The 72,089-nt window shown below is 33.8% G+C and overlaps 3 protein-coding genes across 6 annotated transcripts; 2 read left to right on the top strand and 1 right to left on the bottom strand.

Moving 5' to 3' along the window:
- The first annotated feature begins 17,341 nt into the window (after window positions 1-17,341).
- Window positions 17,342-48,029, top strand: LOC111419416 (proton channel OtopLc-like). Of its 4 annotated transcripts, none has more exons than XM_071199674.1 (6): window positions 17,342-17,800; window positions 37,549-37,749; window positions 37,826-37,948; window positions 38,377-38,600; window positions 45,240-45,401; window positions 45,468-48,029. In XM_071199674.1, the coding sequence occupies exons 1-6, from the start codon at window positions 17,589-17,591 to the stop codon at window positions 46,793-46,795; spliced, it is 2,250 nt and encodes a 749-aa protein (XP_071055775.1). In that variant the 5' UTR covers window positions 17,342-17,588; the 3' UTR covers window positions 46,796-48,029. The 4 variants fall into 4 exon arrangements, with proteins under 4 accessions (XP_071055775.1, XP_071055774.1, XP_071055773.1 ...); XM_071199673.1 differs by having other exon boundaries at window positions 17,343-17,800; window positions 37,823-37,948; XM_071199672.1 differs by having other exon boundaries at window positions 17,343-17,800; window positions 37,540-37,749.
- Window positions 48,030-53,812: 5,783 nt separating this feature from the next.
- Window positions 53,813-60,613, bottom strand: LOC111419419 (EI24 domain-containing protein tank). The gene is made up of 5 exons (XM_023052219.2): window positions 60,482-60,613; window positions 60,233-60,420; window positions 59,903-60,158; window positions 59,508-59,845; window positions 53,813-54,314 (listed from the first exon to the last, which is right to left on the bottom strand). The coding sequence occupies exons 1-5, from the start codon at window positions 60,491-60,493 to the stop codon at window positions 54,125-54,127; spliced, it is 984 nt and encodes a 327-aa protein (XP_022907987.1). The 5' UTR covers window positions 60,494-60,613; the 3' UTR covers window positions 53,813-54,124.
- A 10,873-nt stretch (window positions 60,614-71,486) lies between these two features.
- Window positions 71,487-71,837, top strand: LOC111419417 (uncharacterized). The gene has a single exon (XM_023052218.2). The coding sequence runs from the start codon at window positions 71,487-71,489 to the stop codon at window positions 71,835-71,837; it is 351 nt and encodes a 116-aa protein (XP_022907986.2).
- The last annotated feature ends 252 nt before the right edge of the window (window positions 71,838-72,089 follow it).

Genomic DNA, 72,089 nt, shown 5'->3' with positions numbered 1-72,089 from the left:
TTTATAGAACCGTATGTAATGTTCAATAGTAACAATAACTGGAATAACTAATAATATCTCCGTGTCCTAAACCCATGTTCTTATTTATTTAATATCTACAATTAAGGTCTTTTCGAAATCAACTTAAAATAGAGGCAGTCTATTTTAAGTCTGACGTCACAGAGGTGGGCGGAGCTTATACCAACTCCAAACAATTTCGTTGCTAACCACAGTTGCTAAAATAAATCGCCATAAAAATGTCATTTAAAATGTCACTTAGTTTATTTTATTTTAACACTAATTGAAAAATTGCATATGGGGATTTATCGTTAGCAACGAAGATGTTTACAGTCGGTATAAGCTCCGCCAACCTCTGTGACGTCGAGTCACCACCATTACCATAGTAACACACATAATAATCCCATAATGACGCCATAATTTGGTTGTCGCAACGTCAAATCTTTTTAAATGAAAGTTTCAATATCTCGAAAACTATGCAGTTTAAAGCATTAAAACCTTATGGCATTTTGAAACACCTTGTTAAAAGGAATCCAAAAACCTTAAAATGTACAGGATATCCCATTTAAAAAACACACTCACCATGTCATAACTCAAACTGCCGTCATCATTTTTATTTTATTTCTACGCCAAGATATGCGGAAAATAGTCTCAAGTAACTTTTATTTAAAACTTTTTTTAATATAAGTTGAAGTTTAGGCTGTAGAACCATTATTCCATACTTTTTGTACACCCTGTATATTACAATAGAACGGGGCTGCAACCAAATGGACTGCGTTTGGCTCGTAACATAGTCACGATCCACTCCTCCACGCAGCCCGCAGAAAGAAAAAAAAAGTAAACTATAGATAGATAACAGTATAGATGGATTTAGCTAAATACCTCAAACAGCTTTTGACCAGAACCACCAATTGACCAATTTGAACACATTGAACATTGTCACACCTAACGAACCCACTCTCACCGCAGCTGAGATAAATATTTTATGACGGCCTTTTTAAATTCATATCTCGACTTAAAACAAAAGCAACGGTTAAGATCAGAGAAATACTTTGCAATATTGTATGAAAACGATTTCTTAAATAGTTGAGTCTTATGCCTTGGAATTGCGACCTGACCTATGAATCGAGTACCGAGATTGTGAATATCAGATGTTATACAGGATAGAAGAGCATTTGATGCTCTTTAAAAAAATATTTTCAGTAAGACCGTTTGGTTTAAAACAAATAAGCTAGAGGGCGCTATCTGCAGTGATTACATATTTTTGTAATTTTTGAAAAAAAGTGAAATGGAACGGTACTATTTACTTCACAGACCTTTAGTCACCTTAAAATTTGCTAAATATTAGTGACAACCGCATCTCGATATCGTCATCAGTTCTCGAATTATAGAAGAAAATATTCAAAATTCGTAATCCTAAACGGATTAAGTTACCTTATCGGGACACCCAGTATATTATTTAATTCATTCATTTGCGGATCCAGTTACCTCGAGAAAAACAAATCACATAACCGTAATAACTGTAAATATGTCATTTACTAACGCAAAAACGTATGATAGAGCGTATAATGATTTATTTGCAATGTTTCGAATATGATTCAACTGCATGGTAAAATGTGCAATGCAACTACGACAAATAAAGACATTTTTCCCTAGAAGTGTTTTTAACCCTAGAAAGCTAAACTACCGTAAAAATTACGAGTGTGTGTTTTTTTTTGTTTAGTTTTCTTACATCACCCTGCGACGATTGACTCATCCGTCTGGTTTCGTGCCTTACTGGTGCTGCTTCATCAGTTAATGTTTGGTGCACTTCTTTGCAGTTTGTCATTTTCGCTCTGCTTTCGATCGCTCGTAAATTTTACTATAGTTTAGCTTTAACACTTGGATTTTTTTACAAACCAGTTTTATTTATAGTGGATTATTATTGATTGAAAAGTATTAATATTTTGTTCTCATACGTAGATTTAGTGGTAAATGTACATAAGTTAATGTAAATATAAATAAGTTCCAAAAATGAGTCGGAAGTGTACTGAAAGTAAAATTGAAAAATACTTGCTACAGAGTGATAGTGATACATCTGACAATGATTCTGGATCGGATGATGAAATAGATCATCTGATATATGACGGCGTTATAAACAGTAATGATACTGATGAAGACCCACACTACGACCCTGATGCAGACTTAGAGCCATCAGACGTTTCAAGTATGGATGAAGAAGAACCTCTACCACCGGTTAGGAAGAAGAAAAGGACTGATAACGTTAATCCTGTTGTTTTTGATCCACACGTAGTGGTTTGTGATTAAATTAGTCTCAGAGGGAAAAATGGGCATCGTTGGACAAACAAGTCAATGGCTGCTAGAAATAGATCATCGATAGGCAGAAATATTATTCATATTACACCAGGATGCACTGATATTGCAAAAAACAAAATAATACCGATAGAAGTTTTCAGACTTTTTTTAACTGACGAAATCAAAAATAAAATTGTGTGTAACACAAACTTGAAAATTCAAGAAAAGAGTGCTAACTATAAGGCACAAAATAAAACTGTTAGTGTGATGAGTGATACCGAATTTGATGCTCTATTAGGGTTATTAATTCTTTTAGCTACCCAAAAGGACAATCATTTACCGTCAAACGAGCTGTTTAACCCAGAAATCAGTGGTAATAGATACCACGTCACCATGAGCTGCAACCGTTTTGATTATTTGTTGGAATGCTTACGATTCGATGATTATAACACTCGAGCTGATAGGAGAAAAACTGACAACTTTGCTCCTATAAGGGAAGTTTGAGATTTATTTATTGCTGCGTGCCGAAGTTCTTACAAGCCCGGTTCATTTTTAACAATTGATGAGCAGTTGCTCGCATTTCGAGGGCGATGTAACTTTAGAATGTATATTCCTAACAAGCCGGATAAATACGGGCTAAAGTTAGTTTTAATGTGTGACAATGCCACTAAATATATGGTTGATGCCATTCCTTACACAGGTAAAACGTTGAACTCAGAAGGTTTGCTTCAAGCCGAGTTTTTTGTGAAAAATCTGTCAACAACTTGTCATGGATCCAATCGCAATATAACGGTTGACAACTGGTTCAACTCTGTACCATTGGCAACCTCACACTTAGAGGACCCCTTGAAACTCACCATTGTAGGTACTCTGAAAAAGAACAAACGAGAAATCCCTCCCGAAATGGTAAATCCCAAGAACAGAGCCATAGGCACAAGCATGTTTTGTTTTGATGGGCCAAAAACTATGGTTTCTTACAAGGCAAAAACCTCCGATAATCGAAACCTACAAAAGGGGCAGTTGATACTTTGGACCAAATGTGTCATCAAATGTCGTGCTGTTCTATGGCATTATGAACATTATACTACTGAATGCGTACGTCATTTACGTCACTAATGTTGTGAGAACGGGTCAGAAACCGATTTCAAGAAGGAAATTTGCCATGCAAATACACCACAGCCTTATCGAGCCATGGCTTCAACAGCGGTTACAGTACCCAACTTTGACTCGCAAACTCCGGCAATCTATTGCGGATATCTTGAAAGTTTCCGTCCCAGACAGGGCCCATGACATTCCACAAAACCTACCACGAACAATTTGTGGGATTTGCCCGTCCGTCAAGAGGAGGATGACAACTGTCTACTGCTGCCGCTGCAACAGGCCGATCTGCGCTGAACATCGCGGAATGTGCTGTGTCGATTGCGTTGAAGACTTGTAATATCCAAATTTGCCCTAAATATGTTTTGAATGATATATTTTGACTAAGTGTTTTCATTAATGTTAAACTTTGTATCTAGAAGTATTTTTTATTAAATTTTTTTTCCAGTCGTAAATTTTACGATGGTTTAGCTTTAACGTCATTTTTGAGTAGTTTAGCTTTCTAGGGTTACGATTGGATTACGGGAAACTGGCAACGTGTAGCCCATTTAGACATCTCTATGAATTCCTAAATCACATTGGTGCGTAATACAATCCCATATGACTGGGAACCCCGAAAACAATTGTCCACAAGATTCCTCAAGAGAATAATATGTATCTCTACCACATTGTTTTACATCAGACCTTAACAGATACCGATTATGATAACAGACTAAACTATTATCATTGCCTTTTAAACATGATTCGGGCAAATCCAAACCTTTTATCACAAATGCTATGGATGCATGAAGCATCTTTCAACAACCTGATGTAAAGTTGCATAATATGCAGTCTTGGTTTGACCAAAGCCCACATTGCTTTCACTCCTCTATCTATGGAGTAGACTAAACGACCTGCCTTTCAAGAAAAACCAATAACCAAGGAAAATACGACAAAACGCTAATGCCATTAGAAACGTGTCCAGGGCTGAAACTTAAACAGCGGTTTTTCCGTCGAAACTAGATGGACGGCATTTTGAACATTTGTGAGCTATTTTTGCCAAAAATTTTAGTAATTCTAAGTGTGTTGCGTTTATTTCGTTTTATTATCATTGTTGATGTTTCATTGATCCGTTAGCTTTTAAACACGCCAAAAGTAGTTTTTTGACTACATTTTGAAACATTTTGGCTGCAGGCAGAAATACCCGAAAAATATCCTGGACTGTGCAGAATTGCGAAAAAGCTTTTGATAGCGTTTCCCTCGTCATATCTTGTCAAAAAAAGTTTTAGTGTCGTTACAAACCTTTTAACAAAAAAAGGAGCAGATTGAATATCATAGAACGGGGAGATTTGCGGTTATTCGTAACAAAACTGAAGCCAAATATTCACTGCAAGGAAAATGACATTCGTGTTCTTAATATCAAACTCATTCTGGAGTATATATTCTGTCTGCCAGGAACTTCAGCTCCAGTTGAGAGAGTTTTGTTGAGAGAAATAATTAAATAAAATAAATTAAATATATAAAAATAAATTAAAACACATTTGTAACATTAAAAACTATTTTTTTGTGGGGTGTCCCGGTTAGTCGGTTCAAAAATATGGCAAGCAAAAATAGGCTTTATTTATAATCTATTTGTCAAGTTTGACGCATAATTTCACAGCCGACTACTGAATTTTCGATAATTTTAAGTAACATTAACGAAATATGTAGTATCTTTAGTTATTTGAGTTTTTTATGAAAACGACAAAGTTTTTTAAAAAATAATAAGAGTAAAAAAAGTTGTAGAATTAAATTCCACATGACATGAAATGTTAAAATTTAGGGTACCATCACTCTTAATCGCGCTATATTACTGCCAATAGGTCTGAGGTTAAAGTTAAATAGTTTGATGAAACTTTACATTTTTTCTCTAAGCTACATAATTGCAATTGTGAATTGGTTTCGAAACAATGTCTGCAACAGTATAAAAAACGTTATAAAGCTTTCATAGTTGAAAATAAACGTAATTTGGTTTTATTAAGCTCTACTACATCTGCGGTAAACTCTCTGGTAGGTTATGTTCAGGATAGTTTTGAGGATAAATCATATGCACAGGCGCAGTTCTATAACTTAACTAAGGCATTTGACTGTGTATCACACAGCTTGCTACTGCGAAAGTTGCGTAACCTTAACTTGGGCACGGAAAGTGTAAACCTAATAAAATCCTATCTGACAAATCGGCAACAATACGTAAATTATAAGAATCTAACGTCTGCTAAACTACCAATAAAGTACGGTGTTCCTCAAGGTTCAGTATTGGGTTCCATACTTTTTCTCATTTTTATAAACTACTTGCCATTTTATGTACCTAATAGCAGTAAACTCTTTTTATTTGCTGATGATACGTGTACTCTTAAATGCATATTATGGCCACTTCCACTGTCATATATCATATGCCATTTTATGCTGGGGTCATTCGACTCTTACCACTTTATTATTTAAAACTCAAAGGAGGTGCCTCAGAGTGATGAGTAGCATTGGGTACAGACAATGTTGCAGAAATGTAATCAAGAGCTTGGGTGTAAACACATTCAAAACAAAGATTAAAAACTATTCATTAAATAAAATATTTTATCACATAGATGAATACATGAATAATGATTTTGGGGATCTTGTATAATTTTGTTGCTTTTGTTAGTCGTTGCCTGTACTCCTCACTCTTCAGGTCTCTATGTGTATATTGATGTTGTGTTTTTGCTTTTCTTTTCGCGTTATAGTGTTCTCGTGTTATGTAAGTCTGTATATTATATTTATATAAGTAGGTGATTTATGACTAGTAATATGTATTACTAAACAGCATTTTGTATCTTGTACTATTGACTTGTGATAATGCTTAATAACATATCGTGGGGTTACTGCAAAAACCCGTTAAGTCCAGTTTTGGACGAAATCTGGCTATTTGTAGATATAAGTCCAGAATGAGCTACGTTTTTGTCTGAAAAAACCAGACAAGTCACTTTCTATACCAGAGCTGTGGTATAAACTTGACTCATTGCGGTTAAGTCCATAGGTATACAATATTTACTGCTAAAATCAGTTAACTGCACTTATCGGTATTTTGCTATTTCAGTCCAATCTATTGCGACAGCAAAAATCCAACAAGTGCACTTAGCTGATTTTAGCAGTACAGCAGTGTGGCATAATTTTGTAGAAAATTTCTACAAAATTATGATTATATTATATAGATTTAATCTAACTTACCATGGACTTAAAATTTTTGTTTGTCCTAACCTCAAAAACAAGACGTCAGTTTCGTAAGATTAAGTTTAGTTTTAGCCATTAGTAGTGATTTTTCTGAAAGTTAAGCTTTCAATAATGTCAAGAGGTGCGCTGTTAGTGACTATTGCAAGAAAAAGCATGCAGGAATCAGGTAATCAATTTTTGTCACTAGTACTGAATATTGTAGGTTATAAATTTAATTTTAGTGGCAGACAATGAGGATCTTGCTACCAATACATCTTCAAAGTTGAATTGTGAGCAACAATTACTTGCCGATGAAGTTGCAGCTGAAATAGGGTCATCTGTATTTAGCGGTATGGTGATATTGGTACAGTAATTACATCAATTTTCATAAAAATTACTCTTTCTTTTAGAACATCCAGGGGAGTCTCATGAATGTTTATGCGAATGATTATGACTCCGATGATTCTATAAAGGATCCAGATTATTGCCCATATTCTGGAAGTGATGAAGGTAAATACTGACCATCGATTTATCTTTTTACTTACATGTAAACGTAATACAGAGTGACTCTAAAAACGTGTTTGTTAGTTTTTTGTTTCAAGATGACTCAATTTACTTTCTATACTCTGTAATTATGTACACATTGATACTGTGTAGGGTAAAAATATTTTAAATACTGCATTACTGTACTTGAATTTTAGAGAACGTTGTGACTGTATCACAGGAAACTGAAATACATTCTGAAAACGGGAAAGCAGCAAATGTTTATTCGGAAGTGGAGGGTAGCAATACAGGAAAGCAAATTCTAGCTCGAACACAGTGGCGGCAAGCAAATCCATCTAAATGGAAGAAAAATGTGGCAAAAAAACTAAAGACTGAGCAGAAAATACCCAAAGAAATAAATTGTGATAGATGTAGATTTAAATGCACCAAAAATATATCTGAAGAATGTAGACTGACTATTTGTAAAAACTTTTGGGGGTCTGATTATAAAAGAAGAAAAGATTTCATATTAAACAACGTGGAAAGTGCACCGCCGGAGCGGCGAAGATTAAGAAAAGAAGGAGGTACTGCTCGTAAAGACTCAAAGAGATATTTTCTCTGCACAGTGTCTAATAAGTTTCGAGTCTGCAAGTGTTTTTTTTCAAAAGACTCTATCCATTTCAAGCGATATGGTGGAACAAGCATTTAAGCATAGAGGTAATGGTGTGATTTTTGTAGGAGCCGATGGTAGAGTACCCATTACACAAGGAAAAGCAGCATTCGCCAGTACCTAGATGCTACCCTTAGTATTTCTAAAATGTATTCTCTTTATATTGAAGCATGTTTGGAAGAAGGAATCAGCCCTGTGTCACTAATAATGTACAGAAGAGTCCTTTGTAACAATTATAATCTGTCATTTTATAAGCCAAAAAAAGACCAATGCACCATCTGTAACAAATACAGCAACGATAAGGATGCAGTAGAATATGTGGAACATGTACGCAGAAAGACAGAATGTTATGAAGCTAAAGGTAGAGATAAAGAGCGCAGCACTGGGGGATAAATTTTTTATGTGCTGTACTTTTGACTTACAGTGTGTTTTACAAATTCCTTGCAGCGAAGTAAGCCCTATGTACTATAGTAGGAAACTGTGCACATACAATTTAACTATTTATGAATTGCCGAGTCCAAATGACGCTTTTTGCTTTGCCTGGACAGAGCTTAATGGAAAAAGGGGAAGTTCAGAAATTGGAACTTGTTTGTACAACTATATTCAACAATTACCTGCCACTGTTACTGAACTTGCTCTTTATTCTGACACTTGCGGAGGGCAGAATCGAAACCAAAATGTGGCTAGTTTATTGTTATATTTAGTACAAACTACTTCTCTCAATGTAATCGAACATAAATTTTTAGAAACTGGACACAGTTATATGGAAGCAGATAGCATGCATACTGCAATTGAGTCAAAAAAGAAACACATTCCGGTGTATACTCTACAAGATTGGTTAAACATTTTTAGATTAGCACGATCTAACCGAAGAAATAAACACTGCAGACCTTACAAAGTGCGTGCACTAACATTTAAAGACTTCAAGAACTTAGGAAAATTATCTCAACAGCTTTTACGAAACAAAAAGAACAGTATGGAAGGAGAAAGTGTTAACTGGCTTAAGATAAAATGTATGCGGTACACGAAAGATAAACCCGGTACAATAGAATACAGATACTTTATATGTCAGCATATAAAAGCATCAACGTTTTTAAAAGGGGTCGTCCCCTTAATATTAAATCTTTAACGTTAACTGGTATGTACAATAAAATGCTACCCATCAGTCATTTAAAAAAGCAAAACTTACTAAGCCTGTGCAAAAAAGATGCGATACCACAGGAATTCCACAAATGGTATGAATCATTACCAGTATCGAAAAAAGCTAAAGATCTAGTACCTTCACCAGGATTAGACGATTCGGATGACTTGGAGGACTCTGAAAATCCTGATGAATTTGAAGAAGATGAGGCGCAAAACAAATAGTATATCAGCCAAAACCAGATAAGTCCCACATTAAAAAAATTTTTTTTTTCTTTACCTCACAGATACAAAGTTTATGTTTGTTTGCAATTTATTTGTGTTTCAATACAGTAATAGAATGTATTTTTGTTTAAAATAAAGGTTTTCAAGTTCAGCTTGATTTTTAGTAATATGATAAACTTTAATCTCGTTTTTCTCAAAAATGCTTATCGAGGACTTATCAGGTTCTTGCAGTAACCCCACGATATTTTCATTAATAAAGATCATTATTATTATTATAATCAACCCTTTGAAATGCCTCAATTGGTCTCAACGTACTACCAATTAATACCCTTGGTACACTCATACCGTATATCAAATTTGGTATTTCTAGCTTAATGTATTACGAAGATATTGAATGTTCTCCTCAGGGGTACAACTTGGTATAGAGATAAGTTGCGTTAAATCATCTTAATTTATTGTCCTCTACATGTCCCTGCTCTGTGTCGGTTTTATGTGAATCGCCCTGTATATCAATTAGCAAGCGATAAATTTTATTGGTATCATATTATTTTATTTCTAACTCAAAATATAACTTGAGCTTTGATCAACTTTTCCAACGAATCAATTCCTCTTCTTTATATCAAAATGTAATACAAATTATCGCCTTTGAGACGCCATTGACCTTATTCCGCCTTTTTCCGTTTTTCTGAAACAAGTTTTTTTTGTATATAGGTGCACTATGACACAACATAGAAGGAATTTGCTGGGATGCTATCGGTTACTTGCAATCGCAAAAATAAAGATAATATAACTGTACTCGGAGATTTAACCAATTTTCTTTATTTGTACTACATTTAACATACAAAATTGCATCAAGGAAAAGGAAATTAAAAAGCGTTTGTATACATTTTTATACACATATTATCAGAAACTCAAAAGTTGTGAATATAAAAAGGAGCGCTTATACAAGAAATATTCGAATTGGTTGAATATCGAATTTACGATTTGGACTGAAAGCGTGATAGAATCTACCCCTTGTAGAAGATCCAGTACCTTTAATGATTGTAGTAGACAAAGCAAATATAGAAAAATTAAACCTCTTTGTGAAAGTTATTCACCTGATGAATTAATATTTCCAGTACAAGTTAATCAACAAATGGCAGGACATCGTTTTATAGGAAAAATATTGCAAATGGCGTCAAAGTCTCCCACAAGAGGTAAAAAGGTGTTAGATTCGTATAAAAAGCTTCCGAAAAATGTTCACAATCAGTTAACACCTGAAGAAGCGTTATCTTTATTTGTAGAGTCTAAATTAACAGAACGTGCATATCAACTACAAAGAAACGTGTCTAAATAAAAAGGGTGCGGTTTATACCCACTTTATAATGCTATAATTGAAGCGAAAAGTAAGTGTTACCCGAATCAATAGAAGTGAACCAAATTATAAACTTCAAAGTTTATTAAATCATCTAATTGTAAGTGATCATTCCTGCTACAAAAAGATTTTTTTGTAACAATTCCAAATGAATATCGTGGTTAAATCGTAATGATTTCTAAGTGGGACTGCGATAGCAGTAGTGGTCAAAAAATGTACAATCAAAGGTTTTCAGATGAAGGTGTTAGTGATACGGACAGCTTTCTCATGTCGCATGTACCATTAAGGGTTTTCTCTATAAACGGTAAAGAAAACCAAAAAATTATTTGGCATAATTCTAGACCATCTTCGACGAGATAATGCGTACCCATAAAGTTTAAAGAAACTAATTGAAAGAAATAAATGAATTGATTTCGTCAAAAATTGGGACCGAATATGAAATAGAACACAAATTGCAATTTACCATGGTAGATGGTAAATTGTGCAATTCAATTTCTAAAAATACATCGACCTTAAAGTGTTATGTTTGTGGAGCAACATCTAAGAGCATAAACAACATCGAAAGAAGTAGAGCATATAAAGTTGATATAAATAAATTAAGCTTTGGTATGTCGACCCTCCACGCTTGGATTCGTTTTTGCGAAATGACACTCCATATAGACTAGCGTCCTGATTTTAAAAAGGGGCAAGCAAGGAAGGATAACCAAGAATTGTTGAAGAAACGAAAAGAAAAAATTTAAAACGAATTTAAAAGTAAAATGGGTTTATTAATTGACACACCAAAATCAGGTAGATGTGGTTCTACTAATGATGGTAACACTGCCAGAAGATGTTTTGAAAATATTAAGATTCTTCGGAGATTACCGGTGTAAACGAAGAATTAATTTACCGATTTTCAATAATATTAAAAAGAATTAATAGTGAACATAAAATTTAATATAATAGCGTTTAACGAGTTTGCAGAGGAAACTGTGAAGTTATTTGTATCTTTATATCCTTGGTATTATATGCCTATTATAGTGCGTAAGATACTTGTACATGGAGGTGATATAATTAGAAATTCTATAGTGCCAATTAGTGCTCTATCAGAAGAAGCACTAGAAGCCAGATTCAAAGATGTTAGGGTATATAGAAAACGCCGCACTTTGAAAATAAATAGGACAGTAACGAATAAAAATTTGCTAAACCATTTCCGGATAAGTTAGAAAAGACAGTAATAATCCCAATCTATAAACAAGGAGACAAATCCTGCTATGATAACTATCGTACAATAGTACTTATATCGAATCTTGCTAAAATTTATGAGAAGCTTATACATAACAGAATTATTTAAATAAATATAATATATTGCACGAGAATCAAAATGGTTTTCGGAAGGGAAGATCCACCGAACATGCGATGTTTCAACTGTTGGAAAATATCATCTTGGGATTAAATGAAAAACAGGCCACAACAGGGTTCATGGATCTTACAAAAGCTTTTGATAGTGTACATCACTCAATCTTTTTGACCAAGTTGGAGAGACTTGGCTTTAGATGTGTAGTTACAATGTGTAATTGCCCACAATGAACAGGGAACGACGAACAGGGAAGATCAGCTTGGAGAGAAGTCAAGCTGGGAATACCTCGGGGTTCCATATTGGGTTCTCTATTGTTCCTCCTGTATGCGAATGACTTACCACGTGTAATGAACAACATTACGATAATGTTTGCGGATGACACAACGACTGTGGCGAGGTGTAGCACTGATTATGAAATCCAGAAATCACTTACTGTGGATCTGAATAAACTTGCGGATTGGTTAGAAGCGCACAACATAAAGTTAAGTACAAAAAAAATGAAAATTGTTAATTATCATTTATGCTCTGACCAGATCAAAGCGAGGTATAGGGATACTGAGATTGCCAATGTTGAAGAGATTTCGTTTCTGGGTTGGAAAATGGATCCTGGATTGTCTTGGACCAATCATATTGATTTCCTTGCTGGCAAGATCAGTCATTTCTCCTATGCCATTATTTCCAGATCAGCTGGCATTGAGGCAGCATTAAGTGCCTATTATGCTTATGTCCATTCCCTGCTAAGATATGGAGTTGTCTTTTGGGGCCGTGGTGTATAGATAGAATCTTCATACTACAGAAGAGGTGTGTAAGAGGAATTAATACTGATAGTTGTAGAAGTTACTTTAAAGACTATAAAATACCTACCTTGTATGGAATTTATATTCTGGAATGTGCTGTATTGGTTAGCAAGAATTACTTTGAATTTTTCAAAAAATATGAGATATCACATCCTCGAAACACGCGCGGGAAGGTGAAGTGCTATCTGGTGTCATCAAAAACGCACCTTACTAAGATTCAGAAGACGGCTGTGTACCAGAGTATCAACATCTTCAATCACATTTCGGAAGGTACAAAGATCCTGCCAGTTCCAGGATTCCGGAGAAGACTGAGAGCTATTGTCACGGAAAATCCGATGTATACCATTGACATGTTTTTCCAATTTAATGTTTGAACTCAATGTGTATTATATTACAATGCAATTATTATTAAATTGACGTACTCTACGCTTTTTTGGTAAAATGGGGGGAATAAAGTATTATTATTAATATCTTCGGACTCGATAACATCATTTTTAAGACCGATTTTTAAGAAAGGAAAACTAACGCCAGATATTATAGCACTATTAATCAATCCATATATAAACGTAAACGAAAATTCGGAAAATGAAGAACCTGGTGGACCGTAAAGTAACGACGATGATGAGGTCCAATCCGATTATGTTTAGTAATATATTTCTGTGTTTAATTCGTATTACTAATTATTTTGTTTAAAATTGCGTTTGTTTTTTGAATAAGTTTCAGTTGTTCTATTTTTTGAATTTTTATTGGATCATCCTGTATATTTTTTGCGGAAAACGTAGTAATGTCGAAAATATGTATTTGATCCACAGTTATTAAATGATTTCAGCATGAAAAACAATTATTGCAATGATTTTCGATTTTTGACACAGTTTTGGTTCACACAGTGGGGATTGGTAAAACATTTTTGTAATGAGATGAACACTTTAAATTTAGTATAACATAATCGCAAGTAACATTTTTACACATCAAAAGCATTTTATTTTTCAATTCAAGTCTATTTCGTAGAAAAAAGGGTTTTTCTTCAACAACATTTTCCAAAACCGTCAAATTGAAATTAATGATTTTTAATAATTAAATTTATAAAAAACACTTTGTGGGTGAATCTTAAAATTTGAGATAATCTAACCATAACCATTCTGCTATATTCTTAAAAAGTTTAATTTCTTAATTTTAAACCTTAACGTCATATCAAAAAAACCTGGAATTCAAACCGGCGATTGTTAAAGCATTTTTGTAATGACACCGTTCAAGATAAAAACTTTAAATTTGGTATAACGTAATCTCGAGCAACATTTTTAAACATCAAAGAGATTTTATTTTTCAATTCAACTCTATTTCGGAGAAAAAGGGTTTTTCTGCAACATTTGGAAAACAAAGGATTTAGTTTTAACTAACACTGAACATCAGTTCGAACTCGTTCGTGATGACCTGCCTCTTGTATCTGAAGATTTGTATCATCACGCCTTAAATATTACCATAATCTTACTCGCACATAGTAACAATCAATCCAATTTTCCAGCTTTTGGCAGTCGATATAATTTTCGCAGAGCCAATTTTTATGACTTGTATGGTGATTTCCTCGAAACAAATTGGTCCTTTCTTGATAAGTGCGTAGATGTTGATGATGTTGCGCGGTTATTTTACATGAAGATCCATGAACTATTGGATCAATTTGTTCCGAAAAAAGTGTATCATACTTCTAAATACGCTATTTGGTACACTCCTGAAATTAAAAATCTTTTAAAGTTAAAAGTATTCTATAGAAGAAAGTGGAAGAGAACTAAATGTGATTTTTATCATGCAGAGTTTGGCAGATTGAGATACTTGACAAAGCAAAAAATGGCTGATTCGTATATAGCCTTTACAAGAAATGCTGAGCAGTCACTACGCTCTGATCCTCGTAGCTTCTGGAATTATGTTTGGCATAAAACTATGACTACACGACTCCCTGGTGAAATGGTTTTGGACAGGTGCATCCACTTTAGTATTACTTCACAAATTTCATCACTAAATTTAAACTTCCAACAAGTGAGAACATCAGAATAGTCGCCTATTCGCACTAGAGGACGCAATCCAGGTAACTGAATAACTATATTTTCCTTTCGACGTCTTCCTTTGTTTGACGAAGGTGTAACGCAACTCCACTTGAATTTGTTCTTATCGTAGTAGCAACCTGTGCAGATTCTCTGCTCTTCATTGTTTTCTTTATCAGCTTCTCCGTCAGTTCGCAGTTTATAACCAAATTTTCATCGATGTCGTTATCCTTATCACTGTGATTAGTTTCCACTTAGCAGGCAATCTAAGCAAGGATAACCTAATTTTATGCGTTTTGAACAAGTTGGTTTGGAATCCATCGTAACGAATTTATTACGTAGTCACCAACAACCCGTCTATCAAACGGCAACAACACTTTAGGCTCTGACAGTTTTGAACACTTCTTGAACTCTTCTTTATCGAAACTGTGCTCATGAATGAACACGATTCAACTTGAAATTGCGCTTACACGTAGACTTGCACAAAAACAAGATACGGAGATACGCTAATCTAGTCGAGGTCAACCATTTACATAAGAACCTACTTCAAATTTGCTTGATATGATAAAAAGCAGTAGCTATGAGTAACTTGGTAACCAATTATTTAAAAAAATTCCTATGTGTCAAAAAGTGATTTACTAAAGCTTACTAAAGTGTGGCTTTTGTTGGTACACCTGCCGTTGGAATTGAGTTGGGTCAACATTGTGATATCGTTTTGAAAAATCTAAACATCTCTCTCCAGTTAAGGTTTCCTCAAAAAGTGTTAAACTCGCCTGTTACTCGCCTTTAATACAACATATCCTGATTGCCAACTCATTAGACAAAGTATGGTAATTACTACACTTTGATAATTACTATACCACGAAGAAATTGGAATCTAAAATAGCAAATATATGGTACGCCTAGTTATGACTAAATTTAAAAGGCATAGGCATCTACGAGATTTGTCGAAGTCTGGCCGACGAAATGTTTCAGGGGAGATTCCTCAAAAGGCGGTTTAGGCTTGGCAAGAAAGCCGCAAAATATCATTCCTATATCCTCATTCAACAACAATAAGTCGTAGTTTTTTTAATAACAATTTTGCAACGACGACAAAGACTTTGTCAAAATATAACGTCACTTACTCAACAAAATTAATTAGAACATACATACCAAGTAACAAAACAAAACTTCAACAAATACGAACAAAAGTCGGAAACAATACCTAAATCTTTGGACAGAAAACAACAACTTGGACAAGCTTGTCCAGCTAAGGATAAATCCTGTTCTTCGTGCGGAAAGAAAGGATATTTTGCGAAAGTTTGCATTTCTTCAGGAAAAACAACGTTAAACAAAAATTAAACTGCACACACGCGAAACGTAACAACAAAAACAAGCGATGAGTCATCATCTGACAACGGAACAAGCTCAGATACTTCATCTCTATGTAACATACGAACATCAAGGAAAGTAATGTTAACAGTTAAAATTGAAAACAAGGATTGTCAAATGCTTTATGGTCCAGGAGTTGCACATTCCGTAAAATAGTATGTAAAAACCTGGGAAAACCTAAGTTACAACCTACGAACAATCTTGTAGCGTATACTGGTATAGAAGAACAGTAACATTACCCATTTACATGATTGAGCAAAAATGTCTCATAATTGCGTTTTTTTCTGGGATTAATCACATATTATGCCAAATTTATCGAAAATCTACAGATCATTTGTGGAAGAATACGTCATGGAAAATCAGTTCGTGATTTTTTCCGACTAGGAAACATTTACATTGAGTGGACAAGTAAATATAGAAAATTGTCGGTATTGGGCTACCCAAAGTCCACATTAGGCAAGAAAGTTGCACTCCCAATATTTGCAAAAGATCAATGTGTGCAGCGAAATAGTAGGGCATACTATCCTGGGACCTTACTTTTTTGAGGAAACCTTGACTGGAGAGAGATCTTTAGATTTTTTCAAAACGATAATTTCATAATGTTGACCCAACTCAACTCCAACGGCAGTTATTTCAACAAGGTGGTGCGCCACCACACTTCAATAAGTTTTTCTATAGCACTTTTTGACACACTTTGGAAATTGTTTAAAATAATTGATTACCATGGTTACTTATGGCTACTGCTATTTTTATCGTGTCAATAAACTTGATTTTTATCAACAAATAAAATTTGATTTCTAAATAAATGTTTTTTTTTCATAAGTTGGAAAATTTTTAAATCTCGTACCGGGCCGTAATTAAAAAAGTTTGGGAAACGCTGGCATAACCTAATCTCAATCAATTTTTTGTAACTTCGAGAAGGTCAACCTCAAACTTTTGTCATAATTCAATTTAACCATGATGTTACAGATAATTATCTTTATATATCTCAAAAACAACATCAAAAATTGCTTTAAATCTAAAAGACACTACATTCCAACTCTTCTAGCTAATTACTCTCTATTTTCAATCACTTTAAAAGAGGTGTTTAAAAGTCAACCTGCCGAAAGTAATTAACATCGGTACGTAGGCAGCAGGAAGGGGTCGACCGACGACTCATAACTGAATAGGCTTTTGTGCCCTTTGTTTTTCAGGCTCCCTTGGCTCGCACCCTCGAGGCCACTCTTCGCCCCGCTTCCTCTTCCACCATGCTACCGTTTCCACTCACACACACACACAGTTCGTCGCATAGCGATGAACTCCAACGAGCTTCCTCCTTGCGTTGATCGTGAACTGCGCACGGCAGCCTGTTCAGCAGCGGGTTCCATTCAGCTCGTGTTTTCAGTTCGTCGCGAGTTTTTGTCGGGGTCACGTCTGTTATTCGTCTTTTTTTTCGAAGAGATGACGAGTTTCTTTTTGAAACGAAATGAACCCAAAGGATTTGGGAAAAAAAGAAATTTTGAATGGAATGTTTGAAATAAAAATGCAAGTAATTGGGTATTTTTGAAAGATTTTTTTGTTTGGTAAAAATAATAAAGAAAGAATGGAAGATAGTTCGCCTGATCTCAGTTTGAAGCTGAGGAGGGGTTCAAGTGATTCCAGGGATTCGTTCTATATGGACCTGGACAAAGGGATTGATTCAGATATTGAGGATATTGCTACGACTTCAGCCGCTGAAACTAGAGACACCACAACCACCGCGGAATCAACAGCAACTCCTACTGTTTTAGGAATTGTTAAAGAAGAATCTATTGGGTAATAATTTTTTTTATTAAACTAACTTCTCGGTAGAAAGTTACGGTACTTTCGTTCGAGTTAACGAGGTCTGTATTACACGTAAAAGAGACACATAGACAAGATAAACTCCTCTTTGAAAGTCGTACATCAACGTCGCGGCAACAACGTTTGTTTTCTTTATCGAGGTCATCAAATAATCTCTCACCCAATTTTAGATTCTATCCCATAAAAAAAGCCGCGGTCCCATAACGGTTTAAATTTAGGCTTCCTCGTGACAGATGTCTGAGAACATCTTGATACAATTAGCACGTTCTCAAAGACAACAAACGCGCCGCTATTCAAATTCTATGGGTGCGTAGAGAAAACATTTCAAAACAAAAATAAATAAATAATATAAAAAACGAAAAAAAATTATTATAGAGGAAAATTTAACGTTTCAGGAAAAATTGGTGCCAAAATCTGCCAGATGGCCAATGAATTTTGCCAAACAACATGTGTTATAATTTGTAAACAGAATTTGGTTCATTTTTTATTTTAACTGGTTTTTTTTTTCTGTTCGTTGTTCTTGCTTTGCAGGAATTCAAGCGAAAGCTTGTATCGCATTATTATAGTAGGAAGTGTTATCGGTCACGACAAATCTAGACCGAACCCTTATTTGCATGCTGCTATAATATAAAAAGTTTTTTATGTCAGAAATAGAGTTTTATGTTTTAAAATAATAAAAATCCCTACCTTAAAATGAACATATTCTGTAATCAAAAATGGCTGTTTTAAGATTTCTAATAGCAAAATTGGTTTCTGGTTTGTTATTTAAATGCCCTATATTTATACCAATTAAATACATAGTTGTAAAAGTTGTCACAGCAAACCATAAAAATCACAACAACTCAAGTAACCCTAAAACTTTTTTAAAGCCCTATAAATCTGATCTATATCAAGTTACTACAAGTTACAGGGACTTAAATTACATCTTTAGAAAATATACTTGGTAACCCAAAATATGTTTAGCGAGAATTAAATACATAAAGTTCAATTATTTTTGGTTCTAAAGCATCTACTTTTCAATGAAGAAGTTGGTTTTAAAAAATCTCTTTTCGTTTTTGAGATACAAGTCTTGAAACTCAATCGAAGTTTCGATAAATTTGTAATTTTTCAGGGTTATTGTCAAAAATTCGTGGAAAATCGATTTCACAGATAATTTATATGAAACTATTACTAATTACTAATTAAAGCATCTACTTTTCAATGTAGAAGTTTGCTTTAAAACACCTTTATTCCTCTTTGAGATACAAGTCTTTAAATTCAATGGAAGTTTCGATAAATTTAAAATTTTTCAGGGATAATTTCAAAAATTCGTGGAAAATCGATTTCACAGAGAATTTGTATGAAACTATTATTAATTACTTATTAAAGCATCTACTTTTCAATGCAGAAGTTTGTTTTAAAAAATCTCTTTTCGTTTTTGAGATACAAGTCTTGAAACTCAATCGAATATTCGATAAATTTGTAATTTTTCAGGGTTAATGTCAAAAATTCGTGGAAAATCGATTTCACAGAGAATTTGTATGAAACTATTACTAATTACTTATTAAAGCATCTACTTTTCAATGCAGAAGTTTGTTTTAAAAAATCTCTTTTCGTTTTTGAGATACAAGTCTTGAAACTCAATCGAATATTCGATAAATTTGTAATTTTTCAGTGTTAATGTCAAAAATTCGTGGAAAATCGATTTCACAGAGAATTTGTATGAAACTATTACTAATTACTTATTAAAGCATCTACTTTTCAATGAAGAAGTTTGTTTTAAAAAATCTCTTTTCGTTTTTGAGATACAAGTCTTGAAACTCAATCGAATATTCGATAAATTTGTAATTTTTCAGGGTTAATGTCAAAAATTCGTGGAAAATCGATTTCACAGAGAATTTGTATGAAACTATTACTAATTACTTATTAAAGCATCTACTTTTCAATGAAGAAGTTTGTTTTAAAAAATCTCTTTTCGTTTTTGAGATACAAGTCTTGAAACTCAATCGAATATTCGATAAATTTGTAATTTTTCACGGTTAATGTCAAAAATTCGTGGAAAATTGATTTCAGAAAGAATTTGTATGACACTATTACTAATTACTTATTAAAGCATCTACTTTTCAATGAAGAAGTTTGTTTTAAAAAATCTCTTTTCGTTTTTGAGATACAAGTCTTGAAACTCAATCGAATATTCGATAAATTTGTAATTTTTCAGGGTTAATGTCAAAAATTCGTGGAAAATCGATTTCACAGAGAATTTGTATGAAACTATTACTAATTACTTATTAAAGCATCTACTTTTCAATGAAGAAGTTTGTTTTAAAAAATCTCTTTTCGTTTTTGAGATACAAGTCTTGAAACTCAATCGAATATTCGATAAATTTGTAATTTTTCAGTGTTAATGTCAAAAATTCGTGGAAAATCGATTTCACAGAGAATTTGTATGAAACTATTACTAATTACTTATTAAAGCATCTACTTTTCAATGAAGAAGTTTGTTTTAAAAAATCTCTTTTCGTTTTTGAGATACAAGTCTTGAAACTCAATCGAATATTCGATAAATTTGTAATTTTTCAGGGTTAATGTCAAAAATTCGTGGAAAATCGATTTCACAGAGAATTTGTATGAAACTATTACTAATTACTTATTAAAGCATCTACTTTTCAATGAAGAAGTTTGTTTTAAAAAATCTCTTTTCGTTTTTGAGATACAAGTCTTGAAACTCAATCGAATATTCGATAAATTTGTAATTTTTCACGGTTAATGTCAAAAATTCGTGGAAAATTGATTTCAGAAAGAATTTGTATGACACTATTACTAATTACTTATTAAAGCATCTACTTTTCAATGAAGAAGTTTGTTTTAAAAAATCTCTTTTCGTTTTTGAGATACAAGTCTTGAAACTCAATCGAATATTCGATAAATTTGTAATTTTTCAGGGTTAATGTCAAAAATTCGTGGAAAATCGATTTCACAGAGAATTTGTATGAAACTATTACTAATTACTTATTAAAGCATCTACTTTTCAATGAAGAAGTTTGTTTTAAAAAATCTCTTTTCGTTTTTGAGATACAAGTCTTGAAACTCAATCGAATATTCGATAAATTTGTAATTTTTCAGTGTTAATGTCAAAAATTCGTGGAAAATCGATTTCACAGAGAATTTGTATGAAACTATTACTAATTACTTATTAAAGCATCTACTTTTCAATGAAGAAGTTTGTTTTAAAAAATCTCTTTTCGTTTTTGAGATACAAGTCTTGAAACTCAATCGAATATTCGATAAATTTGTAATTTTTCAGGGTTAATGTCAAAAATTCGTGGAAAATCGATTTCACAGAGAATTTGTATGAAACTATTACTAATTACTTATTAAAGCATCTACTTTTCAATGAAGAAGTTTGTTTTAAAAAATCTCTTTTCGTTTTTGAGATACAAGTCTTGAAACTCAATCGAATATTCGATAAATTTGTAATTTTTCACGGTTAATGTCAAAAATTCGTGGAAAATTGATTTCAGAAAGAATTTGTATGACACTATTACTAATTACTTATTAAAGCATCTACTTTTCAATGAAGAAGTTTGTTTTAAAAAATCTCTTTTCGTTTTTGAGATACAAGTCTTGAAACTCAATCGAATATTCGATAAATTTGTAATTTTTCAGGGTTAATGTCAAAAATTCGTGGAAAATCGATTTCACAGAGAATTTGTATGAAACTATTACTAATTACTTATTAAAGCATCTACTTTTCAATGCAGAAGTTTGTTTTAAAAAATCTCTTTTCGTTTTTGAGATACAAGTCTTGAAACTCAATCGAATATTCGATAAATTTGTAATTTTTCAGGGTTAATGTCAAAAATTCGTGGAAAATCGATTTCACAGAGAATTTGTATGAAACTATTACTAATTACTTATTAAAGCATCTACTTTTCAATGAAGAAGTTTGTTTTAAAAAATCTCTTTTCGTTTTTGAGATACAAGTCTTGAAACTCAATCGAATATTCGATAAATTTGTAATTTTTCACGGTTAATGTCAAAAATTCGTGGAAAATTGATTTCAGAAAGAATTTGTATGACACTATTACTAATTACTTATTAAAGCATCTACTTTTCAATGTAGAAGTTTGCTTTAAAACACCTTTATTCCTCTTTGAGATACAAGTCTTTAAATTCAATGGAAGTTTCGATAAATTTAAAATTTTTCAGGGATAATTTCAAAAATTCGTGGAAAATCGATTTCACAGAGAATTTGTATGAAACTATTATTAATTACTTATTAAAGCATCTACTTTTCAATGCAGAAGTTTGTTTTAAAAAATCTCTTTTCGTTTTTGAGATACAAGTCTTGAAACTCAATCGAATTTTCGATAAATTTGTAATTTTTCAGGGTTAATGTCAAAAATTCGTGGAAAATCGATTTCACAGAGAATTTGTATGAAACTATTACTAATTACTTATTAAAGCATCTACTTTTCAATGCAGAAGTTTGTTTTAAAAAATCTCTTTTCGTTTTTGAGATACAAGTCTTGAAACTCAATCGAATATTCGATAAATTTGTAATTTTTCAGTGTTAATGTCAAAAATTCGTGGAAAATCGATTTCACAGAGAATTTGTATGAAACTATTACTAATTACTTATTAAAGCATCTACTTTTCAATGAAGAAGTTTGTTTTAAAAAATCTCTTTTCGTTTTTGAGATACAAGTCTTGAAACTCAATCGAATATTCGATAAATTTGTAATTTTTCAGGGTTAATGTCAAAAATTCGTGGAAAATCGATTTCACAGAGAATTTGTATGAAACTATTACTAATTACTTATTAAAGCATCTACTTTTCAATGAAGAAGTTTGTTTTAAAAAATCTCTTTTCGTTTTTGAGATACAAGTCTTGAAACTCAATCGAATATTCGATAAATTTGTAATTTTTCACGGTTAATGTCAAAAATTCGTGGAAAATTGATTTCAGAAAGAATTTGTATGACACTATTACTAATTACTTATTAAAGCATCTACTTTTCAATGAAGAAGTTTGTTTTAAAAAATCTCTTTTCGTTTTTGAGATACAAGTCTTGAAACTCAATCGAATATTCGATAAATTTGTAATTTTTCAGGGTTAATGTCAAAAATTCGTGGAAAATCGATTTCACAGAGAATTTGTATGAAACTATTACTAATTACTTATTAAAGCATCTACTTTTCAATGAAGAAGTTTGTTTTAAAAAATCTCTTTTCGTTTTTGAGATACAAGTCTTGAAACTCAATCGAATATTCGATAAATTTGTAATTTTTCAGTGTTAATGTCAAAAATTCGTGGAAAATCGATTTCACAGAGAATTTGTATGAAACTATTACTAATTACTTATTAAAGCATCTACTTTTCAATGAAGAAGTTTGTTTTAAAAAATCTCTTTTCGTTTTTGAGATACAAGTCTTGAAACTCAATCGAATATTCGATAAATTTGTAATTTTTCAGGGTTAATGTCAAAAATTCGTGGAAAATCGATTTCACAGAGAATTTGTATGAAACTATTACTAATTACTTATTAAAGCATCTACTTTTCAATGAAGAAGTTTGTTTTAAAAAATCTCTTTTCGTTTTTGAGATACAAGTCTTGAAACTCAATCGAATATTCGATAAATTTGTAATTTTTCACGGTTAATGTCAAAAATTCGTGGAAAATTGATTTCAGAAAGAATTTGTATGACACTATTACTAATTACTTATTAAAGCATCTACTTTTCAATGAAGAAGTTTGTTTTAAAAAATCTCTTTTCGTTTTTGAGATACAAGTCTTGAAACTCAATCGAATATTCGATAAATTTGTAATTTTTCAGGGTTAATGTCAAAAATTCGTGGAAAATCGATTTCACAGAGAATTTGTATGAAACTATTACTAATTACTTATTAAAGCATCTACTTTTCAATGCAGAAGTTTGTTTTAAAAAATCTCTTTTCGTTTTTGAGATACAAGTCTTGAAACTCAATCGAATATTCGATAAATTTGTAATTTTTCAGGGTTAATGTCAAAAATTCGTGGAAAATCGATTTCACAGAGAATTTGTATGAAACTATTACTAATTACTTATTAAAGCATCTACTTTTCAATGAAGAAGTTTGTTTTAAAAAATCTCTTTTCGTTTTTGAGATACAAGTCTTGAAACTCAATCGAATATTCGATAAATTTGTAATTTTTCACGGTTAATGTCAAAAATTCGTGGAAAATTGATTTCAGAAAGAATTTGTATGACACTATTACTAATTACTAGTTAAAGCATCTACTTTTTCATGAATAAGTTGGTTTTAGAAAATCTCTTTTCGTTTTTGAGATACAAGTCTTGAAACTCAATCGAAATTTCGATAAATTTGTAATTTTTCAGAGTTAATGTCAAAAATTCATGAAAAATCGATTTCACAGAGAATTTGTATGAAACTATTACTAATTACTTATTAAAGCATCTACTTTTCAATGAAGAAGTTTGTTTTAAAAAATCTCTTTTCGTTTTTGAGATACAAGTCTTGAAACTCAATCGAATATTCGATAAATTTGTAATTTTTCAGGGTTAATGTCAAAAATTCGTAGAAAATCGATTTCACAGAGAATTTGTATGAAACTATTACTAATTACTTATTAAAGCATCTACTTTTCAATGAAGAAGTTTGTTTTAAGAAATCTCTTTTCGTTTTTGAGATACAAGTCTTGAAACTCAATCGAATATTCGATAAATTTGTAATTTTTCAGGGTTGATGTCAAAAATTCGTGGAAAATCGATTTCACAGAGAATTTGTATGAAACCATTTCTAATTACTAATTAAAGCATTTACTTTTCAATGAAGAAGTTTGTTTTAAAAAATCTGTTATCGTTTTTGAGATACAAGTCTTTAAACTTAATCGAAGTTTCGATAAATTTGAAATATTTGAGGGTTAAGGTCAAAAATTCGTGGAAAATCGATTTCACAGAGAATTTGTATGAAACTATTGCTAATTACTAATTAAAGCATCTACTTTTCAATGAAGAAGTTTGTTTTAAAAAAATCTCTTTTCGTTTTTGAAATACAAGTCTTCAAACTTAATCGAAGTTTCAATAATTTTTAAATTTTTCATTGTTAATTTCAAAAATTCGTGGAAAATTCGATTTCACAGAGAATTTGTATGAAACTATTACTAACTATTAATTAAAGCATCTACTTTTCAACGAAGAAGTTTCTTTTAAACAATCTCTTTTCGTTTTTGAGATACAAAACTTTAAACTCAATCGAAATTTTGATAATTTTTAATATATAGAGTTAATTAATTACAAAAATTCGTGGAAAATCGATTTCACAGACAGTTTGTATGAAAGTCTTTCTAATCAATAACTAAAGTATCTACTTTTTAAAGAAGAAGTTTGCTGTATAACATCTCATTTCGTTTTTGACCTCCATCAAAATTATTGTGATCTAAGAAAGTAAGAATTGTTCGAGTGAATATTAACAAAAATTGTTGGCAATAAAGTGCAAAAACATCATCCACAATCGTGTTTTTTTTCAACTAATTCACGTGGTTAGTTATAAACCCTATAATATTTAACTTTTCAACTTGACGCTTTTGAATAACAATTTTTATTGCAACTCGAAAACTAAATATGCTAGGAAATAATATTGTGGATGAAAATTGTTAATATAACCCGTTAATGATTATTACCAACCTAGCGAACATAATATTTCAAGCACTTCAAATTTGACACATTCAATAACAAAAGGATTTATAACTGAAAAATGAACAATGGTATTGACAAAAATAGTTGGTAAGAAATTACCAAAAGATAATCCACAATTTCATAACTGGGAATTATGTCTAATTCGAAGTCAATCCTAGCCCTATCAAACCAATTCTATCTCTACATAATCCATGTACACCTAAACCTAATATTTTTATTCCTCTTATTTATTCTTACTATAATTTATTCATTACTAGATATTGTTCATGTCTGTAGTTGTTATGCACAAAAGCAAAGGTATTTTAAAATTTAAAGGTAGCCATCAGTTGAGTATACAAACCATGTTAGAGTTGACAGCAGTTTCTGTTTGTGATTTATTAATGCCTCTCACAGTGCTAAACTAACATCGACATGACTGCCCTGTAATTTACGTATGAACTTGCCGATCAAAATTCCTTTAGGGAATATATATTCATACATTAAAACTTTTCCCAACCATCGTGTTCCTGATTGACAAACCTTCCAAATAATTCGTGTATTAGATAAAAAGTGCTGAACACGATATAGGATCATCTAAGCACCATTTTTTGTATATTTACTATTTTTATTTTCTTGCATATACGATATCTATAAAGGGAAGGTATTGTATGTGTGTAAACTGGATAACTGAAAAACGCAAATAACTGTAGTAAAGAAACTTCTAATATGGGTATTATTCTAAAATGGACATCTGTCAAACGGAAGTGGCTCCTTAACTCCTAACGAAGTGATGACACAGCTGTCTTTTAGAATCACATTACCTTTCGAAAATATAATATTATATAATATTTTCACTACGAACTAACTTCAAAGGTTTCTTTATAGCCTGAAAAATGTGATCTTTTAATTCCTAACCATTTTCGGGAAATTATTTTTCTATAACCACATTTATTTAAATATTTAAAAAATTATTTAAATAAATTATATTCCTGTAAGATACAATGACTTTTGTCTCTGATGATGGCTTTTGCCGAAACTAGTTAGACAACAAAAATATAAATAAACCAGTAAAAGTACAACAAAATTCGAAAAATTTTTTCTATCACGTTAAAAAATTATTATTTAAAAATATTAATTGAAATATTTAAGTCATTTTATACACTTTAAAATATTTTAAAATTTTCGAGAATGTGAAATGGGGATTTAAAGAGCATGATGAAATTTGTCAAACAAAAATTAAAATCAAAATAACTCAAAAACGATAAATACAAAAAAATCAAAAAATCAAATCATTTTAGTTGTATCAAAATCATGATATTTTTCACATATAATTAAATGGTGTAATAAAAACTATGACATTCCATTTAAAATAACAAAGTTATGGTCTACTTCCGGTAGACCGGAAGTGGCGGCCATCTTGAAAGTATTTTAAATCGATAATTTTGGATGATAAACCCCTATAACCAAAATTTCAAAACTGTACGAATAGTGGAACCTAAATAGTTCGAACGAACCAGTTACGTGGGACACCTGTATATGTATAGAGAGCATGATAGTAGTGCACCACTTTACCACCTGATTTTAAAAAATGATGCGTTTTAAAAAGGCATCTTTCCGTATTTCCTGAAAAGGAATACGATGTAGCTTCAATTGAATTTGATCAGAAATTAAGCTTAACTCGAAATGTGCAACAGTTCTGGAAAACCATTTGAAAAGAAAAAATGAAAAAAAATCTTACGATTTGCTACTGCGGATGATAGGAAATACGATGCAGTTGAGAACAACTTGATCAGGAATTTTGTCCAACGCAAAAAATGACAAAGATTTTTTTGCGTGTGTCCTACTGTCGATGATGAAGAATGCAATGCAGGTTAAATTATATTGTTCAGTAATTTTACTCAACTGGAATTATAATAAATTAAAAAAAAACAAATTAAAAATTGGCAATAATAATTTTCTTTCTATATTTGCTGCTATATATGATGAAAATATGTTGCAGATAGAATTAAATTCAGAAATCAGAAATCTTGTTAAATTTGAAATTTGCAAAAATTCCTGGAAAATTGATGTACCAAAGAAATTGGAAATGACAAACTTATTTATAGCAGTAGAAGATAAGGAATAGAATGCAGTTCTATAGCTGCTGCTATGCAGCTAATTAATTAATTAGTAATTTTGTTCAACCTGAAATACGCAAACCTTTCCGAAAACATCGTATTTCCAAAGAAAAATTTACAATAATAGTTTTTTTTTCGTTTTTGATATTAAAGCTGATGAAAATGTGATGTGTGGTTAACATTTTCAATAACATTAGAAATGACTAACATAATTTTCTTTCCATATGAACTGCTGTAGATGATGAAGAGTTAAGACTCAGATCAAATTAAATTGATCAGAAATTTTGGTATACCCAACACATGCTTAAATTCCAGAAAACTCGGTATTCCAAAGAAATAAAAATTTACAATAATAATTCTTTCCCTTATTTGCAGCCATATGATCAGAAATTTTGTTCACATCGAAATTTACAAAAATTCATGGGAAATTAATTTTGTAAAGAAATAGAAAATGACTAACATAATGTTTTTTCCATATTTGCTGCTGTAGATGGTGAAGAATAGGGTGTAGTTTTGTTGAAAAGATTGATGAATAATTCTGTAAAATTCATAATTTCCAAAAATTACAATAAAATTGGTTCTAATTTTTCAAAAAAATTAGAATAGGAGTAATCAATTTTTTCATCATAATATGCCGTTTTAGCAATAATGAACAATATGATGCAGATCAAACTAAATTGGTCAGAAACTTTCTTCAATTCCCATTTAGTAAAGTTGCAAAGAAAGCTGGTATTCAAAAAAGAGAGGAAATAGCAGAAGCAATTTTCTCTTTGTATTTCCTTTAATGGATGATGAGAAATACGATTTTGTTAAAATTAAATTAATTAGAAATGCTGAATGATTTGAAGTTTTCTTAGATTAACTGTAAAAATGTAAAGAATTCAATTTTCAAACAAAAAGAAAATAGTAAATGGTTTAGGAATATAAAAAAAATCAAGAAGAACCAGATTTCCATAAAAATATGTAATGACAATAAGTATCTTTCCGCACTTCACTCATACAAGTTTATATTTCCAAATTCATTTGACTGCATGATAGTAGAGCTTCCGACACTTAACCCTAAAAGATGAAAATGTAAATTTGTACCAGAACAGGGAGATAGTTTTATTTTTTGAAAAAATCATAACTTTTATCTTTGGAAATCTTTAAATAAGCTTGAATGTTTTTCAAAATCTTTAAAAATGTTCTGAAAATCATAAAAAATCTTTTAGACATTACTGCGCTGAAGTTTGTTCCAGGTGATATTCTTGATACGTTTGATCACAGCGAGTCTTTCGCAGATATCTGCTGGAACGTTGGTAATTTTGCGTTCGATATTGTCCCTGAGCTCCTCTAGGTTTCCAACCGTCTTCTCCATTCATGTTGTTCCTAAGTCGATGAATCTCTATTGCCTCTCTTGCCATCCTTTGGCAATAATGTCCGGTTCTTGCTAGTACCTTGGTCTAGTCGAAATCTATGGTGACTCCCGTTCTTTTAATTGGGTTGAAATCCGAATTTTGCTCAATTTTTCTTCTTCTGGCACCCCGCAGAAAAAACTCGCTGGTCCAATACTTTCTGTGTATTCCCTCTGCTTGTAGGGTCGCTCACTAGATCTTCCCTTATAGTATAGCCGTTATTCTGGAGTACATCTTGTAGAAATTCTTCTACAGTCTTCTAAATTCCTTTTGTCGCATATTCTTTCTGCTCGTTGGAACAAGGCTTGGAACACTGACCTCTTCCGTTGTGGATATTGATGGAAGATGTAGATTCCTGTGCGTGTGTGTTTTCTTCCAATATACTCTCAGTTCCATACCCCCATCTGTTTTCCTAGTGACCAGTACATCAAGGAAAGATAACTGTTTTTGCAGTTTCCGTTTCCAAAGTTAGTTGTAGGTAAACAAATTATTGGAATCATATTTCACTGATGTCAAGTTATTCCAATTTTGGCGAACGATAGTCTTCTAACATGACACGTTAGCGAACTCCATTTACCATAAACGTTTTCATCGACGAAGAAATTATCTTTTGAAGTATATGTCAGTTTGTTGTTGTCCGATAACATAAACTGCGTGCCAAAAAAATTGCAACACCTCGAAAGAGCTGAGTCACAATGCTGAAATTTTTACAAGTAATTTGTATTTATTTCGGTGATAAATCACAACAATTGAAAAATAAATACCAACAATTTATGTCAATAAAATATTACATCCCTACGATTGTTCATACACTGCCTAACTCTACGAGGCATCCTCTGAATGACATGATCATTGGTATCTTGTGGAATCTTCTCCCAGGCTTGCCGTAGATGACGACGAAGTTCCAGCAAGATGTTTGCTGCTTGTGGTAAACGCCTTTTATGTATAGCGAGCTATTATATCCCACACATGCTCAATCGGGATTAAATCCGAAGAGCGAGCTGTGAAGGGGAGAATTTCTAGTTGTTCATGTAGGAAGTTCTGACAGATGTGGGCGATATGAGATCGGGCGTTATCCTGCTGGAACGCGATGTCAGGGCGTTCGTTTAGCCTGGGCATTACAACGGGCTGTAAAACCTCGTGGCTGTATCGGTGTGTATTTCAGCCAGGGATGATAACTAGGGGTGACTTATACCCCAATTATACGGCACCCCATACCACAGTACCAGGTGTTTGGCCCGTGACCTCGAAGAGCAAAATGCAACGTTATCTTTCTTGGCACCATAGAAGTCTGACTCTTTTGTGAAGTTGCCTCAAAGGAAGACGACAACGTAAACATCGGTACGAATGGAAATTAAAAGATAAAATTTGTCGGTACACAGTTCTTCGCGACACTATCTGCCTCAGATCTCTCCTTCAGTCAACACCAATTGCAGCCGAAGAACGAAATCTGTCTCTAAGGATCATTTGTCTAAGGCGACGATCTTCACGTTCGTTAGTCGCTCGAGGACGTCTACTTCCAGGACGACGATGTTGGTTATATCCTCGTCAGACCCACCGTACACATATGTGGACAAATTATTTTTCTAGATTTTATATTTTACCGCGCTTCCTAGTACGGTTCTGGCCCGTCAGTTTGGCTATCCTAACATCTCTTATTATCAGCATGCAACAACCGCTCCAGGGAATTTGAGTTGTGTGAATGTGTAGCAGTGATGGATTCGACTAACGGAGCTACTTCAAAGGGACCACGTAGTAAACGAAGTAAGCCTAAAATATCTTTCGATAAAAGCGTGATCCACCATAATTATTATTTTCGAGGTATTTTTAATGCTTAAGTTATTATGGTAATACATGTCGTTTTGTCAAATGTTTACTCATAACCTTGAAATTAGTACTCAAAGTTGTTTGTACACATTTGTGGACATTGGGTCTGAAACCTTATTTTATTTTTAGTTTTTAATTTGGGGTTTCTCGGTCAGTAATTAAATTAATAACAAAATTTCAGTTATTTTACATTAAGTTTCGCGTCATTATGACTCTAAATCATAATTAGTTGTGTTTTAAATTTAACAACTTAAAAGTGTTCATCCTATCTGAAGCTTTAATTTTATTTTTATACAAATGTAAACGCAAAGGGGTCGAACAATGTAGTGATGGGTTTCTTTTTTTCTAAAAAGGTTGCAAGAAAGCTCTGACTGATAAAGAACTGGCCGAAATCCTTGAACAAAGCGATTTTTGGGCAACCGATGATGAGGAACAGTTCCCCCAGAAAATTATGCTTTTCAAAATGTTCCAAATATTAATTCTGATACCAGCGAAGATGATGAAATTGTTGAAAATATCTTCGAACAAACCGAAATTGACCCAAGTGACTACAGTAACGTTACTCAAATTATGCCAAACTCCCAGATGCAATATGATGATGGGACATCGTCTGATGTAGAATCCCTTCCAGAATTAGCTGGTCCGTCAACTTTCACTAGCACAACAAAAAGAAAGAAAACAAAAAGTGCAACAAGAAACACTAAAAAGAAAAAGAATATTAAGACCTGGTATGACATACAACAGAACTGCGACATTGAAATAGATTTTCTAGAGTTTATTCCTCAACAAAGAAATTCTAATGAAAGGGAACTTTGGTCACCAATCGATTATTTTTACCAGTACTATGATACAAACTTTTTTAAATTAGTTGCTGAAAATACAATAATCCATTTTCAACAAACTTGCAATAAAGTGTTAGGGGCGAGAATTAGAATGTTTTGGTCCAGATGTTACAAAATACCATTAATAGCCAACGCAATAACCAGAAATCGTTATTTTAAATTAAGGAATTTCTGTCAACAATTTGGACATAACAGCTGATGCAAAGAATCGTGACAAGCTCTGGAAAATTCGGCCTATTATCGATTACTTTCATAAAGCAATTTTACTGCTTCCGAGAGAGCAGAATGTAAGCATCGATGAACAAATAATACCTTTTTCAGAACATGTTGGTATACGTCAGTACGTTCCACGTAAACCAAACCCGACTGGTTTGAAAAATTATGTGCTAGCGTCTCCGAACAGCTTAATTCTGGACTTCGAAATTTATTAAGGAAAAACTACAAGACTTTCACAAGATACAGAAGAAGCAAATCTTAGCGTTAGCGGTAGAGCAGTTTTACGACTTAGTGAAACCTGTCTACCAGGAACCAACATGTACTTTGACAGATATTTTACAAGGGTTAATCTTTTTGAAAAATTAACACGTTGAATGCCGTCTCGGTCACTATGGCCGAGAAAATATCTTTCTTCCAAGCCGACGCGGTCTATATGACCGAGAACATATTTTGAACTCCATGCCGACTCGGTCAATATGACCGAGTCAGTTTTTCGCGTCGCACATGCCAGACGCTCGGCTTGTAATTGTTTTGACTGTGCAGATTGACCGAGCCGGCCTGGAAGGAACGCTGCGCAGAGATAGTTTCTTGCGTACAAATTTAGCGGCAAAGAAATGGCAGACAAAAGGTAAAAAATAGTTAGGCATTTCACTTCGCAGTATAGCGATGTGTTTTATTGAAACACGTAATACACAGATGAGGCTATCCTTCACACCCTTTACAGTAAGTTCGAATCCTCTTCAGGTTCCTTGCTACACGCCAGCCATGCGTTTTTTTCGCAGTTTCGTAACACGTCTGACACGGTTTGCGTTTTTGGACTTCTTTTTCAGACAGTTCATGACGTGGACGCAGATTTCTACTTAGCATAACGGTTTCAATTTCTTCTGCTGGAGGAGGACGCACACTGCATAAACCATAGGCAACTGATTTGCGAAATGCCAGGATGCTTATATTCTCATGTTTGACTTCCTTGTACATTAACCACGCATTTATAATTGCTGTATTCAGCAAGATCTCAAAGGCCAATTTTCGATACCACTTTATTGTTTTTCTAAGTGGTGATTGGTATGCTGTCATTTGATCTGACTGATCAACAGGCGATTTTCCTTTATTGTAGGCAAGTACCACTTCGGGCTTTTTCTTTGTTTGTAACCTTCGATTTCGCACTTCAGTTTGAGAATCTGAGTGCTTTGTAGAGAGCATCAGAACGTAACGCTTGTCTCTCCAAGAAAGTATAGTTATTCCCTTATGATTTTCTCCTGCAAAACATTCTCCGGGCTTAAGTTTTTTTTCGGTCACTGTACGCGGATTTCCTTTTCGGTTCTTCCTCAAAGTGCCAATTAGGTGTGTTTGTCTATCCAGCAACTGTTCTGCTACTGACAGACTGGTGTACCAATTATCCGTTACCATGGTTCTTCCGCAATCGAGTAATGGCTCAGCTAGTTTCATTACTACTCTGGTTGGAGTAGTTTGCTGTTGGTCAATATTTTTGCCGGCATAAATTTGTATGTTATAGGTATAGCCTTCGTTACAACAGAGCTTGAAAATTTTGATGCCATACTTATGACGTTTTCCCTTTAGATATTGACGTGTAACGATCCGGCCACGGAACGGTATTAGTGATTCGTCAATACAAATTGTTTCGCCAGGTTCAAGTACCGTCTGGAAATTATGGACCACCATATCAACCAAACTCTGGATTTTGTGAAGTCTGTCATTTTGGGGATTGTTTTCATTGTCCGCAAAGTGAATCATGTTCAGAAGCAATTGAAATCTGTTACGGGGCATTGCTGCAGAAGCAAATTCGGTTTTGAACATTGGTTCCCTGCTCCAATAGTCTGCTAGTTTTGGTAGACGAACTATACCCATATAAATAACCAATCCAAAAAAACGCTTCATCTCGTAGATATCTGTCGGGAACCAATCGTTTACTCTCGCGTGAGGTGTAACATCTTTCTTATTCGTAAGGGTTTGCGTGGCATATAAATTAGTTTGATCGACTATATACTGAAATATGCCATCATCAACCAGCGCAGAATAGAACCCAAGAGGTTCCTCAACAATAAGAAGCTCGGACACATTTTTATTGACTCCCGACTCTTTCGTGAATGGGATAAGAACTGGCTGATTACCTTGGGGTGCTTTCCATTCAGGGCCATCAATATTTCTGAGCGCATTTGGAGTCCTATCATCTTGAGAATCAGAGAAGGCTTCTGGTTCTTCCACGTTACTTTCACTCTCAGATGCTTGTGTTTCAATTTGCTGAGGGACTTCATTCATTTCGCTATCACTAGAATCTGACATTTGCTCCTCATCATTTTCGGCGGTGGCTTCATCTATGTTACCATCATCTATTTCGGGGAAAGTATATATAACACCGCGTTTTATTTATGTAAAATGACATTACATACCTTCATAGTCGGAATTATTCAAGATATCAAAAAGTTCCTGTTCCGTAAGTGGTCGCTTTGGGTCATTTTTTGGATACCACCGCGACATGTTTATGCGCGCATAACGTAAACAAAACCAACACGTGTACTGAACTCAGCCGTTTGAGATGTTGACCGGGACGGCGCGGCGTGGAACATTACTAACTTCCACACGGTGCCGGCTCGGTCAGTATGACCGAGACACATTTCCGCGATTTTCTTCGCAGGGGTGATGCTTTTTTTAAAATTTCCTCCGTGGGACTTCATTACTCGTATATATCTATTCCTGCGCATCATGGCTCAAAAAATGAAAATTTTGGCGAAAGGTAAAATATGTCCGTAGCCCGAACGTAAAATACAATATAAATCGCTCTGGCAGTCAACGTGTTAAAAGAAAAAGGAATATGTGGTACAGGAACAACAATGCAGAACAGGTTTCCAAACGTTGGGTTTCCAAATGATTATCAAATGAAAAAGTTGGGAAGGGGAACCATCAGATCGAAAGTCAGAGAAGACAAAAAAATAACTCTCACTAGATGGATGGATAATAAAGCTGTAACGATGGCATCTACAACCCACACCGTAGAACCAATTGTTCAATGCAAAAGATACTCCAATCCTGAACAAAAATACATAGAGATTCCTCAGCCAGCAGTAGTAAAACATTATAATGTTAACATGGGTGGGGTAGATTTAGCTAATAGTGTGATTGCAGCATACAGGAGTTACCACAAAACCAAAAAATGGCCAGTGAGAGTATTTGAGCATTTTATGGACAGTGCAGCTGTAAATTGTTGGCTTCAGTACAGATTAGATTGTAAAGAATTTAATACCCAAAAAAAGAATATTTTGGACTTAGTTGAATTCAAGACAAGAATTGCCGAATGTTTAATAAAAGGTGTTACTTCAGTTGAAACTACATCAGATTCGGAAGATGATGAATTACAACGAAGAGCAAAACAAAGGAAGTCTCTTGGGCGACCAGGACATGTTCCACTGCCATCCAAAGAGGTAGCAAAATCAAAAGCTTTACATCTGCCTCAAGCTATTGACATCAAAGATGCCCAAAGATGCAGAAACCCTGGATGCAATAAACGCACTAGGATACAGTGTACCACCTGTAAAAATTTGTTGTGTGTAGTGAAGGAACGTCATTGTTTCATTGAATTTCACGGTTAGCGATCGATGTAAAAGTTAAACTGTTTTCTTTACAATTTACTAATATCGTTTAAGTTTTTATTAATATTTACTAATAATGTGTTAATTTTCTTTATTTTGTGCCAATAAACCATTTTTTAATGAGCACTATTTTTAATTTGTACACATATGTGTACATTGTAGCTATTGAAACAAGATGTGTAAATCAGACCCAATGTACACATATGTGTACAATTAATATAAGGGTTGCAAGGGGTAAGAGAAAAAAAATCGTTCTAAACTTGACTTTCAGAAGTTCTAATAAATGCCATTAGTCACTTTTTTCGACAATTTTATTGAAATCTAGCTCCTGGGTCTGGCGAGGATATTCTTCAGACCACGCAGTCCATGCTTGAAGCACTGTTGAAGGGTTTTGATTCAATCTTCGACCAATTTCACGAAACGGAATACCTGACTCGTCCTTCGGCCAAAAATTCGCCCTCCTTTGAAGTCAGACAACTGGTTAAACCGCGGCCTTCTACCAATTCTAGGCATTGTTAATAATCGAAAATCGCTCACTCACCAAATGAAGCGGAGATTATCTGTTTCAGAGCAACAAATCATATAAAAACTTGCAATTCTTTGTGTATCGATATGAGTTTTTTTATCACCGACTTGTTACATGCAGTTGTTTTGTTAAGATTCCAGTTTGGGGACTCATCTTTTTCGATGTTTTTGGCACATAGTCTATAATTTGCCTACTGAGAAAACCATTAAGCAAAAAAAGAGCTTACTCGCTAAAGATGATTTTTCAAACAAGCCCCATCTAAAAAGTTTCGTCGCTTCAAAATTCACCACAATGTAGTTTGAGAAACTTCCAAGTCTTGGAGCCTGGATTTAGATCATTAATGTAGAGTCTGTCTGGTAGGACGATACTAACGATCAAAAATTGGATAAAAGCACATTTCTAGACAAAGCATTTTAAAGAATTCAAAATTAAGCTTAAAATTAGAAATCAGTGAATTTTTAATTTGCATTTCATTTTCAAAATGTTCCTAGATAAACTCGGTTTATAATTAAATTTTGAAGCGCACCTCTGATAAACCATTTTCACGGTAATCGAATAACTATCTAATTTTCATCTCGCGTGGTAATCATCTCCCTAGGGATTTCATCGGGATGCAGCATCCCGGCGACAGGGTCATTATACCATTTAGAGTAAATGGGTAATCACCACGTTGGCTGGGTAATATTCACTTAAGTTGTAGATAAGTGAATGTTTCAATTTATCCACACAGCAAATATTTTGGTAAATCATTTTCAATCTCTTTAATGTTCTTGAAAGCGTTTCTAAAGACAAAGAAATGTACACGTGGTGCGCGCCTCTTTGAATATGGTCAAATCTGCATTTGAATGGTCACAAAGATCCTTTCAACGTTGGTTATTGCTCGTCCGTCCAGACAACGGCAACCGGATGGGGACTTTAAACGGTTAGGGGGACGTATTCTCTAAATTGCCGAAGAGCGTGGAATGTTTTATAGCTGTCAAAATAAATTGAGTGAGAACCGAGAGTAGCGAATATATCCAGAATATTATTCAGAGACGAAATCCAGACGCAAATGGGACTCGTTCTTTTTTCACAACGACTCGATTGAAAACGATCTAAACGATAAAACCTAAAAGCGTTTACTGAAAACTTACTCTCAAACTATAAATATTACAAAAAGTATTTTAATGAAATTCTTGTTCTAGAAGAAATAATTTTTTATAAATTTGAAAAATTTCAAGTCATTTTATAATTTAAGATTCATTCTAGATGTTTTACCTGGTAAATTTTTCTATAAATTATAAACAGATTTATCGATTTCACGAAGACGTCAATGAGACCACCGAGTTTACTACCATACCATTTTCTGTGGTTAATTTAGACTCGAATAACCCATAGGCCATTAGGCCAACGACCTTACGTAATTCTACACCCATCGCTGGTACATATTTTTACAAAAACCCCGCGATACAGTCACACAAGAAAAGTTTACGCGTTATTTGCTTAATTTTTTTTATTCTTTAGTAAAACTAATGTTATGAAAGAAATTTCAGTTGGGCGACGATACCACCGCAAAATGTAAGCGGTGGAACGAGGAGTAGCACGTTAGGATGTCTTCCCGATCCCGTTTTACCATCGCCGTCAACCCCGAACGCCGTAATCGTTTCACCAGAAACGTTGAGTCATCATTCATCACCGTCAAAATTGGCTAAAGTTGTTGGACATGTTCATATTCATACTACACCATCGCCAAGGTGAGATTTATTTTATTGCAGAAATAATTTCTCAAACGAGAAAATGAAATATTAAAAGAAACTATTTTTGCAGCAGGAATTTACCTCCTGGACCACTCCCAGTAACTCCCGTGGGATTTTATCATCAGCAACATCAGTTACCAGTCGTCAGGAGACTTTCCCGTGCTGAGAAGCAAATAGAATGGAAGCAATTAGGGGCGTGAGTATCTTCTATGTTAATTGGCCACTTGTACACGTTTTCCCTAAAGCCTTATTAAAAAAAGGACAAAAAAGTTTTAATTGTTAACAGATACTTAAAGTTAAAAGATAGTATAAAAAAGTTCATTCAAATTTTTTATTTTTAAAAATATTGTTCATTGTTATGGTTTCACTTTCAAACCGTCGACTTTCGCTTTCCTCGGGTGTTAAACTCTCGCTTGGAGACGACGTGCATTATTGATTTTTATCTCTGAGCCCCAACAACGCCCGGAGACCCGAAAATTATTAATGCGCAAGCACTATTCCTGAAAACGATATCCGTCTAATCCCTACAAAATACACCCTTGTTTACTGTCGAGTGGGACACTAATTTACAAATTATCCACCTCTTCCTTTTTTTATTTTATTTGGGTGTCGTATTTTTTTTAGGGATGCTTTAGCCACCACATTATCCGCTCTTTATGGAAAACTTTTGGTCGTAATGGGAACGGCTTTTCCGATGGCTGAAGTAATTTCTACTTATATCCCTCCGTCGTTTTACGAAATTTATTATCTCTATCTTTATATTGGGAGTATGTTTTTCCTTTTATATATGTATATGGTGTTGTTGAGGGATAAAAGGAGGCGGAAACGAGAAGATGCTGAAAGGATGAGTAAGTTGTATATATAAATAAATTGTAATATTAAATTTATTTTTTCTTTAAACATTATAATAATTGTTGAATAAGTAGATCCATTCTTTCTTTAACCAGTGCGGTAATTAAATAAATTCGAAAATTGTGTTACAACTGGTTTATTTTAAGTTAAAGTTCAACCTGACATGTTTCGGTCTTTTAAATGACCATCATCGGAGGATATCGTAAAAAGGATATATGAGGAACAACATACAATAAAGTAGAATAACTGCTAGCAGATGTGTGTGGAAGATGTCTTTGTGGATAGTATCCCCGGTTATCCTGATACCGGATACTCCGATGATGGTCATTTAAAAGACCGAAACATGTCAGGTTGAACTTTAACTTAAAATAAACCAGTTGTAACACAATTTTCGAATTTATTTAATTATAATAATTGAATTGTTTATTTCAAAAAGGGACTAAGTAACATTTTTAATAATTTTGAAATAAGTATGTATATGTCCGTACTATCTTATTGTAGACCTATCGTTGGGTGTAGAAAGGAAGTATGAGTCATAAGTCTCTAACATTTATTGTGGGGAGAGAATATTTCGTTTGCTGTAGAAAGGTACTAAGTATCATTAGATAGTCCTTTTCTGCAACAAACTGTCAGTTTGACGGTTAGCAATTACACGATTAAGGCTTGAACACATAAAAGCGATTGCGATTGCAATCTGCCTAACAAAATTATTATTAGCCAATCATATTGCCGAATCATATTTCGTTGCTTGGGTAGGATGGCTCATATGGCAAATCGCAATTATGCTTATATGTGTTCAAGCACTTATCGACTTAACCTACAGTCAAAACGTTTTTAACTATATTAAGTAACAATAACTGGTTTAAGTGGTGATAATGAAAGAAATAGAAAGTGAATACTAAGTGATACAGAATCAGAGTTTCTAAAAAAAGGAAAAGAGGAGTTAACAACTCCGACTGTTATACTCGAAATATTATAAGAGTTAAAGGAAAACGATATTTAAATTAATTTAGTAATTTGTTAACTAAATTAATAGTTTAAGATGTCCAATGAAATGTTTCCAAAAGTTGAACGATGAGAACAAAATGAAAATTTTCAACAAGCCATACGTAAAATTTAATACTAAAGATGAACAAGATATTTACTTACAAGGCCTTTTAGAAATGCATGAAGTTCAAAGGAGATCTAAACCCAAAAACACAATAATGCAGACCCAAAAAAGTTGTTCATTTTGCCACTACATTCATGTTGAAGGACAAAAACGTAAAGTGTGCCAAATCACCTTTGCTGGTTTACATGGAATTGGATTAAAAAGACTTAAACGTTTAAAATCGCTGCTTCAACAAAATTTAACTCCTCGTAATAAGAGGGGAACTAATATCGAAGTAAATACTATATCGGAGACAGATAGTGTTTTGATTCGACAGCACATCGAATCGTTTCCAGTAAAAGAAACACATTACTCAAATAAAGATTGCTATTATCTTGATAGCAGACTGAACTTGAAAATTATGTATAATCTTTTCATAGAAAAAGATAAAAATATTCGTATACCCTATAGTTACTATGTTAAATATTTTCATGAATATTACAATCATCTACATTTTGGCTGCCTTCAAGTAGATACATAGTGCAAGTGTGAAGAACTTAATATGAAAATAAAAAGTTCAACCTTAGAAAAACATGTCAAGCGTGCAGCAGTTGCTGAATTGATGATACATAAACAACGAGCGATAAAATTTTACACATCGTTGAATAACTCTACTGCTGGGTGCAAAAATCGTGACGATTTAGTGTTAACTTTTCATTTCATGCAAAACGTCCACTTTCCAGAAATACCTATTCAAGAAATGTTCTATTTGATTCAGTTATCAGTTAATATATTCAGTATTCATAACTGTAAGAATGGAAAGGGTATTTTTATATACAGGGTATATAACAACTTGGGGATTTCCTCCTCACGACGAATAATAACTAATAGGCGAAAAAATTTGTAGTAAAAGATTTTCTGTTCCATAGATATTTGTGATATTTACTTTCAAAACAAGAATACATAGAACATTTTAAAATAACATCACAGCAAGTGTTCGAAGTTATTTCCCATATTTTTTATTAATTGGGCTCCCCGAATCCACGATCTCCCACAAGCACAGCATAAACTAGGGTGTTGGCAGATTGTCTGGGCAGCAGCATGTACCTGACTTTGCAATATTTGCTCAGTATTAACTTCCGTGGCGTACACTATGCTTTTTAAGTGACCCGAAAAGTAAAAATCAAGAGGATTGAGACAGGGCGAAACTCATTATCTAGATGTCGCCGATTGTATCGGATATCTAGGAAATTAAAAAATTTGTATTACCATTTTTTTCATCTATGAGTCATTATTTGTCATGAAGAATAACTCCCCAAGTATCAACCAATCTCCCAAGATGCGTATAGATTGAGAATCAGCCTGTATATCATGAAGGTATCGCTAATAAAGGTTCTAATGAAGTTGCCTCATTTTTATGGAACTATATTCAAAAAGAAATACCTGACAGTGTCAAAGAATTACGCCTGCACAGTGATAACTGCGCGGGGCAAAACAGGAACCATATGCTGCTACATATGTGTATGGCTTCGGTTGAGATCAACAGATTTCAGAAAATAGAACAGTTTTTCCCAATAAGAAGCCTCTCTTTTCTCCCGAACGATCGCGATTTTGGCATGGTCTTAAGAAGCCTTAAGAAGCACGGTAGAATATATTCTCGCCATACTTACACATAAATTATGATAAGTGCTAACCAGAAATTGATTTCAAAAACTGGTGGCCTAAGTATTACAAAAAAACTGCAAATTCTCTTGAAAACAGAAACCCGAAGTAGTTCGAGATAACAAAAAAACATTTACAATATACCACTTTCATTATTTTCTTCATGAACATAAAACTCCGGGATATGTTGTTGCTTCAGATTGTATAAATGGGTTAACATGCCACACATTTCACTTACATATGCCAAAAAGATCTAGTACTCTGATCAAAATGCCCACAACTAATGCTTATGCTGATAAAGTTCCAAATTGAAGGGCCATCTAAAGCGAGACCAGGGAAAATGCAACAGAATAAAAAATAATATTGTTTTTTCCAATATTTTCATTTTATAATAAAAAATTTTTAAATATATTCTTGTAAATATCCATATTATTATTTTTTTAAACAATATTCAATAAACAAAACAATATACAACATACAGTTAATTGCAGTAACGTACTAAGTGCAGTTTTTTCATTTAGTTGTTTCTTTATAGGAATTGCAAAAAAAACAATTAAATTCTGTTATGATAACGTGTATTGGTAGTTATAGTATATGCAATTTGCAATAAAAAATATCGTGAACACTCTTTAAATTGGAAAACATATCTTTTTTTTTTTGTTTATCTCAGAAACATAAAAATGTTACTTACAATAGTCCCTTTCTGAAATAAACGATTAATTATTGCTATTGCTTAATTATAATTAATTACTATTTCAAAAATTTAACTATTTTGAATCGAATGAATCAAAAGAAGGAATTTCTTTAATTTGAAGATAACATAAATACCTCCCTAAACACAATGCCAAAGAAACAAAGAAAATGTGCATGATTTCATGTGAGTTAATAAAACTTATTCGAAATTGGCAGAAATGTCTGGAACTAAAACCACAATATATAAAGCCTAAGCAAACTGTTATGCCGGGTTTATACAGAATTTAGCTGTAAATTTAAATTTAAAGATTTAGATTTAAGGATTTTATTTAGCTTTAAGAAAATAATTGATTTATACAGAATTTAAGATTTACAGAATCGCAACCTCAAGAAACAAAATATTACTGGTTTTTATATTGCCATTTTCTACCAATATCTTATCTATATGTTCAGAAAAATTTTTATCGTAAATATATCGGTAGTTCTCAACAATTTTAATTAATTTTCCATCGAATTCACTCATTTTGTTGGCACAGAAATAAACAACAGTTGAGGTTAGGATATAACGCGCTATTAACACCGGCCGATCATTGGATACAGCTGATTGAGGTCGTCTTGCGCATGTGTGACGCTGTAAATTTACAAAAGTTTACTAAGATTTAGCTGTAAATTTTATGTTTACAGCTAAATCTTACAGCTTTGTATAAACGATACATTGGGTTTCAATACATTTAACAGTCAAAAGTATTCGGTTGGAACTCAATGACTTTGTCAAATAGTGTCTTGGAAATGTGCGAGCTCATCATTACACCGAAGGTGTCTAATAATATCCTGGAAAGGTTCAAAATGTTTCATTAAAATATGAGGCGATTCCATTAACATTTGAAATACAAATATATGCTTTGTATTCTTTTTTTCTATTCTATCCTATTATTATTATTATGTTGTACTCAGTATTATTATAACTTTACTGTAAAAGCCCGAACTACGGTAAATCTTAGGTTTAACTAGTAAATCTTAAGATTTACTAACATGAGTTGGCAAATGTGAGGATTTTTTAAACAAGAGATAATTTTTCTGGCTTTTACCAATAGAGTTTTCTACATGTAATGTTTTACCATTAACAGTTCGTAAATGTTGGTTTTGAAAATAAAACAATAAGTATATTTCTTAATCATTTATCAAATCTTTACATTACTTAAATTATTATCTATCATTTGGTATTTCTTTTAACATCTTCAAAATACTTTTTAAAAGTAAAAATAAATGAACGTAATGCTTACGTTGGCTAAGCTTACATATCAGTATTATTCTTATTATTTCGTATTTTAAACAAACTAAAAGAGGACAAATAATAAATTGACACATATTAATAGTAAAAAAAAATGTTACTTGTTACAACACGGAGAGCTATTGTGGCATTTAGAATTACAAAGTAGTCCTGGTGACTTGCAAGCGCATTTCTTTGATAAGCATTTTTTGAGACAGTTACTCCAAGTCGGAGGCAATTTTCCGACAACTTCTCAAAGACTCACTTCTTTATCTTTAACAACTTCTTCTATTTCTATAAAGTCTTCAGAGCATGAGGTAAACTGATTCTTAGTATAAAGCTGCTTTAGTACTCCAATTTTCATACCTAGTTGATAAAGTTCGTTGTCTTTTACATCTACCACAACTGCAATAATGCTTTTTAGGTAATTTTATCTCTGTCAATGTCAAGTATTTTCAGTCTTACATTTTGGCCAACTTTCTCATTTGGATATTTATTTGCAGACGTTGCTTTCAGCTTGGTTTTCCAAATTGAATTTTGCATTTTTTCTTATTGCCAGGATAGATTATTTCTTTTTCGATATTGACTATTCAGTTATAAAAACTTCTTGACATTGAGTTGCATTTTCTGAGTCTAAATCGGTATGTCTCTGAATCGTTACATTAGAATTATCGGATATTTGTTTCTCATTCGTCTTTTCGTTAATAATCATTTCGATTTGTTGTGTTTTACTCTTCACAGTGTTTCTGTTTATGTCCTTTTCAGTATTATCTTCCTTATTCTATTCAATGGCATTTTCGACGTTAACATTTTCTTTATTTTTTTGCGAATGCAATAGATTTAAGTCTTCTTTAGATCTTACTAGTTCAAGCATGTCTCTAGGTATTGGTGACGTTGTAATATCCCTTTTTATGGAAGTACCAAACATTGCTTCGTAAGGGGAAAAATTTATTCCCTCGTGATATGCTCTATTTTTCATTGCCTGGATGAATTTCAAACCGTCAGAGGGTTTGAAGATAGAAGAACTTTGTTAACTGGTTTGTTTCCATCCACGTGAACAACATATTTTCTATATCTGAATTGGCTCGATCTACTGGTCCTTGACTCTGACTGTATCTGGGCTTCCTATGTACTATTTTAACGTTCGACCACGTAAAGCATAAACTTTCAATAACTTGGTTGTTTGGATGCAACTTCCGCTGCGCCTTGATGACAATGCCCTTTTTCAAAGTCTTCTGTTCTTTTGACAAGGTTGGCATAGCTTCAAATATGTCATAAAAGCCTCAACTGTTACATTTTTGTTGTTCTGTCCAACAGCAACATGCGATTCTTCTAGAATGTTGAATAAGTCGTCGTAGCAAACGTAATACTTGATTTCTTTATTCCCTTCCTTCATCGGTGCAATTAACTTTTCTTCGCTGCCTATAGTCAAAATATCATAACGCTTTAATCGCCTATAATTAACGGCTTCCTTCTTTTTCACGTTCTTTGCGGTTTTTACGTCTTCTAAACACTTTGCGTATTTGTCCTTGTCGATATAATAGTTATTATCGTTCTTGCTTGCTACAAATTCATCCATTATTTTATAAAATCTCTTTTTCATACTGATTTTGATTGATAAGTTACTTTCAGACAGTGAAGACACTCACAAGAAATCAAGTGTCTATTTTTCGACATTTACCGTGTCTCTGCCGTAAAACCTCAGATTTACCGGATGGTGGTAAAAGTTCGAAATGAACGATATTCACAGAACATTTCGGACTTTTACCATTCAGAGTTGGTAAATGTTAGGTTTCACTGGAAAATCTTAGGATTTACCGTACTTCAGGCTTTTACAGTAACATATATATCTTTTATAGTTAAATATTTAAACATTTAAAGAAAAAAAAAGTTTAATTGTACCTAATAATATTTGTTTAGAAGAGTGTCAAAAAGAAGAGAGTATATCCGGTGAAGAAAGTGATAGAGAAACAAGTGAAAACACCACAAGTAGTTCTATATTTCGTCCAAGGAGAAGCTCTTTACAAGCTATTCCTGCAAAACAAAGTTATGGAAGTTTTTATTTACGAATGGGAGCTGTCGGTTAGTACACTAAACATTAATTTTTTTTATTCGAATTTTAATTAAAAAAAAAACATTTATTTTCAGCATTTGGAATTGGAAGCATGATTTACTCAGGTTTAGAATTCGGTCAATATTTCGAACAAGAAAGAAACACCAAGTGCCATAACATTTTCTTAGCATTAACACCAGCTACAAGAATGGCATTTATTTTTATTCAAATGTATTTTATATTTTTGAATAACGAACAAATGCGAGTTTATAAGCATAAAATAGCCGCAAGATTCGGTTTAATGCATATGATTGGTACGAATTTATCGGTTTGGTTGTTAGTTCTCGTCCAAGAAACAAAACACGAAATTTTAACGTTTTATAATCCAGAAAATAATTCGTTAAGGATTTCTCATCGAATTCAATACAAAAGTAATCTTTTAGGACTTCCAGTTTTAACAGCTGAGCATCCAGCTGAAGCTCATGGTCATCACCATATTGTGGCAAGAGGGTTAAAAGGACCTCATCATTTATACGAATGTCGTAGAACAAATATAATTGGTAGTTTAGTTCAAGATGCATCTCCATTTTTATTTCCATGTACAATCGAGTATAGTTTAATTTGTGCTGCTATTTTATACGTTATGTGGAGAAATATTTCTAAATTACCAGCCCCTACTAATATTTTAAAAGGCTCTAAAACTGAGTTTAATTATAAAAAACATCCTCATCATTATTCAGTTGATTGCGCAAGAGCTCATAAAGGTCTCTTCGTTGGAATATTACTTTTAGTTTTAACAATAATATCATTAATTTTATTTTTTGTGTTAATTTCAAAACCAGAATTTGTTGGTTTGGCTGTTATAGAAGTGAACATTTGTGAATTAGCTTTATATGGGTTAACTACTTTAGCAACAATAATTGGAATGTGGCAGGTTCGTCAATTAAAATATGACGGTTCAAGAAATCTTCAGTTAGATAATATTTTATTGATAGGTGCTCAAACTGGAATGTTTATTTATTCAACGTTTACAATAATCGGTGGTCAATTTACAATTGAAAGAAATACAGTTTTAGTTTTAGCGACTGCGTTAGCTTCGCTTTTACAAACTTCTTGTCAAACTATGTTTGTTTTGGATGCTTCCAGAAGATCTTGTGCTACTCCGGAACAAATTCGGAGGAAGCCTGGAAGACAAATTGTAACATTTTTATTGGTAACCAATTTAGCGATGTGGGCGATTAATACTTTGGAAAAATCTAGGGCTGAATCACATCCGATTCAGCTACATTTTTACGGTCTTTGGGCTTGGACGATTATAACACACGTTAGTATGCCTTTGGCGATTTTTTACCGATTTCATTCGACTGTTTGTTTATGCGAAATATGGAAAAGAGCTTACAAAATGAAGCCAACTTATATGTAAATTTGGTGTTTTTTTAATTTATTTAATGATAGGAAATATTTTTTTTGTGATAATTTTTAAAATAATGATTTTTGAAATAATTATTTATAAAGTAATAATACTAATAATCATCCACAACATAAACTAACAAAATAGGTAAAAAACATATCTGAGTAAGGTTCAAAAGATTAATAACCATCCATTTTTTATAAAAAGAAATATCGATTTTTCGAAGCAATAATTTTATAAAACTATTTAATCTTATTCTACAAATTAACCCTTTAACGTACAAACATTTTTATTTAGAGAGATCGGGGAAGGGTATTTAAACAATGATGTTCATGAAGATTTGGGTTGGCTTTGAGAGGCAAAGACCATATAGAAAGATCACGAAAAGCGAAATTAAAGAATGTTATATTCTAAACGAACTTACAAGATGTCAAGGACAACATGAACAGCAATTACCTTTGTGTTGTAATGTTCAAGCCAAAATTAACTTTGAGAGATGAGAAAAATAACATTATCAGTAATTGCATACGATTTTGAAACGTGTCAGAGACGTTGAGATATATCCGGACAGCATTAGTTGTAGCTGCAGACGACGTTGCTAAATGTTTGAGGCGGTGTTGAGGGCTGCCTGGAACTATGATGAGATCTGTTAGGAACGATGTTGAGAAAGATGTCAGAGAATCATGAAGTACGTTTTTGTTTTTTCGAATTGTTCCAACAATGGTTATCCTCTGCTAGTGGCAAACCAGTTATCCATGATCACATTTCTTCCTGTTCAACCGAGTGTATCTACCATCCGTTTAACAACACTTTGTAGGGAATAGGTCATTTCATAAGGACCAAGTGGTTGGCCAAATAAATTTCCATGTTTGAAATATATAATGTTTTGGAATCTGCCAATGCAAATATCTTTATGCCGTATTTAGACGGCTTGTTGGGCAAATATTGCCTAAAAGGACACTTTCCTCTAAATGCCGGGAGCATGTCATCAATTGTGATATACTCAAAGTTAGTGTAGTTGTTCTTACAATTAGAAACAAACTGATCAAAGAAATTTCTGAATGGTAAAGCGTAAACACTTCAATAGAAATCTAAATCGTTGCAGACATCGTCGCACGAAAAATTTCTACACCGGTCCCATCAGTTTGCCATTAGTCTATTTGCTCAATAAACCTCTGCAAGATATGGGAGACCTATGACAGCTTTGATTTCTGGTTCACTAGTTCTTTGGTTTTGAAAGGTTCTTTATAGAGGGTCCGGCAAAATGATCTCCCACATTTTAATCTTTAATAAAAACGCCATTGTAAATGCTATTTAAATTTTGTATTTATTAACTGAAAATGTATGCTATGCTATTTGTTTTTATTAAGTTTTGAAAATTACAGAGTCCAAGTGGCGACCATTTTTTTCGATACACATTCGAAGCTGATTTCTGAAAGTTTCCATCACTCGAGCAGTAATTTAAGGCGATATTCCTGTAATTTCTTGGCGTATTGCTGCTTTCAATTCGTCAATGGTTCGGAGATGGTGTTGAAAAACCTCCGCTTTCAGGTAGCCCCAAAGGAAAAAGTCGCATGGGGCAAGATCGGGCGAACGCGCAGGCCACCCAACGTCTCCACGTAACGAGATTACGTGTCCTGGAAACATTTCGCTTAAAACGTCCATTGTCCTTCTTGCCGTATGCTCCATATTGTTGAAACCACACATCTGGATGTTCAAGTTCTCTAAGTTTTGGTTCCAAAAAATTGCGTAGCATGTTGACATATCGATCGGCAGTAACGGTAACCGTTACGCCACCTTCTTCAAAAAAATAGGGGCCCCATACGCCAAAAGATCCAACAGCACACCAAACGGTAACACGTGGGGTGTGAAGTAACCTTTCATGGAGCTGCCGCGGATTTTGTGGTGCCCAGTAGCGAAAATTCTCCTTGTTCACACAGCCAGACAAATGGAAATGAGCTTCGTCACTCGTTATCAAAACTCGTTGTGGGACGTTTTGAAGAATATCGTTGAAACATACTCTGCGATTTTCCCAGTACCGTTCAGTAAGTTCTTGCACAATCATCATTTTGTATGGGTGGAATTTCAGATCGGCGTGTAAAATTCTTCTCAGAGAACGATCTGACAAACGTAAAGCAGAGGCATGTTTAGCAGCTGAATGAATAGGAAATCGTTCAAGTGCTTCTCTTACAGCTGCAACATTTTCAGGTGTCCGAGCACTTCTGGGTCTACCAGTTGTTTTTTTTTAAGGCTGAACCTGTGGCTCTAAAATTTGAAACCCACAACAGTATTGTTATGCGATTCGGAACCGGATCATGTCTACGAAGCTCGAAGTGAGTACGAAAAGTTTTATGCGTCGTAATCACTGATTCGTTTTTTTTAATAAATGTTTCGATAATGAAGGCACGATGCTCGCCCGTTCAATTTATGACTGTTCATGACAACATGTCAATCACCATTTTTCAGTGATTCGGGCACAGCGGCGTTGCAAAATGTGGGAGATCATTTTGCCGGACCCTGTAGTTTTTTTGTTAGCCTTGTACGTTAGTATATCTTACAATTATTTCTATTAGATAAGTTGTAAATAAGCATGACTAACATTCAAGTTCAGATTTAACATTTGTTGAAGGGCCTTTTGGTCCGGGAAAGTGACATACAATTTTATGCTTTCGGGTCCGTACATTAGTTTGTGCAACAGTTTACAACCACTTTGGGTTTTTGTCTTTTCCAATGTAATACTTATCCATGTTAAGTGGTCTACCAATGTTGAGTGATCTACCACTGCTGCTTATTGATTCACCATCTGTGTTATTACTTGAAATATCTTCCAGTAACTCATTTTCATCTTCGCTCTCTTTATTAGTAATTTCATTTTCGTTTTCTACTTCCGGGTCGGTTTCTTCTTCATCTTTACTTTCGCTGCTCTCTAATACACCTTCTTCCCAAATACCATTATTTCTTTTCTGTTCCAACTCGCGTAGCACTTCTTCCATATACGCCTCTACAACTTTTTGTTGTTTTTCGTATGCCATTACCATACAATACTTCTGAAGAAATGCTTACGTAATTACAAAACTCATTGTTTTATAAAATAAATTAAACCTCTGAGGTGTACTAAACCCCACCGCACTAACGGAGGGTTAACCCATAACTCCTGCAATGTTATAGATACTAGCACACATTGTTAGTGTTTGCACTGATTTTCTTACCCATAATGTTCAATATTAGCATAATTGATGCAAAACCCATCGTTGTAAATGTTAATGGAGATATTCGTGGCTATATCTAGTATTGCTTTACCACTGAATACATCTAGGAGTTAATGCTCAAACGGTGGCATTAAAAGATTGGCTCATCACTGTTTTGAGTGTAATCGCCTACACACCGAGTGGGACGATCGTCACTGCTCAGGTCTTCATATACTAATTTGATGACCACGCATACTTGAAAATTGAGTGGTTGCTTATGAGAAAAATGTTCCAGGGTATAAGTAGCATTCGCTGTTTACCACGAATCCTCTCTTTTTGGGCATCTATTGTATTGAAACTTGGCATACTTGGCTCTTATTTCATTCCTCAGATATTCAATCAAATCTCATATATCACCTTCCCAGTCAACTGTCTTTTTCCACCAAGACCTTTTGCTTCTGCACACGATCAATGCATTTTATATATTTCGTTTTTCTGGCCGATGCATAATGATTTGCTCTACACTCGTTCTCATGAGTTTCTGCCCAACTGCATATTTTTCAATATATGTTATTTTGTTCCAGTACTGGCAAGGCTAGTGATATTTCGATTTTAGTACATAATCCACAATTTTGTCGACGTTGCATCCAATTAAAGTAACTAAGCAACACAAGGATAAAATACAAGCTTTAGCCAAGTCCTATCGCCTGATACAATAATACCGTTTATTTTTCCTTTGCGTCTTATAAGGTTTTTCCTTCTTTTAAAGCATTTAAAATACTATTGTGGCAAACCGCTTCAGTAGCTATCGTGAAATGATTGCAAAATAAGATGTGGCAAATCCTTGTAGAGTGACGACAACATTTTATGATACCATCTAATCCAACTGCTAGCAATCGTATTGCGAGCACATTCGATAAATTTCACATCAGCCGAAAGCTTCGTCGACTTCTACATCATGCAGCTTTTTATAAAGTTGAAGTTTCTTTGTAAATGCGCTAACTATCAAATTGTCTGAAGCCGCCATCTCGTAACGATTGTTTTCTTCCCCTCACAATCATTATACACTACTTTATCTCCACTTATTGCACAATTTAATTAATTAAAGCGACAGTAAAACCTATATGAACTGAAAAATGGAATAGACACTAATTCTCGATAATAAAAACGCGCGTTGATTGCGCTTACATAGAGCATTGAAAGAGCTTCTAGAGTAAGATGCTCAGCGCTAATGAGAATACCCGAATGCAACCAGGCCTCTGTAAAGTACAAAATATCGTTATTTGTATTTCATAAACTATGATATATTTCAGTTAACTTTTTAGTTCTTTGATCACAAAAATGTTTAGAATAAATTAACAAGATCGGCCAGATTCCGTCCACATCGGCGGCGCATTTAATTATCAAAAGACGAATGTGTTCACTATAGCTCACAAAAATCTGACAATTGCGTTACAATTGGTACAAAAGCCTGGCATCCCATTTAAGTATCAAGAGGTGTGTATCTTCAGGTTAGCTCATAAAGATTTGGCAATTGCGAGAACATTCGTAATTGTAAAGTTTGTCGCGATATTCTTCGCCCTCTCAAAAACATCCTTGCCAATATTTAGACTTATTGCCAACATTGTGTTCAGATACATCCCCAACATTGTGGATACTTGTGTCTAAATATTTAAATTGCTACCAAATTCGAATATAAATGTGTTTACAAAATTGTACCAGCGCTATTTGGAATCTGTTTAACCAAACGGCTAGGATCGGGTCGAAAAACAGTAACCCAACGAAGAAATGATCTTGCTCTCCTCACGTTTATGAATTTTGGTGAAATAACTTTTCCAGTTTGCTGTAAGATCTACTACAAAAAGCTAGCGGTGCGAATGGATTGTCTTATAAAAGATTGGCCACAGAGCTACATTGCAACGTAGGCACCGAATTTGACATTGACTGAAGCAAGGTATAGACTTCAGATCACTTCCATTGCTTCACCAATGGGACAAACGAACGTCGACGAACAAAGATATGTTCTACTTTGTTAATGACACAGTTATGTTAGTTATAACATAGTTTATAAAGCATGTACAAAAATACATACTACGACTTTATTACTTAAAAACGACTTGCAACGTTCTCATTTTTATGGTATAAATTTTGAGGATGGCCAGATGCATTATCATTTACAACATGCATTTTATTGCTTTATAGCCACCAGCTGATTGATGAGCTTTTGTCAAATAAGTTATTTCTGGATTTTTTCCAAAATAACCCTGTTGCGGCGCATCTGATTTGGCAAATGTTTGTTCACCTTTCAGTTTTCCGTTAAGAATGCCTTCGTATAAATCTTCGCAACCAACCATGGCTCACGGAAAAGGATGGCTTCTTTTCAGCTAAAGAAATAGATGGCGACTAATCCTCAATTTTTTTCAGAAAGTTTCAGTCTTCTTTGTAATTGAACTGTATCCATATTCCATTGTAACATCTCTTATGTACACAGTTGTGCACATACTCATAGAAGATCCTGCTGCTACAGTTTTTGCAATAGTTTCTTCATTTTTTCTTACTGTATTTATTGTATTCGAAAATTTTATTAGCAACAATTTGTACACTATGAAGATTTCACCTTGAATGAGTGAATTCCATTTCTCCATCAATATCACCAAATAACAATGACTGTGAAAAAAGTGGAAATCTTTGTGATCCACAATTAATTATTGTGTCAAGTAAGTTAATTTCTTTTGTTTGTTTTAAACTTTTGGTAAAATTATTTGTGTGAACGTTAAAGGGTTAAACATTTTTTTACAAAACTCTGTATACAATACATTTACGATTTCTTGGCTATGATGTATGTAGAATTCGAGTACAAATTTTTACACGGAAATCTAATGTAATAAATTAGATTTTAAACGAAATGAATGTGAAAAAAAATAGCGAATTAAAATTAAGACTGGTTTTCTAATAAATAATCAAATCGGAATCACTTGGTATGTTATATCAAAATACCTAGAAAGAAAGAAAGGAAACAAAAAGAATTAGGCAGTTGGATAACCTGTCTTCCTAATCAAAAAAATCATGAAATTTTTTTACAATTTTATAAAAATAATCAACTTTAATCTTACTAGTCAAAATAGCTCACAATCACAAATTCTTTTTGCTCACTTTCGTCGGTTTTATTAGTCATACTTACAAAGATGAAATACTGGGGGAACAATATTTCGTAGAATTCCGTAAAAAATACAATAGAAGGAAAAAGAATTAGTACTAAAATAGTTACTATTTTTATCACTTTTATACAAAAATAAAAACGAATTGTTTATGATCCGTTACACATGATATTTATTATATTTAATTAATTAAAGAAAAAAAATAAAAATATCTTAGTTGTAGCAGAATACAGTACTGAATACAACTCGTTTTTATTTGGTGCTGTATGTTTTAGCAATAGACTTAATTGTGAGAAAAATATTTATTAAAAAAATTTGTTAGATAGCAATAGAGAAATAAGTTATTTCTTTGGTGTTAAAAAAAAGATTTACGTGCCATATTAAAATAGTAATATTTATGAATATATACAGGGTGATTCACCGCATATAATACAAAAAATAAAATTAAAAAGTATAAATAGTTTCGTTGTAAATATATATTTAATATTTACCAACCTCCTTTTTGTAGCTAATCAATAATTTGTTATCCGCTTAGAATTTTATTGTATATAAACACATACAATTTTTATTTATTTGTTGCATAGAGATTTTTGTTGCGTAGTGTACGTGTACCTACCTGTCAATAAGTATTATTAATATTATTATAATTAAATATTATGATCAATGGAAAATAAAATAATCTCTTTAAAAAAAAATCAGAGTACCATTTATTGAAAGAAACGTATCCTAAGTAAAAAAATCGTACGATTCAAAAATCAAATTAAAAAAAAAAAAACAAATATTTAGTAACAAAAAAAAAATATTAAAAAAATATTAATCATAATTGATTTCTTAATAAATAGCTAGTTAATAATCTTTTTTATAATAGAAAGATAAATAAACAACAGAAAAAAAAACAATGTGTAGACAGCCTTCGTTCATCAGTATTTGGTTAATTTACAATTCGCATTATTTATTTATCTAATCAGGTTAAAATCATAAATGTATTAAATCGATCATCTTTTTGGAGTTGCTGCGACGTTTGGAGGAGGTTTCTTTCCACCGATGGTTTTTCTTAAAAGAATATTCGATACTTTAACAGACGGTGAAAATAAATGTAACGGATATACGCTTTGTATTGTTACTGGATTTGCTTCATTTGCGCTTATTATAAAAATTGGAAAGGTTGTTGAAAATATACACGCGCTAAAAATAAAAATAATTAGTTTTCAATTGAAGAAAAAAATACAGGGCGTTTCTGTGACAATATAATATAACGTTCAAATTTATCAAAATTTATGTAGATAAATTTAAAATATTTTATTGTAACAAATTTTAAAAGTTTGGTTTCAACTTAAAGCTCCTGAGCTGCAGAATTTTTAAATTGAATAAGGAATACGAAAAGAAACGTGTGAATTGAGGAGATGTAAGGGTCTTTAATCACAGTGGAAAGCATGTTATAGAATATTAATTACAGATTCGTTGTAATAGCCATTTATGATTTTACCGTATTTTCCGCTAATACTACTGTACGTATGGTCAAATTCTATCAAGGTTTCATTTAAAACAGTATTTGATTGTAAGTTTAGCATACATAAGCTAATATATAATAGTTTTTGCTACGTACACATGCGGTAACTTTCAAACTCACCGGCGAATTCCACGGAACTAGGAAAACAGTTCGGACGACTGTGCAAAATTGCAAGACGATTTAAACAGGTTACATGAATATTGTTTAAGAAATAACTTGTTCTTAAACCTTGATAAATGCAGCAAAATTACATTTACTCGCAAACGCTATCCTGTCGTTTTTGATTACTCCCTTGGCTCAACTATCCTCAAACAATCCGAATGCGTGAGAGACCTTGTAGTTATTTTTGACTCTAAACCCTCTTTTTTGGCTCATATTGACTATATTGTAAACAAGGCTTCTCGCATGCTCGGATTTATATGTCGCATATCCCGTCCTTTTTTTGATCTGTCCTGTATTCGTTCACTATATTCTACCTTTGATTCCTCTGTCCTTAATTACGCATCTGCCGTTTGGAACCCTCAATATCACACCTACATCGACCGCTTGGAACAAGTCCAGAAGCGTTTTGCTCGGTATTTGTCGCATAAATTTTGCTTACCGTATTGTAATTATGCGCAGCGATGCACAGTTTTTGGTCTCATGCCGCTCTCTTCCAAACGTAAAATTAATGACTTAACCCTACTTCATAAAGTGTGCAGTGGCCTTATTGACTGCTTCGCAATCTTGTCAGAGTTAAAATTTAAAATTTCTGTTCGACCGTCTCGCGACTTGGTGTATTTTCGGTGCCTCGTACTAATACGAACGCTTTTTCAAATGCCGCGGTTCCACGCCTTATGTACACGTTTAATTGCTATTGCTCAGGTCTCAATATGTTCAACACCTCTACCGCGACATGCAAGAAAAACATTCGCCACTTGCATTGTCAGTAGCATTGCGTGCGTTGTCCGCCAGCTGAACTAGTCGTTGATATTATTATTAATATCATTAAACATATTGTCATTTTGTTTTTGTTATTACTTTATTTTTTGTTAATTTTTTCCCTTTTGCTGGTTTTTGTTTACTTTTATATACATATACAGGGTGTCTCAGCGAGACCGTTCATGAGACGTTTCTGGGGTTCTGGCGAAAATAAAAATTTGAGAATTCAGACTTAAGTATTATCAATTACGATCTCTTCGACTAAAATATTTTCAGATTTCTTGCTATACCTTTCTGGTTATACCGGAAGTCGCCACCTACTTTATTTTTCTAAATGGAACACCATGTATATTTTTACATATTTGGATTTGTCTGTTTTCAGGGTTTATAAATAAGTTTACTTTTTGCAATTTGATTCGGCCGTTCTCGAGTTATTCGAATTTTTCTAGAAAAATCTGTTCCAGCAGACATTTGTTCAAAAAATCAGAGAACACTCGATTCTTTTTATATCAATTTAGGATTGAGAACATGCTTAAGCAACATGATGGAATATGTTTTGGTGCCGAGAACGGCTGTCTAGATCGTTTGGTCACTTTAGTATGACACGTTAACTTTTCGAAATTTGGAAGTACCATAACTTAATTTTTTTAAATGGCACCCCCCATATTTTATTACTTAGTCGTTTTATGTGTCTCATTCTACATCTTTTATATCCGATATGTCCCATACCTAACATTAATAGTTTGGGAGATAATTAGAGTTTTTTGAAAAATGCACACATCATATGGATATTTAGCCTAGTGTGCCATGAAAAACAAGCCTTCTTAATGAGTTCTTGTCAAAAACTCACTTGTTTACGTCACTTGATGCATGTGTGCTAATAATTATCTGTTAGGTCCCTTAATATTAGTACTGAAAAGAGTTAAAATCGATAACAATAACGAAAGTACTATTTACACAAATCAAGAAATTCTTAATTTTTTTTTTATGCATAAAAAGCGCGACAAAGTTCGTAGTATGATTCCTAGATCTTCTTTGGCAGCTCGAATTGAGGTGTTGGGACTGGGCTCGAAATAAGCCAAGGCATTCACCTCTTCCGTTGCATTATCGACTACATTTTTTGGTCAGTTTAACACGTGATTAATTCGTCCAAAATGCAAAAAATTTGCTTCTATTCTTCTAAATTTATCTTTTGTCATCGGAGGTAAATGCGGATAATTTTCATTAAACATTCTGCAAGTTCTACTAAGAACTTTGTCGCACTTTTCGTGCACAAAAAATAAATTATGGATTTCTTTATTTGTATAAACATTATTTACGTTATTAATATCCATTTTATCTGGTTTCAGACTCACAAGCATCAAACAACGTAAATCAGACTTTAACGTTTGTCAATAAGTCATTAAACATTTGTTTTCCATGGCACACTAGGTTAATATCGATATGATATGTGAGCATTTTTCAAAAAACCCTAATTATTTCTCAAACTATTAATGTTAGGCATAGGACATATAGAGTATAAAAGATGTAAAATGAGACGCCGAAGATGACTAAGTAATAAAATATGGGGGGTGCCATTTAAAAAAATGAAATTATGGTGGTTCCAAATTTCGAAAAGTTAACGTGTCATAGTAAAGTAACCAAACGATCTAGACAGCCGTTCTTGGCACCAAAACATACTCCATCATGTTGTTTAAGCATGTTCTGAATCCTAAATTGATATCTCAAAAATCGAGTGTTCTATGATTTTTTGAACAAATGTCCGCTGGAGCAGATTTTTCTAGAAAAAATCGAATAACTCGAGAACGGCCGAATCAAATTGCAAAAAGTAAAGTTATTTATGAACCTTCAAAACAGACAATTCCAAATATGTAAAAATATACAGGGTGTTCCATTTAAAAAAATAAAGTAGGTGGCGACTTCCGGTATAACCGGAAGTGCTAGAAATTTGAAAATATTTTAGACGAAGAGAACGTAATTGATAATACTTAAGTCTGAATTCTCAATTTTTTATTTTGGCCAGAACCACAGAAACGTCTAATGACCGGTCTCGCTGAGACACCCTGTATATACAGAGTGTCTCACGTAACTGGTTCGTTAGAACTTCTTAAGGTTCCACTATTTGTAGTGGTTTGAAATTTTGGTAGCATGGGTTGTTCATTCTAAACTTTCGATATAAAATATTTTCAAGATGGCCACCCCTTCCGGTCTACCGGAAGTAGACCACAACTTCGTTATTTTAAATGGAATGCTATAGTTTTTATTACACCTTTCCATTATACGTAAAAAAATATGTTGACTTTGATAAAAGTTGTTGGTACCTAGCGTTTTTTGTTTTCGAGTTATTTTGATTTTAAGTGTTTTTTGACAAATTTCACCATGGTCTTTAAAAGCCCATATCTCAGCTAACGATCATTCAAAAAAGCTCTGCATTGGCACGACTACTCTACAGATGCTGCCAAATAGATTGTCATTTGTTGTATCAGAGAATCTTATACAGGCTGGTCAAAAATTGAATTATCGTTTATCAATATTCAATTGCGAGAAAGCCGAAAATTTTAAATGGAACACCCCATATTTCTTTACCCTATCAGAAAGGGAATTTAATTCTCTACAAATTATCTATAAACATTCCTATACGTATTTATTGTAGTTTCCCTGATATTGGAAAATTAATCAAAATCAGACATAGAAAACATAGAAATTTATTACATTCGCCATGAATACAAAACAAATTTAAAATATCGGCGTTGGAATAATTTGCCATGATATACAATGACTTTCACTCGTGATCAAAAGTAAGTAACAACAACAATAACACAAATATGGACCAAAAACTGTCAAAATTCCATGGCCTTCTAATAAAAAATCAAACGTTTTCCCGCATTCCGTGCATGCTTTGATTAATTTCCCAATATCAGGGAAACTACAATAAATAGGTATAGGAATGTTTATAGATAATTTGTAGAGAATTAAATTCCCTTTCTGATAGGGTAAAAAAATACGGGGCGTTCCATTTAAAATTTTCGACTTTCTAGCCATTGAATATGAAGTAATTCAATTTTTGACCACCTGTATAAGATACTTTGATACAAGAAATGACAATCTACAACATCTGAAGAGTAATCGTGCCAATTTAGAGGTTTTTTTAATGAACGTTAACTGAGATATGGGCTTTTAAAGAGCATGGAGAAATTTGCCAAAAAAAGCTTAAAATCAAAATAACTCGAAAACAAAAAATGCTAGGTACCAACAACTTTTAAGAAAGTCAACATATTTTTTTATGTATAATTGAAAGGTGTAATAAAAACTATAGCATTCCATTTAATATAACGAAGTTGTGGTCTACTTCCGGTAGACCGGAAGTGGTGGTCATCTTGAAAATATTTTAGATTGAATGTTTAAAATGAACAACCCATGCTACCAAAATTTCAAACCTCTACGAAGAGTGGAACCTAAAAAGTTTTAACGAACCAGTTACGTGAGACACCTGTATATTTTGTTATTATTATTAACATTAATTTTTGTATTGTTCTCTTATGTATTATTAGTGGATGGTCCTGTTTGCATCCCAAACATTACAAATAAATAAATTACAAAACTTTTTAACCTGGTATGCTGAAAATGTGATGTTCAGAATGTGAATGAAAATGTGATTCAACAAAGCAGTCAAAACACAAAAACATACAAGTAGCAGATAGACTAACAAATTTAACAACAATTTTAAGCTTTTAGAATTGCATAATTTATACATTCTTGTCCCTCATTAAACAATATTAATGGATTAAAGCATTTCTTTCCTAAATCTAAACAAAAAATATGCAGTATCAATAGATTAATGAATAATAAATTGATTAAGTTAGTTAGATAAGATATAGAACCCAAGTTAATTTTCATTTTTTAGGTTTGTCACAGAAATACCCTGCAAACATATAAAGTAATATTACCTTATGATATAAGAAAATTGTGTTATTAAAGTTAACGGTAATCCAAATCCAATAAAATAAGGCCAATTCATTTCAATGAAATCCAATCGATGATGTAATTCCCAACCCATATTAAACCATTTATACTCAAACGAATACAAAGAATATAATAAACACATATGAACCAAAGATAAAACATATCCAACTCCATAAATGGGAATATATTCAACAATCATTCCTTGAACTAAAAATAAAATTTGGACGAGAATACTAAAAATTGTATCTGAGATTGATTTGCTTATGCTGTGTGTAAATTGGGGACGACCTCTTCGATATCTAAAGGCAGTGTCAGCAATGTCCTATAAATAAAAAAAGTATTAGATCTTTGTATAGGTTAAAAATAAAGAAATACTTACTTGAAACCATAAACTATTAATTAATTTACTCAAAACAAATAAAGGTAAGACCCATAATGTTTTAAAAAGCCATGATAAACATGGTTTAATCCAAGACCATATTAAATTTCCCACCAACGATTTATTACCAAAAATGTATTCTAATAATGTATTTATTGTTGGTAATAAAATGTATTCGAAACATATTATACTGCATAAAAATATGCAAAAATTTAAGAGGCAACAATGCATTGTTCTTGTTAAAACCTTAGATTCCCTAAAAATAAATTTAATATATACAACATACACACTTAGAAATTCTCAACTAGAATATTATAAAATACATCTTACTCATGGGCTTTTAAAGCTCGAATTGGAGAATGATTTTCTCTTTCCGACGAGGACCTTCTCCGTATATTTTGATTACCTTGAGCTAAACGACTTCTTGTACGTTCGTTTAATTCTCTATCCATATAAACAAGTGTTTTTAGACCCCGAAAGCTATCGCAAAACCCGCGAAAAGCTGCACAAAGACCGTCCTAAAATTAAACATTTTTAACCTCAATCTTTTAGGGGTAATAAACCAAAAAATAAATATACTTTTAAATCCATTTTAGTCTCACATCAGACGTTGTTTACGAATAATTTTTAAACTATGCTTTAATATGAAATGAATCACACGTATTTGTTATTAGCAAATGTCATCATAACCTTAAAATAGGTTCGTTGTTGCGAAATGTCAGGTTTTATAGGGATTTTTTATGTGTGTAGTGGTGGACCTTGGATCGTGATAAATTCGAAAATAAAAATTATATTATTTATGAATTAAAAAATGACTTTCATTAAAAACGATAAAGAATTTAGATAAGATATTATTTTAACGTTGAGATATTAATATACAAATTATTTGAATGCTAAATATATTTGAAACGTTAGACGTATCTTTGGGGATTTTTGTTTTATCGATGTCATGATTTTTGGAAAATTGAAAATTTAAATTAAAAAAAAAATTTAAGTAGTTTTTCCATGTTTTTATTCCATGTCGATATGTATGTATACTTGTATCCGTGATAATTCTCGAGATATTTCCCAAAATGTCCCTAACTATCCAAAGTAGTAAAATATTTTGTAACTTGAGAAGTAAAAGCGAAGAAGGAAATAGTATATTAAAAAACAAGTTTCGTAAGACACGTTTGAAATGCACGAATTCAAGTTGAAAAACGAGTGGCGAAGCCACGAGTTTTTTAATGAATGAGTGCTTTAAGTCTTATGAAACGTGTTTTTTATGCTATTTTTTGTAATTCGCGTTTTTATCCTTTTTTTTTCTCAAAAATAAAATAAATTTTGACAATGTAGGGAAATAGGTATGTACCAGTTGGTAATACCGTAACACTTGAAAATAGAAATTTGAATTGACAATTAGAAACTGTCAAAACACAAAATGTATTCACCTGACAAAAATGTTTCATGTACACCTCCCAAAATAAGAGAAATTGCTCAGAGTTCAATGTCCTCATCATTGTGGACCTTGTATTCGATGCTAAGAACGCGTTTAAACATCCATAGACAAAAATTGTCACATTGACAACTAGAAAAATTAATGACCCAATGTCACCAACTTGAACTGGTTCCATAAAATGTTACTAAAATCTCATTACAGCATCGGATGCTGTAAAGAGTCTCATTACAGCACCCGTTTGAGTACTGTTATAGCTTCCATTACCGTAGCGAATTACAAAAATTCTTTTAAGATTAATTGTTCATAAGAACCATCAAAGCAATAAATTCCATAAATTTCAAATTTACACTTTTAGTTAATATAATTCAGTATAACTCGATAACTAACAGCAATTAGAAGAAATGTAATTATAATTATAAAATGAGCCGGTGAGAATGAAAGTGGCATAAGTCATAAAATTTTAAAAATTGAGTTAAGTCCGTATTTACAATCCTTAGGTATAGGTTTATTTAGAATGAAATGCGCTTTAGTCAATTTGTGTCGAAATTCACCTCTAGGAGCAACACGAATATTCATTTTGTTACAATACTTGACATTTGTTGAGAATGACAACGACATAAGTCAAACATTGTTACGCAAATATTATGTTAATTATTACTCACAACAATTTTCAGTGATATTTCTACAATTATTGACAGATGCCTAACAACGGTGTTAATACTTTTCTTTCATTAAGGATTGTACCCTATTCGTCTAGTTCGGAAGACGAAGAGGAAACGACAAAAATGGAACATTCTAATAAAACTAAAAGTAGGAAAAGAATTCGAAATCCTTCCCTACACAAACAAAACATTGCGAAGCAAGCACGAAATTTTGGGCAACGATACGTTACAAAGATGGGTAAAATTATTGAGAAAAGAACATTTCAAGATGCTCTCTGTTCCTGCAAAAGGAACTGTAATGACAAAATTACGCCAGTAGAGCGAAAGTCGTTGTTTGAAGCTTTTTGGAAAATGGGAAATTTCAAAAGACAAAATACATTTTTATGTGGTTTAGTAAGTAAAAATTCAGTGAAGCAAAGAAGGCCAAGAAAGGAAGGAGCCATTATGAGGAGTGCTTCATTTCAATATAATTTAAAACCAAACAATAATTTATCAGTTGTGGTTTGCAAGAAATATTTTCTTGGCACGTTTAACGTGTCTGAGAGAAGAGTTTCCCGAGCTTTAAGAAAAACACTCGATGGTCAGACTCCAGGAGATGACCTAAGAGGCTTAAAAGGCTGTCCTAAACGGAAAATATCAGAAGACGATAAAACTTACGTTATGCAGCATATCCAGTCATTTCCTTCGTATGAGAGTCATTACACAAGGAAACACAACCCAAACAAAAAATATTTATGCCAATCATTGAGCCTGCGAAAACTGTATGCGCTGTACGCCGAAAAATGCTATGAAAACCAGAGGCAGCCAGTCAAGGAACATTTTTATCGGTATATCTTCAATACGAAATTCAACTTACACTTCTATAGCCCAAAAAAGGATACATGTAAAAGGTGTGATATTTACAAAATTAAAATATCTAACCCAGATTTGAATCAAGAAGATAAGACGGTACTCGATAGAGATCATGAATTTCATCTGAAGAAAGCTGAGTTAGCTAGAAGTTGTATGAAAGATGACGCTGAAATTGTTAAAATCAACCATTCCCAGTTTTAACGGTTTCTGATGCTTATTACAAAAGAAGTCTTTACTGCTACAATTTTGGGGTTCATGATTTTGCAAAGGATTCCGGGTTTTTCTACATATGGAATGAGACAGTTGCCCGAAGAGGCTCACAAGAAATATCGTCATGCCTATTAAAGCACTTAAAAGTTTATGCTAACAATAAAAAGAAAGTCACTGTTTACAGCGACACATGCGGAGGACAAAATCGAAACATTAATATGTGTTTGGCATTAATGAGATTTATTCAAAGTGATGAAACTAACATCGAGGTCATAGACCAGAAGTTTTTGTTACCGGGCCATTCGTTTTTGCCTAACGATTCTGATTTTGGCAGTGTAGAACTTGCAGCAAAAGGAAAAGTCATCTACGTTCCAGAAAACTGGTATGAAATTATGACAAATTGTAAAATGTGGGGCAAAAGCCTACAGCTGCCAGCTTCAAGCAGGTGTTGGAAGGTAAAAAGATGGGTATTGCAGATTCCCTATTTCCAGAGGTGAACCTCACAACAGCCCAAATGCAGGCTATTCAAGAGGTCATCATCTCAAGAATTGTGGACCTTAGCGAGGGACATGAAGGCGACATCAAGCCTAAGTTCCTCGGCACCACATTTAAGGCAGGATGGCTGGTAGTCAACTGCGAAAACCAGGAAACAGCGGACTGGATAAAGTCCGTAACTCCAACCCTACAACCATGGGAGGGCGCATCCCTAATGGCTATCGATGAAAAGGAGCTACCTAGAGCGACTATTATGAACGCCTATTTCCCCAACAGTGCGGATGAGAAATCAGACCGCATTTTAAAAATTGTTAAAGGCCAAAACGAAGGCCTGAACACCAACGAATGGAGGGTGCTCAAAAGGACGACCGAAGGCAGCAGTGCCTTTCTTACGTTGTCCGTTGACCATCCCTCCGTAGAGAACCTTAAAAGAACAAACTATAAGGTTAGCTACAAGTTCGGGCAAATCACCCTGAGGCAAAAGAGCGGCAAGCCTACGCCACAGAAGGAAGAACCCGAACCAACACCTGGAACTTCCGGAACCGCCAAGGACCCCAAGAAGGGTAAAGGTAAGGTTAGTTCCGAAAAGAAGGGTAAGGGCAAAACTGCCGCTCCCAAAATTGCACCCGCCAAACAATAATGGCGGGAGTAGGCTTCATCCAGGCCAACATCCAGCACTGTAAAAGCGCCTCCGACGTGCTGGTCAAGGGCTTCCACAGCCCCAATATACATGTTGCGTTGATTCAGGAACCATATGTATATGGAGGAATAGTCAGAAGACTATCAACAAAAGCAGGTAAGTTATTTTATCACAGAGGAGAATGCCCTGCGCGAGCAGCGATACTCGCTAAATCCTCTTTAAACTGCCTACCTTTAACCCAGTTTATCTCTAGGGACTTGGTTGCAATGTCAGCGGTATTGCCGACGCCGGGAGGTAAGCAAGAGGCGATTATAGCCTCGGCATACTTCCCCGGTGAATCGGACGATCCACCGCCACAAGAGGTGAAAGACCTCATCGAATATTGCAATAAGAGGGGGAAACAACTCCTCCTGGGCTGCGATGTGAACACACATCATCTCGCATGGAACAGCTCAGACACAAACAAAAGGGGTGAGTATCTTTACCAATACCTTCAAACTACAAATTTAGATATCCTCAACAGAGGTAACGTACCGACTTTTGTTACCAAGAGTCGACAAGAGGTGCTAGACATAAGCCTAGCCACGCCTCGCCTTAGTTCGCAAATCGCAAACTGGCATGTTTCACGTGAAATCACTTTAGCGGATCACAAGCATATTCGCTTTGTCATTGTAGCAGACATGACAAAACAAACAGAATTCAGAATCTCCTCACTCACTGATTGGTGCTCTTTTTGTAGACACATCGGCGAAGAGGTTGATGAAATCAAAACAAAGATTGAAAGCAGAGAGGATCTCGAAATAGCCTCTTTTCAACTAAACAATCTCATACATAGTGCGTATGAAAAGTCTGCCCCCATGCAGATGCCGACCCTGAAGTAATGGACATAACCCGTCCATCAGGTAGGGTTCGCAGCACAGCTGGGAATATTTTCACACCCAACAGAGTAAGGTGGGCTATCTCGAATTTCAAGCCCCTAAAATCACCTGGAGGAGATGGAATTCTGCCTATCTTTCTGCAAAAAGGCTTAGAAGAACTTCTCCCAATAATAATATCCCTATATATAGCTAGCTACAGCTTTAGCTATATACCCACTCTATGGAGGAAAGTAAAGGTGGTCTTCATACCTAAAGGTGGTAGGCGTTCAAACGCGGACCCCAAGGCGTACAGATCAATTAGCCTAACTTCATTTCTCCTCAAAGGGATGGAAAAGGTAATCGATCAATACCTAAGGAATGGAGTGCTTCTCACAAATCCACTCCACCCTAGCCAACATGCTTACCAGAAAGCAAAATCAACAATTACCGCTCTCCATGCTTTGACTAGCACCTTAGAGAAGGCAATTGCAACCAAAGAGATAGCCCTTTGTGCTTTCATAGATATAGAGGGTGCGTTTGATAACACCTCATATGAATCCATAGAGAAGGCTTTAAACGTAAAAGACATACATCCGTCGACAATCAAGTGGTGTATAGCCATGTTGAAAAGTCGGCAGATCACAGCCAGTCTGGGAGGCGAGTCGCTGACTATAAAGGCGCTAAGAGGATGTCCCCAAGGGGGAGTGCTATCACCTCTATTATGGTGCCTGGTAGTTGATGACTTGATGAACACCCTAACTAAAAACGGATTTAAGATACAAGGGTATGCTGATGACCTGGTAATCACAATCCGAGGTAAATATGATTCAATCATAACTCAGCTAATGCAGAAAGCCCTACTACTCACCAATACTTGGTGCAGAAGCAATGGGCTCAGCATCAATCCCAATAAAATCGAAATAGTCCCTTTCACTCGGAGAAGGAAGCTACAAATAAAAGCACCCTCCATTGAAAGCAGAACTATTTACCTCAAAACAGAAACTAAATACCTAGGGGTAATACTTGACAGTAAACTAAACTGGAACTCACACTTAGATAAGTTGAGGAAAAAGGCCATCATGGCAAACCAGATCTGCCGCGGGCTCCTAGGAAGGAACTGGGGTCTCAAACCACGAATGGCTCATTGGGCCTACGTAGCAATAATCAGACCCATGGTCGCCTACGCCTCATTAGTTTGATGGCCAAAAACAAAACATAAGACAGCTCAACAACAGCTGGCACAAATCCAGCGGTTAGCATGTCTTAACATAACGGGTGCAATGAGATCCTGTCCGACGGCTGCTTTGGAAGCCCTACTCGGTCTCACACCGCTCCACATATATATACAAAAGGAGGCAGCCTTAAGTGCTTTATCACTGAAAACAGTTTCTTCACTCAAGTTTATGCAGGGTAATCTCAGAGGACACCTCGAGATCCTCAAAGACCCATGTCTAAATCACCTGATTGAAATTAAAACGGACCTTATACCGACGGAATACAATTTCAACCAACCGTATAAGGTCATATTTAGTAGCAGGGATGATTGGGCGAAAGGAGGGCCTCAACTAAAAAGAGGAGCCCTAGCCTGCTACACCGATGCTTCAAAGACAGTAAGATTTGGAATAGGCATGGGCATCAGTGGACCAAATAGCCACATCAAATTGCCCCTCAGCTCGGACTTAACAATTTTCCAAGCAGAAGTTCTTGCTATAAACTTCTGCACCGCTTTGAACCTACAGAAGGGACAAAAAGGTGCATCCATAAACATTTTCACAGACAGTCGGGCCGCCTTAAAGGCAATTCAGGCCTACACGTGTGGCTCCGCACTGATCAGAGAGTGCACCAACAACTTGAGAGAACTCGCTAGGGGCAATGATGTTACCCTATGGTGGGTTCCAGGTCACAGCAACATTGAGGGCAATGAGAAGGCCGACAAGCTGGCCAAAGAGGCAGCAAACACGCCCTTCATTGGACCCCAACCTGGATGTGGACTACAAAAAAGCCACCTAAAACAAATAATCAACAACTGGGAGGCTTCAAAGATAGCCTTACGCTGGAAAGAACTTCCAGGTCACAGACAAGCGAAGAGTATGATAACTCCGTCGCAAAACAAAACCAAAGAGGTTTTATGCCTCAGCAAAGGGGATCTAAGAACGCTCTCAGGCTCCCTAACTGGCCATGTGCCCCTAAAATACCACCTCTTCCACATTGGACAAGCTGAGGATCAAACTTGTCGACTATGCAACGACGAGTCAGAAACTGCTGAACATATACTGTGCAATTGCGTCGCCAGAGGACGTCTAAGGCACAACGTCTTCGGTAAAACTCCCCTGTTACCTACCGACATAAAGGTTCAAGACCTCAGGACAATACTAAGGTTCATTAAGGACCTACATTTGCCCTAAACCTTTGGAGGGCTAAAGTTACAATAGATCTTATAGGTCGCGGTAACGAGAGGGGCCGCCCTCCTCAGCCCGGCAGCAATAATAATAAATAATAATGACAAATTGTAGAAATAAAAAAAAATTTATAATAAGTACAATGAATAAAAATGATTTTTTTTCTACTGAAAATTTAAAGAGGAATGTTAGTAACAGAAAAATCAATATTGAAAATAAACGTATAAACTGGTATAAACGTATAAACACGAAAGGGAGTCCTTATAAAATAATGTATAAGGAAACATTAGAGGACATGATAGAGTTTGATGTCCTAAACATAAAGCCAACTGGCAGAAAGGGAAGGCCTATTTCTTTAAAGAACATACCGTACGTTAAACTTTATACTAACATAAGACCTATAGGGGAGTTTAAAAAACAGGATATGATGGCTTTGTTGCCGTTTATTCCTCCGGTGCATCACAATTTTTTTTTAAATCTATGTACATCCAATGCTATAGAAGGCGATATTGGACCTCTATCTTTCCATGTAGATGAAAGTGATGAACTTAATAATAAAGAGGAAGGTGATGACGAACTGCAGGTTATAAGCCAGTAGTGGACACCTTTTGAAAAATTTTCGAAAATTGAATAATATAGGACGCATTTGTATTAGAATGTTGACATTTTTAATATTTTGTTTGTTCTTTAGTTGCACATTTCATTGTTCCTTAGGCTTTAATTTTAATTTTATTTTATATTTGTGTTAAATACATTAAAAATGTGAAGTAAAATAGGAAATGTTATTTAATTGAAATTGACTCAAGTAATAAGAGCCTTGAAAATGTATAAAATAACAACAACTTTTTTTCGATGTATGTCCAGAAATTATCATATTACCTTGCACGTATTTAGGATGAAAGTGGCATAAGTCACTTAACTCCTACTTTTTATAGTATATACAAAAGATGCAGAATATAATGTTTATAAATCGGGTTAATCATTTAATTTCAAACAGCAATCAGTTTTCAGTATTGCGATCTTTTTTTATTTGATTTTTCAATAATAATTTTAACATACAATTAAATTTCTCCAATTTGTCAAAATGTGACTTATGCCACTTTCATTCTCACCGGCTCAAATGTTTTTAATAAACTATACAGGATGGTTCAGATTTTAATCGGGAAACTTAGATATACAAAATTTCAAATTTTACGGTTTACTTATAATTGAAATAAAAAATAAAATGTAAATTTTTGGCTCAACTTTGATCGCTTAAGGCTCCTCTAACGCGTTAACGAGGATCAGCGGTGCATATTTCACTATCGACCTGCAGATGGTCTTGTAAATATGAGTGGCGCATTTTGTTGATATGCCGCGTCCCTGGTATATTAAGAATTTGAAGTGCTTTGCTCGAATTGTCGCTTTCATTAGTTGTAGACTATATCGAGACCAAAAGAAACCGTATATTTCCGGTCATCAGTGATGAAGACAACGAAATAAATATTTTTTGTAATTCGCTACGATAATGGAAGCTATAACAGTACTCAAACGGGTGCTGTAATGAGACTCCTTACAGCATCCGATACTGTAATGAGATTTTAGTAACATTTTATAGAACCAGTTCAAGTTGGTGACATTGGGTCATTAATTTTTCTGGTTGTCAATGTGACATTTTTTGTCTATGGATGTTTAAACACGTTCTTAGCATCGAATACAAAGTCCACAATGATGAGGACATTGACTCTGAGCAATTTCTCTTATTTTGGGACGTGTACATCAAACATTTTTTTCAGGTGAATATATTTTGTGTTTTGACAGTTTCTAATTGTCAATTCAAAGTTTCTATTTTCAAGTGTTCCGGTGTTACCAACTGCTACATACCTATTTCCCTACATTGCCAAAATTTACTTTTTGTTAAAAAAAAGTATAAAAACGCGAATTACAAAAAATAGCATAAAAAACACGTTTCATAAGACTTAAAGCACTCATTCATTAAAAAACTCGTGGCTTCGCCACCCGTTTTTCAACTTGAATTCGTGCATTTCAACCGTGTCTTACGAAACTTGTTTTTTAATATACTATTTTGTAATTCGCAACGGTAATGAAAGCTATTACAGTACTCAAACGGGTGCTGTAATGAGACTCCTTACAGCATTCAATGCGGTAATGAGATTTTAGTAACATTTTATGGAACCAGTTCAAGTTGGTGACATTGGGTCATTTTCTGAAATATCTTTAATCTTCTTCTCTTCGCACCACGTCTTAAATTTAGCGTACTATTGTTCCTACCTTTCGTGGGCCTTCTCTGGAAGTAGTATTTTAATAGAACTCTGAGTAATTTCTCTTATTTCAGGAGGTTTACATAAAACATTTTTTTCAGATGAATATATTTTGCGTTTTGGCAATTTCTAATTGTCAATTCAAATTTCTATTTTCAAGTGTTACGGTTTTACCAACTGCTACATACCTATTTCCCTACATTGTCAAAACTTATTTTATTTCTGTTAAAAAAAAGGATAAAAACACGTTTCATAAGACTTAAAGCACTCATTCATTAAACTGGTTTTTTAATATACTATTATCGTATTTTATTGCATTTGAATGAACCTCCAATATAAACTAAATTTCAGAAATTTAGATGCAATGAAACAAAAAAAAGAAAGGGTGTTGCTGATTTCTTGACGAACACTGTGGATTATGATTATACTACTTATTATAAACAATTTATTTTTGTGTTGCTGTCGACCTGAAGGGAAAGGCCCCTCTCGCCACTTCGACCTATAAGACCTATTGTAACTTAAGCCCTCAAAAGATTTAGAGCAAATGTAAGTTTCCTTGATGAAGCTGAGTATTGCTCCAAGGTCTTGTTCCTTTATGTACGGTATGTGTCAGGCGAACTTTACCGAAAATTTGGTGTCTTAGGCGGCCTCTGGCGACGCATTCACACAGTATATATTATGTTTAGCAGTTTCCGACTCGTCGTTGCAAATTCGATAAGTTTGATGCTCTGCTTGTCCAATGTAGAAAAAGTGGTATTTTAGGGGCGCATGGCCGGTTAGGAAGCCTGAGAACGACCTTAGATCCCGTGTGCTGAGGCATAAAACCTCTTGTGCAGAAGTTTATAGCAAGAACTTCAGCTTGAAAAAGGGGCTTGAGGGGCAATTTAATCCACACTTACTCTGGATCAACTGTCGTTAAAGCATCGGTGTACCAGGTACAAGGCAAGGTCTCCTCTTTAGAGTTGAGAATCACGATCTGGGTGCTAACTTCTGAACATTGTTTTAAAAATAAGTTTCAACATAAGTTTCCATGCAGAATGGAGAGGAACCAGGGAATCACCTATTTATAATAGAAGTAGTTACTACTTTTTATTATAATTAATAGCTTTTAAATTGCTAGAAAATTATTAGAGCAAGGATGGATGTGGATGGATTATGATTATATCGTTTATTATAAACAATTTATAATTAATAATAACGTTTCTCATGGCTTTCAGTTTTCGAGTTATACACTGACCGGCAAAAAAAAACGGCCACTAAAATGTAGCCACAATTTCAAAGCTGGCTTTCTCGCGAACCACTCATTCGATTTTAATGATTCTTTTTTTGATCGAAAGGTTGATTCTTCTGTAATAATCCTGCGATAGAAATTTTTATTCGGGTATTAATTCGAAATTTGTAATACCCTGTGGGGTGCAGCTGCTACAGTAGAGGATGTTAACTGAAATCAAACAGTAGCCCAATCTTTTCTGAGCATTTTGTTTTTTTATTCACTTTATTATCTGTGTTACTAACGAAGATGCAGTATTTTAAAGCGATCGCCTGTGAAAAGAAGACGATTGACAATAGTAGCTGATGACCGTTTTATTGTTCTAAAGGGTCGATTACACGGAGATAGTTTACACGCCACTAGCGCACTTTTTTACTATCCGGCTAGTCAGATAGTTGGCGACTAAAAAGCGCGCATGATTACACGCAACACGTAAACAAGCTTGATCTTGTTCACTCGCAACCACCTGATTGTTGTGTTTATGTGTACAAAGCCTCAACATGAAGTGGAATAGTAATATCAGCAAGTTTTTGGAAATTTACGAAAATTTTCCAATATTATGGAATATAAAACTAAAAAATTATCACGATACAAAATTGAGGGACGCGGTTTTCGAAAAATTAACTGAAGAATTAAAAGCTGAAGGTTTAGTTGAGGATATGACACCAAAGCAGCTAAAATCAAAAATAAAAAGTATTAAAGATGCCTACCGCCAAGAATTGGCCAAAATTGAAAAGTCAAAAAAAAGTGGTATGGGAACCGATGATATCTACACTCCTAAATTGATTTGGTTTGGTAAAGCTGATTTTCTACGGAAATTACATCAACAGGAGAGTCAAAATCAAATTTAGTAAGTATATATTTATTCAATCCCAGAACAGAACAGATCCTTCTGTCATAAAATATTGGGCATAAGAACTTCGTACATTCTCCGCTTGTCGTTTGTAATTATTGCTGCCCAAGTGGCTCACCGGCCGTAGTCCATTAGTATGATTTCGCCACGTTCCCGATGACACCTCCAAAGTATTTAAATCCTCACTGTCAACTGATTGTGGGGTAAGGTAAGTATTAGAAGTCATTATGAAGCATAGAAGCAATTATGT

The sequence above is a fragment of the Onthophagus taurus genome, chromosome 11 (genome assembly GCF_036711975.1).
Source record: "Onthophagus taurus isolate NC chromosome 11, IU_Otau_3.0, whole genome shotgun sequence".
NCBI lineage: Eukaryota > Metazoa > Arthropoda > Insecta > Coleoptera > Scarabaeidae > Onthophagus > Onthophagus taurus.
The sequence above is the reverse complement of the archived record's forward strand: the minus strand, read 5'-3'. Positions and strand labels throughout refer to the sequence as shown.

Coding starts and splice junctions, on each gene's coding strand:
- LOC111419417 (XM_023052218.2), top strand. CDS start 71,487: ATGAAGTGGAATAGTAATATCAGCAAGTTTTTGGAAATTTACGAAAAT.
- LOC111419419 (XM_023052219.2), bottom strand. Junction 60,159..60,232: donor CGAGCTTTAAAAGCCCATGA/GTAAGATGTATT, acceptor ATTTATTTTTAG/GGAATCTAAGGTTTTAACAA. Junction 54,315..59,507: donor CAATTTTCTTATATCATAAG/GTAATATTACTT, acceptor TTTTATTTTTAG/CGCGTGTATATTTTCAACAA.
- LOC111419416 (XM_071199671.1), top strand. CDS start 17,589: ATGGAAGATAGTTCGCCTGATCTCAGTTTGAAGCTGAGGAGGGGTTCA. Junction 37,750..37,822: donor CATACTACACCATCGCCAAG/GTGAGATTTATT, acceptor CTATTTTTGCAG/CAGGAATTTACCTCCTGGAC. Junction 45,402..45,467: donor TTTACGAATGGGAGCTGTCG/GTTAGTACACTA, acceptor ATTTATTTTCAG/CATTTGGAATTGGAAGCATG.